The following is a 69,272-nucleotide window of genomic DNA, read 5'->3' on the forward strand; positions in this document are numbered from 1 at the left end:
AATTTAAGATCTTGAGCTCAAATATATATATATATATATATATAAAATAATTGAGTAATGATACTATAAGACCCTCCCACACCTATGTGAGTATGACTTTAAAGGATTACCATTAAATTTTGACACATATATCTACAAAAGTTATCAATGAACCTATTCACCCAAGTCCCATATTCATATGATAACTTTTATAGAGATCTATGTCAAAATTTATTGGTGATCCTTTGGGGTCCTACTCACATGGATGTGAGAGGGTCTCATAGTGTCATTACTATATATATATATATATATATATATATATATATATATATATATATATTGTTTTGACAAGTATATTTAATTTTATTAGATCAAAGGGTCAATACAACATTAAGGCAGAACATAAGAAATTGCTAAGGAATCATGATATGCCATTTTCTTTGTTAGATCATCAACTATAGATTTGGCTTCTCCATAAACATGGTTGAAAGAAACGTTATCTAGACCATAGAATTGACCTCGAAATATATGCATAAGAAAGGAAAAATAAAAAAATAAAAAGAATAGTGCATCTTGTAATATGTTATCTAGGCCGTCTATATTTGAGATTTTTGAGCGTTTATTATTTTGCTAAATCTACGCCATTATTTTAGCTTTAAATTTTGGTATTGTATACAATGAGACTATTTACATTTGATACAAGGTGATCACAATTATTTACAACCATCCAATGTGAAATTTGATGGCTTGGATGTATCATGATTCAAATTTTTTTTTTTTGAAGTTTGAGCTTGGTCAAGATTAATGTGACCACCTTGTACCAAGACCATTGGATGTGAAATTGGGTGGCTGCAATTATTTTATTGACCAAGCTCAAACTTCAAAATAAAATTTCTCGAACTTCATGATACATCCCAGCTATCAAATTTCACATCGGATGGTTGTGAATAATTGTGACCACTTTGTATCAAAGGTAAATGATCTAATTGTATAAAATCTCTTCTCTTAAATTTGAAATTACTGCCTTTTTTTTTTTTTTTTTATGGGCAATGATTTCATGCAACAACTGTCTCATAGATGATGCGAAATAATTCTAGAAAACCATGTTTGTATTTGTATGACCCAAAATTTTGTGCACACACTCTCTTCATCTCAATAATCAATCTAAAAAAAACTAATTTGCACCCTATGGTCAAAATGAGTCCCTGCCAACAATGAATCTAGACCGTCCATAAGATGAATTTAAAGATCTAGGTCTTTATGAATTCAAAATCATATATATTTTTTAATATTGTTAATCTAATGATAATAAAATTATCTAAAAAATTTAGAAAGAAAAAAATATTATTCTAAGGCCTAGATCTAAGCATCTTACTAAAATAGCCCGCCAATATAATTGGGTTAAAAAAATACTTTCTAGATTGCGTTTTCAAATTGACTATTCATTAGAATGAAAATAATGTATATTTTAAAATTTGGATCAAACAAATAGATTTAAAATAATTTTGGAAGGTTGTTGCATTATATTACTATACAACTATTGCATGACATCACTGCCCCCAAAAAAATATTGGGCAAAGATGAAGATAGGCAGAGGTTTGAGAGAGAGAGGGAGATATTAGGAGAAAGAAATAGAGAAAGAGAGAGATATGCATTTGATTCTAGGCATTAACATAGAGATTTTAACAAGAGAGAGAGAGCCACGTATTGAGAGAGAGATCTATATGATTTTAGCAAGAGAAAGATTTTAACAAGAGAGACGTATTGAGAGAGATGCATTTCATTTTAACAATTGGCATAGAGATTTTAGAGAGAGATACGTATCGGGAGAGAGATGTATTTGATTTTAGCGAGAGATATATTAAGATAAATATCTATTTGATTTTAGCAAAGGGCAAAGCTTTTTATGTTTTTTCCACCACATAAAACTTTTATACTTTCCCTTACTTTACTGTTCATTTTGAATGGAGGTCCAATCACAATATCACGTCTCTACATTATTTTATTTTTAAATTTTTTTTATAAACTATTTTGATATCAAATTTTATACGTTCAATCTTTTATTAAACTCTCACTAACGAAAACTATTAAAAAAATACTTTTAATAAAATAAAATAGCCAAAATACCCTATTAAGTTTCAAAAGGTATTTTTGTCATTATATTTTATCACAAAATTATTTTTAATAATTTTTATAGGTGCACCCCAATGAGAATATGACATGTATCAAATTTCATATTCATAAAATTTGTATAAAAAAACCTAAAAATAAAATACTTTAAGACATCAGATCTAAGATCAAATAGTGAATGACTCTCTTGATCAAAATTGGACGGCTGGATGGTAGGGGAAGCATAGATCTTAGGGAGTTTAGGAGATAAAGATTGAGATAGAGATAGATTTTTTTAGAGAGAGATATGAAGAGAAAAGTAAGAGATATGAAGAGAAAAGTAGGAGATGAGGAGAGCGAAATTTGAAAGAGATAGAGAGTAAATTCCTAACGGAAAATATATTTTTTTTGTAGATGATAGAGATAAAGATGGAGTTAGGCAGAGATTTGAGAGAGATATATATTAGGAGAAAAAGAACTTAGCAAGAGAAACGGATTGAGAGAGAAATGTAAAGATGGAGATATTGCAGCACAGAGATTTTAGCAAGAAAGATATTTTAGCAAGAAATAGGCATCTCTAGTATACAATAGAGATAAATCTTTTCTAGAACAAGGTAAGTGTCGCATTAGAGGTTTTCTCTATTCTTTTCCGGATACAGGTATGTGGTTGATCTTTGCTTGTCTTTATCGAGTTGTGCTTACTGTGGGTTCTTTGTATAAGTTCCAATGAATTAATCTTAGAATAAATTATCTACCTTTCTTTAGTGAAATTAATGGGTATAAAAGTATTTACGCAAGCTTAGGAAATATTTTAAGTGAGAAAAATCATAGAGCGTAAGCTATTCGGTTTAGAAAAGAAAATAATGGCATTAGATCATGGTATTGAAAGAGTTGTGATTTGCTTTGCTCTATAGAGTAAATGTTTGTGATTTATGTGAGTTGTTTTTTTCTTCCATTCTTGTACTTCAAAAAATTATATTTTTCATATTTGATAGTCAATGCACTTTAATACCCATGGAACATAATAAAATGTGTGAAATTGATGAGCTCAAGATGAAACTAATAAACGATGTAGTTTGTACATTTTAAAAACAAATAAAAGGCTCATCTTGAATCCTTGACCAGAAGGCAATTTAGGTATAAAAAATTTGTATGATGGCTCTAAAATCATTAAAAATTTGTACGACGACTCTAAAATCATTTTCCAACACCAATCATGAAATATGAAGCTTAAAAGATATAAAGATCGGTAAGTGAGTACTAGGGCAAAATCGACAGTCTCACTAATATATTACAATTTATATTATTTTTAATTTTATTTACAACCATAATGATCAAGGCCAAAATGATCAATTTGAATTTTTTTTACGCCAAACGTTTTAGGAAGCTCATCATCCCCATTGAGTTACCCAAAAAAACAAAATTAATAAAAATAGAATACAATAAAATGTGTGAACTTTTTGACAACTTGACAACAAATGTGTGGTCTTTTAGCTCAAGAGAAAAATAACCCCACTGAATTTTACCCAAAAAAAAATTTAATAAAAATAGAACACAATAAAATGTGTGAACTTTTTTGACAACAAACGTGTGGGCTTTTATTGTTCAAGAGAAAAATAACTGAAATTAATAAAAATAGAACACAATAAAATGTGTGAACTTTTTTGACAACAAACGGGCTTTTATTGTTCAAGAGAAAAATAACTGAAATTAATAAAAATAGAACACAATAAAAATGTGTGAACTTTTTTGACAACAAACGTGTGGGCTTTTGTAGCTTGAGGGCTAAATGTCGCTGCCGGGATTCAAGCCCAGGCCTCTACGGCCACAACGTAGAATTCTTACCAATAAACTACAGCTCCTTGACTTCTTCCAAAGTCGCAACAGATATATTTTGTTATTGATGTACTGCTTTTTCACGCACGACTCATTCAACTCGTACTAGAAGAGGAGATATGCTATTCATATTCTTTTTCCTATTTGTATTCAAGATAGTTTCCGCTTACGATTGTGATTTGGTTCAATCTCGAGAGTCCATCTCAATCCAATCTATTTTTCAAGATGGTTTCCGTTTAAGATTGTGATTTGGTTCAATCTCCACAGTCCATAACAATCCAATTGTGATTTGGTTCAATCTCCACAGTCCATCACAATCCAATAACAGGATGCATGCATTTCCTTTTAAATTTTGAAAATGTTATTATATATTTATTTATTTTTTAAAATTTGAAAATGTTATTATATATTTATTCATTTTCCTAAATAGAGCTGGTTTGAATGGATGAGCACGTGGTCAAAACTGAAACTTGTTGGCTATTTATTAGGAACGTGGTTCCTATCTGTTCAAAATTGAAGTACAAGATGAATACAGATAACTCTCGAACCCATCCATATACAACATAAATAAAGATAACTCTCGAACCATAAATATACAAGGTAGATACAGATAACTCTCAAACTCATGATACCCATACATATATGTAAGATAAATACCTGAGAATTCTTAGTGCCTGGGTACAAGGATTTTAAGGTATAGATTCTTAACATATTGGATTTTGTTAAAATCCACCTTTTGGATTGTTTAATGACTAGGATACTTAAAATCAAGAAAATCAAAATCATGAAAATAATAGCTATTTTTTTATGATTTCATTTCCACACTAAAACTTGTTTTTTTGCATTTTCAAGGCCCATGGATTTCACTCGCTTGCTCTCTCGACCCTAAGCATAGGGAGCACTTAGTAGGTATGAAAATTTTTGAGAGAGAAAGTACATAAATTTTTTAAAGGAAAAAACTATATCAAAATTTTTAGAGAGAGAAACTATCTCACATTTTAACTTTTAGAGAGAAAGTATGTTAAAATTTTAGAGATAGAAAATATGTAAAAATTTTAGAGAGAAAGTATGTTAAATTTTTAGAGATAGAAAATATGTTAAAATTTTAGAGAGATAAAATACCATTTTTTTTAGAGAGATGAACTATCTAAAAATTTTAGAGAAAGAAACATCTCAAAGTTTTATTTTTAGAGAGAGAAAGTATATTAAAATTATAGAGAGAGAAAGTACCAATTTTATTTAGAGATATGAACTATCTCAAAATTTTAGAGAGAGAAACTATTTCAAATTTTATTTTTTAGAGAGAGAAAGTATGTTAAAATTTTAAAGAGAGAAAGTACATACAAATTTTTAAAGAGAGAAACTATCTCAATTTTTTAAAGACAAACTATTTCAAAACTTTTAGAGAGAGAAACAATTTAGAGAGAGAAGCTATATCAAATCTTAAGTTTTAGAGAGAGAAATTATTTTTAAAATTTTAGAGAGAGAAATTATTCTTAAATTTTTAGAAAGAAATTATTATAAATTCTAGAAAGAGAAACTGGCAAAAAAAAAATAGAGAGAGAAATATCTCATTTTTTAAAGAGATAAACTATATTGAATTTTCAGTTTAAGAGAGAAACTATCCTGAATTTGGAATTTTAGAGAGAGAAAATATATTAAAAATTTAAAGATAAAAATTATATCAAATTTTAGAGAGGGAAACTACTTCAAAAAATTTATAGATAGAAACTATCTCAAAATTTTTGTAGAGATAAACTATCGCAAAATTTATGTTTTAGAGAAAGTATTTTAAAATTTTGGAGAGATAAATTATATCAAATTTTAGATAGAGAAAGTACATGAAATTTTTAGAGAGAAACTATATCAAAATTTTTTAGAGATAAACTATCTCAAATTTTATGTTTTAGAGTGAGAAAGTATCTCAAATTTTAAACTTTAGAGAGAGAAAGTATATCAAATTTTAGAGACACCAAATTTAAAATAGAGAAACTATTTCAAAATTTTAGAGAGAGAAACTATTTCACACTTGAAGTTAGAGAGAAAACATCTTAAAATTTAAGAGAGTAACTATATCAAATTTTAGAGAGAGAAAGTACTTAATTTTTTTTAGAAAAAGAAACTATCGTAAAAAAATTTAGAGAGAAATTATCTCAACTTTTAGCTTTTAGAAAGAGAAAGTATCTTAAAATTTGAAAAAACAACTATATCATATTTTAGAGAGTTAAACAACTTAAAAATGCTTAGAAATACAGAAACTCTCTCAAAATTATTGTAGAACGGAACTATCTCAAGCTTTAACTTTGAGAGAGAGAGAGAGAGTATATTAAAATTTTAGAAAGAGAAACTATATCAAATTTTAGAGAGAGTAAAGCACCTAAAAAATTTAGAGAGAAATTATCTCAAAATTTTAGATAGACAATTTCAAACTTTAAATTTTGAATAGAAATTATATCAAATTTTTGAGAGAGAAACTATGTCAAAGTTTAGAGAGAGAAACTATCTCAAATTTTTTTATAGATACACTATCCAAATTTTGAGTTTTAGAGAGAGAAAACATATAAAAATTATACAAAGAGAACTTGTATCAAGTTTTGTTACCAAACAATTGACATGGAAGTGATTGCAAAGAATCCATGAATTTTGTACAGCTTGTCCAAACAAGCGATTTGAGGCATCCACGACAAAAATCCTTGATATGAAAATCCATAGATTTCCTTAGGATTTCAAATATCTAAGATTCCCAATTTCCTCCTATCCAAATCCAAACGGGCAGTGAAATTGAATTAAAAAATCGTCAAGATAGTGACCACGTTCTTAATTCTATTTCCCCATTGACATAAAAAGTGGATATTGGAAGAGGAGTCTAGAGAGCTGGTTATCTCAATGATTCTTCTATGGCAGTGTTTTAAAACTCAACGATCGAGAATTGTAGATCTGGACAAGGAATTAATAATCTAGAATTGTAGATTTGAATAGGGGATTTCTTGGGATGGAACTTGTTCTTAAAAGGATATCTGTACGTTGGTATTGTGAGATATAACCATTCACTATATTATGATTGATCAATATGACTACAACACAATTGTGTATTTATAGAGAGGGTACAACCAGTACTTACTAAAACTATAAGATACACTTTTTATACATGTATATCATATAATTAGACACTGATAGATCTCAATATCCAGTTGCCATATCTGTCCTGTTCACGCTCCCCCTCAAACTCGAGATGATTTGAAAGGGATCATGGAGAGTTTGGAAACAAACTGTGAGAAAGAATGTAGAGGTTGAGACTTAGTGAAGAAATCGGCGAGTTGTACTGCGGTGGGCACATATGGTAAGGAAATTGTCCCTGCGAAATATTCTTGTCGGACATAGTGGCAATTGACTTCAATATGTTTCGTGCACTCGCGCTCATGGAATTTTGGATTTTTAGAAATATAAATAGCACTTTTGTTGTCACAATAAAGTGGAGTAGAAGTTGAGATAGTGACACCCATGTCTGCAAGTAGCCAACGTTGAGCAATGCGTTTATATTTCTTGCTTTTCCAAGAGATAAGACAATCATTGAGAAAATGTCGAATTATGTAGTAGATTTGTGATCACTGGGATTTCCTAGAAAATCGGAATCTGTATAAGCCCGGAGCTCAAGGGAAGTAAAAGAGGAGAAGAATAAGGCTTGATGACGGCTATCCTAGATATAAAGAATGATTCGCAAAATGGCAGCGAGATGTACAAAACGTTGGGCACTTAAAAACTGACTAACCATATGTGCTGCATAAGCAATATCGAAGCGTGTATAAGTTTCCCAACCAGTTGCTTATAAAATGATGGGTCAAGAAGAGTTTTTACATCTGTAGCCCGAAATCTGATATTAACTTCAAGAGGGGTATCAACTTTCTTTGTATCATTCTGGAGTAGAGCTTGAGAGACAATCTTTGAAGCATATTTTAGCTGTGACAACAAATAACCACACGGAGAATAGACAACTTCTAGTCCAATAAAATACCACAAGAAGCCTAATCTTTCATTTCAAAGGTACTACTTAGCTTCTGTTTAATTTTATGAATTGTACCCATATCATTATCAAAGATAATCATATCGTCCACGTATAGTAACAAAAGAATCCGTCCTTCAGAAGTCTCAGATACAAAGAGCGCTGGGGTCATGATGACTTTGTCGAAAGTTTACTCTTATATCATGTGAGAAGGTACAGATAAGGTAAAGACAGGATTTCAAAGAACCTTGTTCTGATACCATATGCGATATAACCTTTCACTATATTACTATTGATCAATAGGACTATAATACAAGTGTGTACTTATAGAGAGGGTACAACCAATACTTACTAAAACTATAGGATACAATTTCTATACTAGTATATCATATAGTTAGATGCTGATAGATCTCAATATCCAGTTGCCATATCTCTTATGCTCACATGTATGGCACTCTCTCGGCTTAGATATTATTGAAATTTTGGGCTAACCCAAAAGCAAAAAAAAGAAAAAAAGAAACAAATTCTAAGAGTCATGCCTGGCCAATACCAATACCAAGCCAAAACAAGGGCATTCTACCAACATTTATCTTTATTTTATGCTTATTATTCCTACATTCTACCAACATTTCTCTTTATTTTATGCTTATTATTGTTGATTCTTATCCTTGTTAAATCATTTTTTAGCAATACTACTATGAACTGATCTTGTTTTAGGCATTGATTTTTCCTCATCAATTGGGTAAGCAACATTGGTTTTACTCTTTAAAATTGTTTACTCATTGAATTGATTGTTCAATCATCAAATAGCTCGATGATTGGGATAGCTAAGCCGACCCCATTTACTTTAGAAAAATGATTATTGGGTCAACTAACCACATTAATTTACTATCTAAAATTATTTACCATGTAAAACCCATTAAATTGGTCTCTTTCTTCATCCCTTTATCCACCGTAAGGCTACACTCTCCCTCAAGCCACAAGAAGAAAAAGTCAGGACAACAATCATAACAAGGAAGTTTAAGACTCATGAATAGCATGATTCTCTCTCTCTTTTCCTTTAATTGTGTTTGAGATTTTTTCCTCTCACTAAATTGCTTACTTGATAATTGAAACCAAACTTTGTGTGTGTCAGTTATAAGGTTATTGAAGAACCAAGTTCTTGAGGGTTATGCTTAACCAAATTTTGTGTCCAAGTTCAGTTAGGTTATTGAAGAACCTAGTTCTTGAGGGTTATTTCATTGGGTGAACCTATTCGGGTCTTTTCTCTTATCACCTATCACACAAGAGCTGTAAATAGAACCCATTATGGTGTTTTCTCTCATCACCTCAAGAGCTGTAAATAGAACCCATTTGCGGTTTTTTCTCTCATCACCTCTCACACAATACTGTAAATAGAACCCATTCGGGTCTTTTCTCATGTTTGGTTTCCCTTTTATCTTCCTATCCCACAAAGTTCCCACACAACTAGGGTCCATAAATCTTGCTATCCCACAAAGTTCCTATAAAATTCATATAAAACTAGGATCCATAAGCACATCCTAAATAGATCCCATTTGGGTCTTTTATCTCATCACGTGTCGCACAAAACTGTAAATAGAACCCATTCGGATCTTTTCTCTTCCTTACCCTTTATCTTGCTATCCCACAAAGTTCAAAGTTCCTATACAATTTATCTTGCTATCCCACAAAGTTCAAAGTTCCTATACAATTTATCTTGCTATCCCACAAAGTTCAAAATTCCTATACAACTAGGATCTAGGATCCATAAGCACGTAAATAGAGGTTTAAGACGGTAAATAGAACCCATTCGGGTCTTTTCTCTCATCACATGTCACAAGAGCTGTAAATAAGTTCCTATACAACTAGGATCCATAAGCACGTAAATAGAGGTTTAAGACTGTAAATAGAACCCATTCGGGTCTTTTCTCTCATCACTTGTCACAAGAGTTGTAAATAAGTTCCTATACAACTACGATCCATAATATCCATCAGCATGTAAATAGAGGTTTAAGACCGTAAATAGAACCCATTCGGGTCTTTTTTCTCATCACCTGTCACACAAGATAAGTTCCTATACAACTAGGATCCATAAGCACACAAATAGAGGTTTAAGACTGTAAATCCATATGCACATAAATACAGGTTTAAGACTGTAAATCCATAAGCACGTAAATAGAGGTTTAAGATTGAAAATAGAACCCATTCGGGTCTTCTCTCTCATCACCTGTCACACAAGGTTAAGCACGTAAATAGAGGTTTAAGACTATAAATAGAACCCATTTGGGTCTTTTCTCTCATCACCTGTCACACAAGAGGTTAAGCACATAAATGTAGGTTTAAGACTATAAATAGAACCCATTCGGGTCTTTTCTCTCATCACCTCTCACACAAGAGGTTTGCTTTCCCTTTATCTTGCTATCCCACAAAGTTCCTATACAAGCAACATATCCTAAATAGAACCCATTCGGGTAAGCATAGAGAGAGAGGATCAATTGAATGGCTTGTTCACAATCTAGAAAAATAGATGTTATGACAAAACAACAATCATTAATCTTTGTTAGAAAGATCCAAATCATATAAAAAAAAAACTACATGACATCTTACAATTTTTAATTTTTAATATTTAAAGTTTTTTATATACCTTGAGTTGGATACACAACTCGGTGTTACTCAGCCTTCCAAGTAGGATCAATTGAATGGCTTGTTCACAATCTAGAAAAATAGATGTTATGACAAAACAACACTCATTAATCTTTGCTAGAAACATCCACTCATTAATCTTTGCTAGAAACATCCAAATCATATAAAAAAAAACTACATACCATCTTACAATTTTTAATTTTAAAAGTTTTTCTTTTCTATATATACCCTGAGTTGCATACACAACTCGGTGTTACTCGGCCTTCCAAGTATCAATTTTGGAAGATATTCATACCAGAACATCTTATTCATAGCTTATTCATAGCCTTGTCAGCAATGTCTGTGAATGTAAAACTCCCAAACCCAGCAAATCTCTGGGATGAAACTCCCTTCTAAATAAAGACTTCAATTTTTGGGTTATTCTGATACAACACTAGATAATAACGAATTTAACCACCTTCAAAACAAGAAACCGTTTCAAAAATCCTTTGAGTGATTCAAAAAGCCCTAGAATCACAAATCCACCATTAAAATGAATCTAACCATGAAAAGAAGATGAAGTAAGAATGAGACCAATTGCAATAACAACTGTGCTCAATTCACATAATCTTGAAATCTTCATCCTGATCATAAAGCATCCTAGAGCAGATGTCATTGAGTGAGTCGTTACAAGAAATCCAAATGAACCAGGAAATCCAAATGAACCTCCTTCGACGAATTCCGCGTCCACAGAGCCATTTTCAGATAATGGTTTCACAGGATTCAAGTCTCCATTGCTTCCTATCATGGGATTCTGGCTACTTAGGTCTCCACTGCTTCCTATCATGGGATTCTAGCTATACAATAATCCCTTGTTTCCTTCCTCCACTCTAAGATCTTTTAGAGTGAAATGATTTCCATTGTTAATTGGAGACCATTCATTGTTACCTTGTGCCCCACTATAGTCTGTTTGGTGGGCCCCATTGGTGTAGATTGTGTGGGCTGCATTGTCGCCATAGAACTTTCCCCTGCTTCCTATCATGGAGTATCCCATGTTTCCTTCCTGCGTTCTGTGATAACTTTGCACAAAACCATTTTCATAGTTACTTGGCTCCCCATTGCAGCCTGCTTGGTGGGCCCCACTAGTGTAGGTCGTGAGGGCTCCACTTTCATAGTTCATGTGGTCATAACCGGCACGGTCTAGAAAACTTGAGTGGGTCCTGCTTCCACCATAGGTGGCATGGGCCCCACTGCCAGGATGGGTTATGTGGTAACTGCTAGCATGGTTTGATTCGACCCTCTCGCCATAGCCTAAGTACGGATAAGAGTACCCGTGGGTACCACTTGTTGGGACTTCAAAGTTGGGGACCTCCAAAGTTGGAGGTGGAATGTGTAGGGTTGGTGGGACTTTGATGCTTCCAGGCAAAGTTGGTCCTGTGATGGTTGGGGTTTCATGAATCATGCTTGCATTAAACATGTTTTGAGAATCATTACTTCTCATCTCTCTGCCCAAGCCTGTGTTGTGCATGAATTGAAGATTATTGGTGGGTGGGGTTTCATGAATCATGCTTGCTGCATTAAACATGTTTTGAGAATCATTACTTCTGATCTCTCTGCCCAAGCCTGCGTTGTGCACAAATTGAAGATAGTTTGTTCTCATGTCTCTTCCCAAATTTACACTGGGATCCACGCAACTGGTTGTTTCAAGTTGGAATCTAGTAGCAGCATCAACCTCGCTGGCTTCCATGAGCACGATATTATTTTTGACTGCAGGAAAGTCCATAAAAATGAGGAGTTAATTGAGATATTTTTATAGACTGAATCGGAAACAAAATACACCTAAATTTGGTTATCCATTAAGTGTATTCCATCAAGCATTGTATTCTATCCCTAAGTTTCCCAAAAACCCATAAGCAGTATTCCATCCCTAATAATAAATCATATCATGTTGTTCCCAATCTATGCCTTAAACCTTTGTCCTTAAGCCTTTGTCCTTTAAGTGTATTCCATCCCTAATAAATCTTATCATGTTGTTCCCAGAAACCAATAAGCGGTATTCCATCCCTAATAATAAATCATGTCATGTTGTTCCCATAAACCCATAAGCGCAAAAATTATGTAAAAAATGAAATTAAGCACTAAGCGTTAAGGGCTTAAATATGCAAAGAAAGAAATTAAGCATTAAGCGCTAAGAGCTTAAATGTGCAAAAACAATGAATTTGCACAGATGGTAAGAAGAAATTACGCACTAAGCACTAAGGGCTTAAATGTGCAAAAACAATGAATTTGCACAAATGGTAAGAAGGCACACCCATGAAAGCTTAGCTTTTGAATGTGTTGGAGTGATAGAGGGAGCTTGGCAGTAACCAATGTTTTAAAAGAGTGATAGAGTGTGTTGTTTTAAAAGAGTAATAGAGTGTAAACCCATAAGCGTAAAAATTATGCAAAAACAGAAATTACGCACTAAGCGCTAAAGGCTTAAATATACAAAAAAAGAAATTAAGCATTAAGCGCTAAGAGCTTAAATGTGCAAAAACAATGAATTTGAACAGATGGTAAGATGAAATTACGCACTAAGCGCTAAGGGCTTAAATGTGCAAAAACAATGAATTTGCACAGATGGTAAGAAGGCACGCCCATGAAAGCTTAGCTTTTGAATGTGTTAGAGTGATAGAGTGAGCTTGGCAGTAACCAATATTTTAAAAGAGTGATAGATTGTGTTGTTTTAAAGGAGTGATAGAGTGTGTTGTTTTAAAAGAGTGATAGAGTGAGCTTGGAAGTAACCAATGTTTTAAAAGAGTGATAGAGTGTGTTGTTTTAAAAGAGTGATAGAGTGAGCTTGCAGTACCCAATGTTTTAAAAGACCCATCCACATTGGGTCTAGGCGGGCAGGCGTTCAAAAATCCGCCTGCAGATGTACCTGGACGCGTTTGGTGCCTAGGAGGGCTAAGTGGATGTACCTGAACGGGCGCCCGGCAGGCTAGGGGGATGTACCTAGACGGGCGCCCGGCGGGCTAGGAGGATGTACCTCTACGGGCGCTTGATGGGCTAGGCGGATGTACCTGGACGAGCGCCCAGGCGGGCTAGGCAGATGTACGTGGACGGGCGTCTAGGCGGGCTAGGCGGATGTGCCTGCGGATGTACCTGGGCACCCGCCCAGGGGGGCTAGGCAGATGTATTCCTAGGTGGGCGGGTGGGCAGGCGGGCTAGGCAGATGTATGCCTAGGCGGGCTGGCGCCCAGGCGGGCTAGGCGGATGCATGCCCAAAAGGCGAGTGCCCAGCTGAGCTAGGCGGATGTATGCCCAGGCGGGCGGTTGACCCGGCGGGCTAGGCGAATGTACCTGGGTGGGCGCCCAGGTAGGACAGGGGCCCAGGCGGGCTAGGTGGATCTACCTAGGCGGGTGCCCAAGCGGGCTAGGAGGATGTCCTTGAGCGGGGGCCCAGGCGGGCTAGGCGGATGTACGCCTAGGCGGGCTAGGCGGATGTACGCCTAGGCGGGCTAGGCGGATGTACCTGGGCGGGCGCCCAGGTGGATGTACCTGGAAGGGCGCCCAGGCGGGCTAGGCCGATGTACCTGGGCGGGCGCCCAGGCGAATGTAGCTGAACGGGCACCTGGAATAGGCGGATGTACTAGGCGGCAGATGTACCTGGACGGGTGGTACCTGGGTGGGCTAGGTGGATGTACCTGGACGGGCACCCAGGTGGTACCTTGGTGGACAGGGCAGATATTTTTTGTTTTTCTTAAATTACGGAGTGGCCACGCAGGGTAGATATTTTTTGTTTTTTTTAAATTACGGAGCGCCCACCCAGCCAGATGTACCTGAGCGGATATGTTTTGTTTTTTTTTAAATTATAGAGCCCCCATCCAGGCGAATGTACATTGATGGATATTTTTTGTTTTTTTTCAATTACGAATATTTTTTTTTTTTTTTTTAAATTACAAATATTTTTTGTCTTTTTTAACTTATGGAGTTTTTTGAAACCTTGGCAGTAACCTGTGGGTTCCCATAATTTTATCTGGGCGGGCCCCTAGGCGTCGGAGAGTTTTTGAAATATTAGCAACAACTTTTGAAATAATTTTTTTAAGATTTGATTTAGTCTCTGACAAGACGGCCTAATTGAGTCTCCTGACTCAGGCTCAAGAATGTAGATACCGTTATTGACATTTGTTTTTAGATAAAGCATGGTACCTGAAGTTGATTCTATATTTTGAACTTGCAGACAAGCCGGCAATACTGGATTTACAACTTGATGGCCAACCGCATACTGAGGTAGGTAACACATAGTTTCTGCTCCACATCCATATTCATGCTCAACTGCAAATACAGGCTCAAAGCCACCATACCAGAGTCTTTCATATGTGAAGGATCCAAAGTACAAATTCTCCGAACTTGGAAAGCTTTTCAAGCTGAGATCACGGAGGCTTTGTCCTTGTTGTAAAAGCTTATCATAGTGCTTTTGGAAGTCAGGGATTCTAAGAGAATGTTTCCTGAAAAAACAGGAGGTCACCATCACAATGAAAATCCAAAATCCAAAATCCAAAATCCAAAGTAATAAAACAACTTTCCTTTGAAATCGGTTAAGTTAAATATCAATTCTATCAAAATATAAAGGGCGTGGTTCGCGCAACCTTAAGCAATTTAATTAAGGCGTGCCTCTAAATTTTATCATGCTTGAGAGTCTATTTTTATCTCTTATTATAAAATTTTAAACTCTAAAAATGGTTCTAATCAAATAGATCTGTAAACACATGAAAATCTTGAAAATAGATGGTCTAGATAATGTTTTGTAAGATACACTATTTTGCGGACTCAAAATCTTTTTTTCTTTTCATATTCATGTATCTCGATGTCGAGATGATCAATTAAAGGGTTTTCCAACATCCAAACAACCTTTTATGATGGATATTCGAGGTGTATTAATTCTACATTTTAAGGTTGCAACCTTATATAAATTTTTTCCAAATATAAAAAGAAATGAAATTGTAAGTTTAAAGAGAGTCTATAACATCAAGAAGTCATTGAACTTTTTGCTTGCTTCTTCTTCTTCTTCTTTTTTTTTTTTTTTTTATCTTTTCATTTCCCAATTATTACTAAATTATTTAGATTTCTAAGTAAACCTTTATCCTTCTTTTTTTTTTTTATCTTTTTATTTCCCAATTATTACTAATTTTTTTAGATTTCTAAGTAAACCTTTATCCTTTCTTTAAGGAAATTCTGAATGCACTTTTCCAAATAATTCTATCAAATTCATTCATGCTTTTCTAATACTTCTGATAATGTGGAAATGGTAGTGTGGAAATGGTTCATTCATGCGTTTCTGATATTCTGATAATGTGGAAATGGTAGTCTGCATTTGGATTACTTATTGAATCAGAAATGGTAGTGTGGAAACGGTAGTCTGCATTTGGATTACTTATTGAAAGAAGGTTGAGGATTCAAATGGGTTTTCTAAAAATTTAAAAAATAATCACTTCCTTGGTTTTCTAGGGCAACATTGTATAAAACCCAAATATAAAAATTGGAAATTTTTTTGACTTGAATCTGTGCGAAGTACCTGTGCTTCAATGCCTGGCCTCCTGTGAAATCAGATGCAAGACGCCATTGAGTATGCTTTTTGGGCTGCGGCTCAATTTCTTCATGGAATTGAGGAGTCCGACACAACTGCATATAAATATAGAAACTAGTGTTATCAAACTGAACTAGCCACTAATCCGATCAGAGTTTTACTCCGGTTGAAATTGGTCCGACCATCCGCCAAACCTTATTTCAAATATATAAATTAAAATAAAATAATAATTTAAAAATAAAAAATATAAAAAAAAGCCTTAATTTTGTTTAGCATATCTATTGGTAAAAAACCGGCCGACCTTGACACTTGTTGGAGGTTTAACTGATTTGACTGACCAAACCATCCATCTGGTCGCAGTAATGACATAGAAACCCATTTAAGACCCTATATTTTTGAGTTTTGGAAAATAATTTATTTCATACTTTTCTTCTTAGAAAAATATCAGTAAAATGGTCAAACTCCTTTATAAAAAATCAGTAATGATGTTTAATTATCAGTAAAATGTTTATTTTAATGAAATCATTGCACTCAAATATCTCCTCAAGTATTTTGTTAAAAACACCTAAAACAAAATTTCCAGAGGGTTTGGAATCCTAAATAATTAGACATATTTTGTTGAATTAGCCCATAATGTATGGAAAAGATTACTAAAACATTGTTCAAGTGATTTGAATTTTAAATCTAGAATCATCATCCTCATAATCAAAGCCTGTTTCCAATTGTTTGGGGTTGGTTATGTGAAGAGTCTCAGGTTTCAATGAAGAGACTCTTGAGACTCAATGTTCATTAATCCTATATGAATATACAGACTTGTCTTTTATAGACAAATTATAATTGAGAAAATATAGAAATCAATGACTTACGATAAATATAAGATATTGTATATACCCTTCTTAAATATAGAAGTTAGGATATATACCTTCTATAGTAATCAGGTACAAAATATTATAGACAAATTATAGTTGAGAAAATATAGAAATAAATGACTTACCATAAATATAGGATATTGTATCTACCCTTCCTAAATATAGGAGTTAGGATATATACCTTCTATAGTAATCAAGTATAGAATATATACTTTTTTTTCACACTGCCTCTCAAACTCAAGATGCTATTAAAGAGAGTAATTGGAGTTTGAATACTAATTGCGGAAACAAGCAGTCGGATCTTCAGGTGTATAGCATGACTAGTAGATGCAGTAGTTGCCATGCTTAGATTGCGTGATCAACGAGCATATAAAGCCTTAGGAACAAATAGCCTCAGGAACTAAGGGCCATATCAGAGTAGACTCAATCAATCAGATAAAAAATTTCAAACAAAGCAGCCGAGACAATTGAGAAAACAGAAATGTACTTGGCACAGCCAACAAAACTCAGTGTGGATCCGAGACGGATTCAACAGCTCGCATACCAGAACAAACATGATCGAGTAATCGGGCAACAAACTCGATCATACAACAAATATTCAGAGGGTTTTTTTTTGGTCGAGTTTCAGATGGTCAAAGAACAAGATCGAGTAATAGAGTAACAGACTTGATCTTAAAAACAATAAGAGACATAGCAAAGATAAAATCAAATTAATGGATAATTTTTTTTTGCTTTTTTGGGATTGGTTTTTCAGAAGGGTTATAGAGGGTCAATGACAATATGAGTAGTGAGAGAAAACGAATATGCAAAAGTTGCAAACAAGATACACTGTTTTGACGATTTAAACACAAAGCCCGAGGGATAAAGGAAAGTAAGAGAGAGGCGCAAAGGGAAAGCAAGAGAGAGACGCACAAAGCCAAAGAGAATTACCATTGGAAAAGAGATGACTGGGCCCAGATAAGAGAGTCAAGGACGAGGAATGGACATGACAAATATAAACCTTGTTTTGATACCATAAACCTTGCTTTGATACGATAAGTATTGCTTTGATTCCACTTGAAGAGTCAAGTTTATCTTAACAGACTCCCTGTGTCCATTAATTGTATGAATATACAACATTGTCTTTTATAGACAAATTACAGATGAGAAAATATAGAATAAATCACAGTTTTCTATACTATACCCAGACGGACCATAAGTACAAGATATTGTATCTACCTTTCTTTCTTAAATATAAAGATTATAATATGAGTAATGATCCTATGAGACCCTCTCACACCCATGTGTGTAGGACCCCAAATGATCACCATTAAATTTGACACAAATCTCTAGAAAAGTTATAGTTGCGAGACTTGACTTTTTTAGATATCTGTTTGGTGATCATTTGAGGTCCTACACACATAGGTGTGGGAGGGTCTCATAAGATCATTACTCTTATAATATATACATTCCATATTAATCAGGTACAACTGTGAAGAGTATCAGGTTTTTTATTTGAAAAGACGCAGTGTCCATTAATCGTATGAATATACAGACTTGTGTTTAATAGACAAATTACAGATGATAAAATATAGAAATAAATCACAATTTTCTATACTATACCCAAACATACCATAAATATATTGTATCTACCCTTCCTAAATATACATATTAGGATATATACCTTCCATATTAATCAAGTACACAATATATGCTTTCCTTTCACAATGTGAAGAGTCTGAAGTTTCTCTAGAGGGACTCAGTGTCCATTAATCGCATAAATATACAAACTTGTCTTTTATAAACAAATTATAGATGAGAAAATATAGAAATAAATCATTCTTTCTATACTATACCTATACTTACCATAAATACAAGATATTGTATATACCATTCCTAAATATACAGATTACAATATATACCTCCATATTAATCAGGTATACAATATATACTTGATCCGCATTCTGCTCAATCAACTGTCATAGCCTCAAGGCTACACCCAACTCTATTTTGGCTGCACGACATCTTCCTGAAACTTACCATTTCATGGATTATCGCTCTTTTTGACATTTCTTGGCTGTCAATATTAAAAACTTTGTTGTCTCTACTTCTATTATTACTAAACTTGGAATAAGTGATTGTAATGAAAAATAAACATTTTCCCTGTTTGGAATCTAGTGCAAGTGGAGTAGTTCAAGCCACTTGAGTTAGGATATATAATGTAAATACCCATACTTGTTCCAACTTTCAAAACTGGAACAAGAGATTTTAGTAAAAAAAACGTGTTTTAAACTCAAAACAAGGAATTGGTTGGGCCACTAGAATGGAAATAATTATAAAAGTGCACATGCATGTTCAGGATTCCACTTTGTGAAATTTTTAACAAAGTAATTAAATGGAAATAATTATAAAAGTGCCCATACATGTTCAGGATTCTACTTTGTCAAATTTTTAACAAAGTAAACTTTGTCAAATTTTTAACAAAGTAAACTTTGTCAAATTTTTAACAAAGTAATTTAAGAGGTAGTTGAGTGAACTTGAGTAGTTTTTTTTGAAAGGTATTGACTTCTTCCTTCTTTGAGAACTTGTCAAAATCTATGGCATTTTGCAATATTTTCAAACTTGGCTTGGGCCTTGAACTATCTATGGCATTTTGCAATATTTTGAAACTTGGCTTGGGCCTTGAACTTTGGCTTAGGCTGAGCCAAGTAACTTAACTATGTACAAGTGTACTTAGTCAAGTCTTGTATGGGATGGAGAACACCAAAACATTTTTTTTAAAAAAATAAAAAGCTCGTTAAAATAATTAAAAATTTAAAATTGAAAAAGTAAGATAACTCAGAAATCATTAAAAGTTTATAAAAAATAAAAAAATATATATAAAAGATGGATTAAATTTACAGAAAAATGAGAAAAATAGAAAATAAAAAAAGGTGTTGCATTAACAAAAAAAAGTTTCCAAATCATTTAAAACCATAAAAATCACATAATAATACATTATAAATCACTAATTTCAGTTTTAAATAAAAATTAGGACTTTTAGTTAATTTTAAACATGGGCAAGTTACCCCTGGAACATCAAAACTTGCCTCGGCGTAAGGCCGAGGTACTTAGCCTAGTTCGAGTAGACGTATCCGAGTCCTAAAACACTAGTATTTTGTGTGAGTCATGCATAAGAGATTAAATAAACTAAAACTTTTATCGAAATTCTCGAGACAGAGAAAAATGCGTTACCACAATTTCGAAAGTTGGTGTTGTGTCTTCGGGAAAGGATGCTCTCATAGCAGTAATGTCTGACCATTGCATTTCCATTTTCTTCTTCAATTTGCAATTAACTTCCAAAATCTCCCAAACCAATCTGCGTTGACCAAAATAGCATTTTCCCGTCAATTCTCCAGGATTCTTCGCAATGAGCTGCACAAAAAACTAAAAACTAACATAAGAAGTGAAAAAGAATGGAACTAAAAGTCATAAAGAATTTCCCAAATTTTATATTTAATGTTTTAACTGATGAGGATTAATTTGAAAATAATTTCCAAATTCAAAAACAACTTATCATGTTTCCAAAAACAACTTATCATGTTTCCTAGTTTGATTGAGGAATACAAAACTTAAGTGACTAACACATATTTAACACGTATTTAACACTTTGTTGAGTATTATTTGTTGAGTATTGCTTATCAGTAATACATTGTGTAATAAAAAAAAATTCTTTATATCCCTTTTTTCTAATTGGAAGATTCAACTACAAATATTGTAATAAAAAATAACAATATGTCATATTACTTATTTTAAAATATAAATTTGAAATATTAAGGGCCAGTTTGAATGTCAAAAAATAATAATATTCACAACGAAATATTAACGGCTAGTTTGAATGTCAAAAAATAATAATATTCACAACGAAAAAAAAAAAATATTCACAACAAAAAAATGTAAGTTTTTTCTACTTCAATTGGAAAATATTATGGTCTTATTTTATTATGTTGGTAAACTGTTTGGAGGTCTAATTTCATTGATTATTGGAAAAGATTCGTGGGTTCTCTTCTCCTAACATTATGGTCATGGTCTTATTTTATTATGCTGGTAAACCGTTGGTTCTCTTTTCCTAACATTATGGTCATGGTCTTATTTTATTATGCTGGTAAACTGTGGATTCTCTTCTCCTAACATTATGGTCATAGTCTTATTTTATTATGTTGGTAAACAGTTTGGAGGTCTAATTTGGTCTAATTTCATTTGATTATTGGAAAAGATCTCTTCTCCTCACAATATGTGTTGGTAAACTGTGGGTTATCTTCTCCTAACATTATGGTCATGATCTTATTTTATTAGGTTGGTAAACTGTTTGGAGGTCTAATTTCATTGATTATTGGAAAAGATCTGTGGGTTCTCTTCTCCTCTCACTCTCTCTAGCACTGTTCACAGTTCTCTTCTCCTCCGCCGTTCACAATTCTCGTTCACAATTCTACTCTGTTTCTTTACTCTAGAGTGTTTTTTTACTCTTTACTCTAGAGTGTGTTTCTTTACTCTAGAGAGCTAGGGAGAGCGAAGGTATCACCTAGGATACGGCTCTCTCTGCATCACCGTTCACAGTTCTCTTCTCCTCCACCGTTCTTTAGTCTAGAGTGTGTTTCTTTACTCTATAGTGTTTCTTTACTCTAGAGTAACTCTAGAGTGTGTTTCTTTACTCTATAGTGTTTCTTTACTCTAGAGTAACTCTAGAGTGTGTTTATTTACTCTATACCTAGGATACGCTCTCCAAGGCCCCCGAAGGATACCTGGGATATGGTATCCCATGGCCCCATGGGCCCCAGAGGTAGGGCCCCGAAGGTAGGTGGATATCTGGTCCCCAAAATGGATCCCAAGGCCCCGAAGGTGGGCCTAGATATTCACCTTCGGGGGTATCCTACGTATTCACCTTTTATCCTAAGTATCCACTTTCGTGGCCGGCTGGTCTGAGGATACGATATCTTAGGTATCCACGTAATATCCAGGCCATCCACGAAATATCCACCTCGACCTAATATCTACCGACCTGGATACGATATGCTAAGTCTTAATATCCATCTCCGAATATCCACCGACCTAGATACGGTATCCTAAGTCTTAATATCCATCTCCGAAATATCCACCGATCTTCTAGGTATCCTCCTAGGTATCCCACTTCGTGGCCGGCTGGCCTGAGGAGGTATCTTAGGTATTCACATAATATCCAGGCGATCCCCGAAATATCCACCTAATATCCACCAACCTGGATATGGTATGCTAAGTCTTAATATCCATCTCCGAAATATCCACCTAATATCCACCGATCTTCTAGGTATCCACTTTCGGGGGACCCCAAAATATCCACCTTCGTGCCGGCCGGCCTGAGGATACGGTATCTTAGGTATCCAGATAATATCTAGGCCATCCTCGAAATATCCACCGACTTAATGTCCAGGCTATCCCCGAAATATCCACCGACCTGGATACAGTATGCTAAGTCTTAATATCCATCTTCGAAATATCTACCGACCTAGACACGGTATTCAAAGTCTTAATATCCATCTCTGAAATATCCACCTAATATCTACCGATCTTCTAGGTATCCACCTTCAGGACCCCGAAATATCCACCAATCTGGATACGGTATCCTAGGTATCCACCTAAGATACTGTATCTCAAGGGCCCTTGAAGGTGGATATAGATATTAAGACTTAGGATACCATATCTCGAGGGCTCCTGAAGGTGGATATGGATATTAAGATCCTAAAGGTGGCCTTGAAGGTGGATACCTAGCCCCTGAAGGTGGCCCTAAAGGTGGATACCTAACCCTTGAAGGTGGATATGGATATTAAGATCCTGAAGGTAGATACCTAGCCCCTGAAGGTGGATATGGATATTAAGATCCGGAAGGTGGATACCTAGCCCCTGAAGGTGGATATGGATATTAATATCCTGAAGGTGGCCCTGAAGGTGGATACCTTTAGAATATCTCGAGGGCTCTTGAAGGCCCTGAAGGTGGATACCTAGCCCCTGAAGGTGGATATGGATATTAAGATCCTGAAGGTGGCCTTGAAGGTGGATACCTTTAGGATATCTCGAGGGCTCTTGAAGGTGGATACCTAGGATATCCTAGTGGACTGGCCTGGAAGGTGGTGGATACCTAGCCCCTGAAGGTGGATACCTAGGATATCCTAGTGGATACTTAGCCCCTGAAAGTGGATGTGGATATGGATATTAATATCTTGAAGGTGGATACCTAGCCCCTGAAGGTGGATATGGATATTAAGATCCTGAAAGTGGTTATGGATATTAAGATCCTGAAGGTGGCCCTAAAGGTGGATACCTTTAGGATATCCCACCTAGCCTCTGAAGGTGGTGGATACCTAGTGGCCTTGAAGGTGGATACCTTTAGGATAACCCACCTAGCCTCTGAAGGTGGTATCGATGGTGGATACCTAGGATTTCCTAGGCCGATCGACCTCGAAATACCCCGAAAGTGGATACCTCTCTCAGGCCTCTCGAAGGGCCCCTAAAGGTGGATATGGATATTAAGACTTAGGATACCTTATCTCGAGAGCTCCTGAAGGTTCCTCTGAAGGTGGATATGGATATTACGACTTAAGATACCGTATCTCGAGAACTCCTGAAGGTGGATATGGATATTAAGACTTAGGATACCGTATCTCGAGGGCTCCTGAAAGTAGAGCCCGAAAATGGATACCTCGAGAGGCCCCCAGAAGGTGGATATGGATGGGAGTGGATATGGATATTAAGATCCTGAAGGTGGCCGGATACCTTTAGGATATCTCGAGGGCTCTTGAAGGCCCTAAAGGTTGATACTCTGAAGGTAGGCCCTGAAAGTGGATACCTTTAGAATATCTCGAGGGCTCTTGAAGGCCCTGAAGGTGGATACTCTAGTGGATACCTAACCCCTGAAGGTGGATACTTAAGATACCCTAGTGGGCTGGCCTTGAAGGTATACCTAGCCTCTGAAGGTGGTGGATACTTAGCCCCTGAAGGTGGATACCTAGGATATCCTAGTGGACTAGCCTTGAAGGTGGATACCTAGGATATCCTAGTGGGCTGGCCCTGAAGGTGGTGATACCTAGCCTCTGAAGGTGGTAATACCTAGCCCCTGAAGGTGGGATATCTTAGCCCCTGAAAGTGGATATGGATATTATGATCCTGAAGGTGGATACCTAGCCCCTGACGTTGGATATGGATATTAAGATCCTGAAGGTGGATACCTAGCCCTTGAAGGTGGATATGGATATTAATATCCTGAAGGTGGCCCTGAGGTGGATATGGATATTAAGATCCTGAAGGTGGATACCTAGCCCCTGAAGGTGGATATGGATATTAAGATCCTGAAGGTGGCCCTGAAGGTGGATACCTTTAGGATATCCCACCTAGCCTCTGAAAGTGGTGGATACCTAGATACCCTAGGCCGATCGACCCCGAAAGTGATACCTAGCCTAGGTGGATACCTAGATATCCTAGGCCGATCGACCCCGAAAGTGGATACCTCTCTCAGGCCTCTCCCCTGAGGCCACTGAAGGTGGATATGGATATTAAGACTTAGGATACCGTATCTCGAGAGCTTCTGAAAGCTCCCCTGAAGGTGGATATGGATATTAAGTCGTGGATATGGATAGGGTACCGTATCTCGAAGGCTGCTGGCCCCTGTGGATACTTCTCCTAGGCATCTCGAGGGCCCTAAAGGTATGAAGGTAGATATGGATGGATATCTTAGGATACGTATCTCGAGGGGCCCCTGAAGGTATCCCGAGGGGCCCCTAAAGGTAGATATCGATGGATATCTTAGGATACTGTATCCCGAGGGGCCCCTGAAGATATCCCGAGGGGCCCCTGAAGGTATCTCGAGGGGCCCCTGAAGGTATCCCAAGGGGCCCCTGAAGGTGCTCTGAAGATATGAAGGTAGATATGGATGGATATCTTAGGATACCGTATCCCGAGGAGCCCCTGAAGGTGCATACAAACCGTATCCTCTCCTCAGGCCGACTGGCCACGTAGGTGGATACGTAGGATACCGCGAAAGGCTGACTGGCCACGAAGGTGGATACCTAAGATACCGCGGAAGGTGAATATTATGGCCAGCCGAAAGTGGATACCTAGGATACTGTGGAAAGTGGATATTATGTATACGGTGAATACCTAGGATACCGCGGAAGGTGGATATTACAGGATAATATGGCCAGCCGAAGGTGGATACCTAGGATACCGTGGAAAGTGGATATTATGTATACGGTGAATACCTAGGATACCATGGAAGGTGGATATTATGTAATATGGTGGATACCGGTCTAGGCGGAGGAAGGTGGACAATTAATATCAAGACAACAATACCGCGGAAAGTGGATATTATGTATACGATGAATCCCTAGGATACCGCGGAAGGTGGATATTATGCATACGGTGGATACCAGTCTAAGCGGAGGAAGGTGGACGATTACTATTGAGACAACAAATCTAAGGTAGATATTAGAAACAGACAACTAATATCTAGGAGAAGGAAGGTGGATATTAGAAACATACAACTAATATCTAGGAGGAGGAAAGTGGATATTAGAAATAGACAACTAATATCTAGGTGGAGGAAGGTGGAAGAAAGTGGATATTAGAAACAGACAACTAATATCTAGGCGGAGGAAGATGGATATTAGAAACAAACAACTAATAAAAATGTGTAACAAAAGGTGGATATTAGATACATACAACTAATATCTAGGCGGAGGAAGGTGGATATTAGAAACAGACAACTAATAAAAATGTGTTACGAAAGGTGGATATTAGAAACAGACAATTACAGAGGAAGGTGGATATTAGAAACAAACAACTAATAAAAATGTTACGAAATCAGACAACTAATAAAAAATGTTACGAAATATTCCACTCTTCGAGGATGCCCTCAATGTAGCGAGGATGACCTCAACGTAGAGGAACATGTACTAGGGAATATGTGTGACTCGTTCAGATCACAGATCATGAGCTAGCTAGAACAAACTAGATAAATGGAAGAATTCCCTTCACTATAGCTAGCTAGAACAAACTAGATAATTTTTTCCAGTAGCAACAAATGGAATGGAAGAATTCCATCCACTATCTAAAAAACGATAGAATGGAAGAATTCCATTCACTATCTAAAATATCTATACCTAAGCTTACGGTGGATACCTAAAGACGTCACAATAGCATGCTAATAAATGACACAATTTTCACGCGATTCGAACGCATTGAGTTGAGTGCGCACGGTGCGCATGTGCAACAAACTTCATACGGAGGGCAATTTGGTGACACAGTTTTCGCCGATTCGCACACGTTGAGTTGAGTGCACATATGCACCAAACTTCGTACGGAGTGCAATTTGGTGGCACTGCGTGCGCACATGTTTGGGGGAATGTGGGGCAATTAGTAGGGTGCGCACAAGCTGCCCCAATTGCGTGCAAAAAACCATGAATCACACACGTTGAGTTGAGCACAAGCCGCCACAATTGCGAACAAAAAAGGGCACTTCCCACGAATCGCACGTGTTGAGTTGAGCGTGTGCACCAAACTTCGTAAAAAGGGAAATTTGGTGGCACATCTTGCGCACATGTTTGGGGGGAACGTGGGGTGCACATGGGCACAACGCACGCTCAACTCAACGTGTGAGATTTGCACAAAAGCCGTGCCCTTTTTTTGTACGCAATTGTGGCGGCTTGTGTACAAATGTGCACCCTACTATTTGCCCCATGTTACCCCAAACATATGCGCAAGAAGTGCCACCAAATTTCCCTCCGTACGAACTTTGTTGCGCCCCGCGTGTGCGCTCAACTCAATGCATGCGATTAGCGTGAAAACTGTGCCATTTATTGGCGCGCAATTGTGGCGGCTTGTGCACAATTGTGCACCCTACTATTTATCTTACCCTACTATTTGTCCCACGTTCCCCCAAACACGTGCGCAAGAAGTGTCACCAAATTGCCCTCCGTACAAAGTTTGGTACACATGCGCACCACGCACGCTCAACTCAACGTGTGCGATTCGTGCAAAAACTGTGCCTTTTTTTGCACGCAATTGAAGCGACTCATTTACCTTTGTGCACCCTACTACTTGCCCCACGTTCCCCAAACAAGTGCGCAAGAAGTGCCACCAAATTGCCCTCCGTACGAGGTTTGGTTCACATGCGCACCGCTTGCGCTCAACTCAACGTGTGATATTCGCTCGAAAACCATGCCGTTTTTTGGCGCTCAATTATGGCAGCTATTTGTCCCATGTTCCTCCAAACACGTGCGCAAGAAGTGCCGCCAAATTGCCCTCCAAACAACACGTACCGTGCGCGCTCAACTCAACGTGGACTACTCGCGCAAAAACCGTGCTCGTAATTGTGGCGGCTTGTGACGATGAATGCCGCAAGCGACAAAACACCATGTATAATAGAGCTACACATTGAGATTACAATACAATCTTATCTTCAAAGGGGAAATAGTAGTTTCATGCTACACAATCTTCATCAATCTGAAATAGTAGTTTTACATATCACGTATAATAGAGCTAAACATTGAGATTACAATACATGATATTATAATACAATCTAATCAATCTGAAATAGTAGTTTTAGATATTATGTATAATAAAGCTACACATTGAGATTACAATACATGAAATAGTAGTTTTAGATATTATGGATAATAAAGCTACACATTGAGATTACAATACATGAGATTACAATACAATCTTATCTTCAAAGGGAATAGTAGTTTCATGTTACATATTGGGAAATAGTAGTTTTACCTCCCATGTGCCAATTGTTAGAGATGTTGCAGGGAAATTAATGGCCTTGTTCTGCTGCTTCTCAGCCTTGGTCTTCTTGGTCTTCTTACTCAATGCCTTGGTTTCTAAATCCATGATTTCTGAATCCAACTGAGTATCATCCTTTTCTGAATCCATGACATCCTCTTCATCCTCACAAGCCAAAGCTGTTGGTGCTTTGAAGAGTTTCTCCATAAGGTCTACAAATGATGGGGTTTTCTTTAGGGCCAGGCCAATAACATCCCCATTTTTTTCAACCTGCAAAGTTCATAGTATAGAGCTCTTAGAAGCTATTATGAATTTTGATGAATAAAACATATTTATTTAAGAAACCATATAATAAACATCACTGAAACTGCTCAATCAATCAAGTTCTATAACAAACCATGCATAATGTCATTCTCCGACACCAAACACCAAGGCAAATTTACATAAATTCATTATTCACTATTTGTATAGTATGAGACCACTTACCATTGCCCTAAGGAGGTTAGAATCACTCCTAGCCATTAAATATCAAATCTAATGTCTTGGGGTATGTCACATAGTTTAAGAAATATTTTTTGAACTTTGAATTTAATCAATGATACACTTACAACCATCTGATTTTATGATTTAATGGCTTGGGGTATATGTTCTATAGTTCAATAAATAATTTTTGAATTTTGAATCTAGTCAATGATACACTTACCAATATGATTTAAAATCTGATGACTATAAATGATTGTCACCTTTGCGTACTAAGAGTAAATGGTCTCTTTATATACTTTTCAATAACTTAAACCACTGTAAATATCAAAAGAAAAAAGAAATTTCGGCTAAAAAAGGAACAAAAAGAACAGATAATTCAAACAACATAAATTGACCAAAATGCTACTTCATATATATATATATATATATATAAAGAAACAATTTCCCTGAAAGTCATATCTCTTTATTTTTAACAAATAATTCAAAAAATATAAATTAATCAAAATGCTCTCAAACCGCCATGTTTTTTTTAATATATATTTTTGAGGTATACCTCACTGAGGCATAAGACCACTTCAAAGTACCACTTCAAAGTTTCACGTAAAAATAAGAAAATCAAATTCATTAACCCATACTCACTTCCAAGCTACATGCCTTCAAAATTTCATTTATAAAAAAATGAAAATCAAATTCATTAACCCATACTTCCAAGCTACATGCATGTGCATGTAGATTAGCTACATGCATGCGTATGTACGTTTGGACAGGGCAAAAACTGGCCTGGGCCCAAATTTGCCCAGGAATTAAAGCCGGGGGCATTAAAGTTTGTACCAAACCAGGCATTGAAATGACACTAAAGCCAGGGCCACTAAAGTGTACGCTTGTCCAATTGCCAATCTTACATGTCGGTAAATCTTAAAAAAGAAAAGAAAAGAAATACACCCAATTGCGACCTTTAACCTGATGTACAGCCAGATATTAAGTGTGGCCTGAACTTTAATGTACCTAGATGTTAAGTGTGTCCTGAACTTTACTGTACCGACCGAGACCCAGCCGATTGCACCCTAGATGTAGCCGCCATCAGATCATATAAAAGAAAGAAAGAAAATACACTGGATTGCCAGCCTCACATATGTGGGAAAGGAAAAACATGTACACATGCACCAAAAGGAAAGCAAAACATAGAAAAAACATGGACTTCAGCCAAAGTCGATGTGGTTTCACCAAGGAAGGTAGCAAACAGAGTTTTGATTGCCTGATCACTAACCTCAATAATAAATAATCACTTAAACAAAAAAATAAACAGAATAATTAAACGAAAAACTTATACCTATCATAAACCTTAGAAAAGAAAATATTAGAACAAAAACAAACAAATAATGAAGTCAATGGAAAAAGGGAAAAAAAAATTTAAAACTTACTCACATCTTTGAACAAGTTTATCTTAATTTACTCATATCCTTGAACACTCCACAATAAATAATCACCCAAACAAAACAATAAACAGAAGAAATAAACAAAAGAATTAAACGAAGAACTTCTACTTATCATAAACCTTAGAAACTTAGAAAATGGAAAAAAATAGAACAAAAAAAAAAAAGAAAGAAGAAGTTAACAGAAAAAGGGAAGAAAAGAAAAAAAAAAGACCACATCAACTTATCAAAATTTACTCACATACTTAATATCAACTTATCAAAATTTACTTACATTCTTGAACATTTCTCTTAAATGATCTAATTTTGATTTTCTTTCCTCATCTTCTTCCCTACTGCAAAACGGGTCCCCACTGCAAAACGGGGAGGGATCCCCATGAACCATGATCTCTTTGTAGAAACTTCTCAAGTTTTTCTCTTCTTTTATCTACAAAACATAGAAGAAAAAAAAAGAAAACTGTCATTATAAAAGAAAAAAGAAAAAGAAAAAAAAAACGATAAACAAATACCAAATTAGGAGCAATTCTTCTTCTCTTCTTGTTGACTTTGACATCCAGTTTTGTCTTTTGCCGTGGTTTTAGGGAGGGAAACTAACAAAGAAACGGAAGAAAAACAAGTAAGACTCTCAGCTAGCACCAAACCGAGGAGAGAAAATAGATATTTAGAGAGAAAGAGAGTTTGTTTAATAAAAGAACCGGTTGCTGAAGACAACATATGACCTCATCATCGGAATTCGTTGACCTCATCATCGGAAGTTCGTTGAGGAATCTTATATTTTCAGGACACAGTTTTAAGTTTAATCCTTTTATAGAGAGGATATTAAATAATAAATGTTAAGAAGCCCCGTCAGCGGTTTAGGGGGACTCTATTTGGGTGAATAAAGATTGATTCTTGAACGTTTCCCTTAAATGATCTAATTTTGATTTTCTTTCCTCATCTTCCTCCCCACTACAAAACGAGGAGGGATCCCCATGAACCATGATCTCTTTGCAGAAAATTCCCAAGTTTTTCTCTTCTTTTATCTACAAAACATAGAAGAGAAAAAAAAAAAACTGTCTTCATAAAAGAAAAAAAAAAAAAAAAAAGAAAACGAAAAAAAAAAAAAACGATAAACAAATACCAAATTAGGAGTAATTCTTCTTCTCTTCTCGTTGACTTTGGCATCCAAGTTTTGTCTTTTGCTGTGGTTTTAGGGAGAGAAACTAAGACTCAAGTAAGACTCTTAGCTAACACCAAACCGAGGGGAAAAAACAAATATTTAGAGAGAAAGAGAGTTTGTTTAATAAAAGAACAGGTTGTCGAAAGTTCGTTAAGGAATCTTATATTAATGATAACTATTACTTCAGCGGTTTAGGATAAAGGCCTGTTGGGGGAGGAGGACGAGGTGATAACGAGATTCAAAATGGGGTTTTTATGCCCTATATCAATCACATAGTTGATAAGGGAATGACTCCAAATTATCCTCTCACCCATTACTCATCCCTATAGTTTATAAAAAAGAAATTACACATAACAAGTCACAATTAATCTAGACCACTAGAGGTGAAATTGGGGGGTAACATTTTTTTTATTGACCAATTTGAAACTTTTTAAAATTTTTTTTGACATATCCAAGTCATCGGATGGTTATAAGCAATTGTGGCCTCCTTGTATCAAAAGTAAATAGTCTCATTATATACAATCTCAAATAAAAAAACAAATAAAACAAAACCCGGTTTGATGTTGATAATATTAGATGGAGGGCTAAAATTGAAAAAAAATAAAAATAAGTATGAGAGATGGATATTCATTTAAAGTTAAGAAAAAAAATAGACGTCCAAATACTTATGTATTTTATGGTAGTGATGCAATCAATGTTTAAGAAAATGAGCAACTAGACCTGAACCGGCTTGTTTGGATTGGAATAGGGAACTGGTGGGCTAGTCCGATTTTGCCAAAATATTGTGAAACAGCAGATGTCAATTTTAATATTTTTTCTTTTTGTTCTCTAAGTGTTTTACTTTTTATTTGCTAGTGATTTTCCTAAGGAAAAAGTTTATATAAGGATGCAACCATATAATATAGAACTACAGATGCACCTCAAAATTCCATCGGAAAAGGTACTTTTAATGTTGAAAAATCCTTTGATTGATCATCTCGACATCAAGATGTATGACTATGAAAAATAAAAAGATTTTAAGTCTCAGAAATAGTGCATTTTACAACATATTATCTACACCGTCTATTTTCAAGTTTTTCATATGTTTATGGATCTACTTGATTTTAACCATTTTTTAAATTTGAAACTTTATAATTAGATATAAAAAAAGATTTTTAGATAAACCTAAAAACATTTTTGGTCAAAATTATATACCATAATAAAATTTGAAGGTGCACCTTACCTCTACACCTAGATGCATCCGTATGGCAACTGCACCCTTTTCTTAAGGAAAAAGTTTATATAAGGATGCAACCTTATAATGTAGAACTACGGATGCACCTCAAAAATCTATTGGCAAAGGTCGATTTAATGTTGAAAAACCCTTTGATCGATCATCTCGACATCGAGATGTATGACTATGAAAAATAAAAAGATTTTACGTCTAAAAAATAGTGCATTTTACAACATACTAGCTATACCGTCCATTTTCAAGTTTTTCATATTTTTATAGATCTACTTGATTTTAACCATTTATGAAATTTAAAATTTTATAATTAGATATAAAAATAGATTTTGAGATAAATCTAAGAACATTATACATCAAACTTATATACCATAATAAAATTTGAAGTTGCACCTTACCTATACATCTACGGATGCATCTGTATACTAACTGGACCCTTTTCCTAATGTGCGAACCACGGGTCCTACTTTCAGTTTTAATATTTTTTTCATTTTTTTTTGTTCTCCAATCGTTTTAATTTTATTTGTTAGTGATTTTTCTAATGTGCGATACTTCATTGTCTCGTGTACAACGAAGCTCTTCTTGTGGTTAGCTATTCACCCACTCGTATGCTACTGAGTAGTAGAACTCGTAAGGTCTTTTGTTGGATACATAAAAAAAAAAAGAGACAAGACAAAGTCATAGAATAAGGGTTGTCTATTAACATTTGAGATGTGTTTTCAAACCTTAATTTTCCTTTTTTTTAAATGAGATGTATTTTCAAACTTTAATCTTAATTTTCTTTAAGATTAGAATCAATTTTGATTTTTTAGTTGGAAAAGTTTACATTCAAAACTTTTTCGTTGCAAAATACTACTTAATTATACTACTGAATTTCATTTTGTATTATAAAATACTCCTTAATTTCATTTTGCATTACAAAATATTCCTGAACTTTTTTTTGCGATCGGAAAAGGTTACATCCAAAACTTTTACAAATACTTGTGAGATTTGTTTTGAAAAAGGGAATAAATATATAGCCTATTCCTTTTTAGCATACCCCTTTTCTCCTACATTAATATAAGTAAATAGATAACCTTCTCCTTCCTAGCATGCCATTTTTCTTTTATATTATTATAAAGCTAACCAAATGTTGTGTATAGACTCTTCATAATCATAAATGTAGATTATGCATTTAGTTTTGGTGTATAGAGTGTCTGATGTCTGCGTTGTAAAAGAGTAGATGATTATCTATTAGGTACTAAAAGTTTTTGGAAGTCTTTAAGGAATGATCATGTCGGACGTGCTTAGAGATGGTTTTAAAAAGTTGTTTCTCTCTTTGGATGTCTCTATAATATTTCATTAAACATGATTAAAAAAACTATTAAAAAAATATTTATATATTCTAAGATTAAAAAGAATAATGCCTCTTATAAAATGAAATTAGTATAACATCACGCATTTATTAATTCTCACTACTCATTCAAAATTATTAATTGTTATTACTAATATAAACTATCAAAATGTGAAATTCTAATATTTTATTTTGTGTTTTATTTATAAAATCATTAATTTTTTCAAACAAATATAAGAATTAAAAATAAAATTATCAATATAAGTTTACGATTAATAAAACTGGAAACTATTGGTGACAATTTAGTTATTTAAGTTTAAAAAATAAAAACTATTGGTGAAAATTTAGTTATTTAATATGTTTAAAAAATAAAAGAAATATTACTTACCCACAATATTCAATTTACTACAATATCTCAGAGTACCGTGACAATGCATGTATAATTATTCTATCTAAATAACCAAGTTTATTAGACAAGACAAAAATATTTATAAAACCAACCATCACAACAAAAATACGAGAAACATACAAAATTCGTGTTGAGAAACACAATAATAACATGTCACAAGAACATGTTGAGATCAACCGAAAGCATGGTGATAGATTATACTAAGTATTCATTGTTGACATTGGGGGCTTTACAACTTTCAAGTATCTTGTTTTTTAAACAAAAATAATACAATTTTCGTCATAGTAGCACCGGTTAGACGCAAGTTTATGTGAGCGGATCTATATGGTGGTGCTGCAAGACCAAATTGTGTGTTTGATACAACAGGCAAGCCATCTAATAAAGACCAATTTTTATGAATATAAGTTTTTTTTTGAAAAAAACTATGAATGAAAGTTTTATAAAATCATCTTTCATTCACCTTGTTGTTACTAATAATTTTAAAGCTCCTAAAGACTTCTAATTTAAGATTAATATACTATAAGATCATGTGACTTTGGTACAATAAGATCACAATCACCCCTAGTTAGAAGATTTGAAATCTGCCAGCTAAAAGTATGTTTCAAAGTTCAAGAAGATTGTCATAAACATTGAATACAACTAAAAGCACACCTCTAACTATCTGATTTCACATTTGATAACTACCAGTGATTTAACCTTCTTGTATCATAAACAGTGTCTTAAAACCCTGTGATCTAGATCAGGAATTGCTAATTTGGATTAAGAATCAGCCAAGATCGAACCAGAAGGTATCAGGCCTAACTCGTTCCCCTAAAATGCCCTTTCATATATATGTTTTTCTTCTTTTTTTAAGCATATCTAGTGTCTTTTTAGGTCCCTAACTCGGTCTTTTTAAGCATATCTAGGGTCTTTTTAAGCATATCTAGTGCCTAACTCGGTCGGATTAAGCTTTAAAAAAATCCAAAAAAATTATTAAAATTAATTATAAATGTTGTCTTTTAGGAATCCAATAAGAAATGAGGGTACTCCATTGTTAACTTTCAATTTTTTCATCAATTTGTGAATATTGATATGTTTTTTCTCTATATAAACTTATGTTAACCATTAAATTTACATCACACATAAGAAAAATCATATAATTATCATGGATACAATATATAATCTTGCATGGACTACTATAAAGAGTAGATTTAATCGACAAAAAATGGCCATCAAAATCTTAAATTGGCGGAAAGTCCTAATCCCCTAAAAAAACCCAAATTATTACAAACTAACTAACAATAATCCAAATTTATTACAACCTAACTAACTATAATGTTGTATGCTGAAATTAAAATTGTTGGTTTAAATTTTATAATTATTTTATTATACAAATAATAACAAATCCAAAATATTTTGTAATACGATATAATTTAATGTATTATTGAGAAATGTAAGAAAGATAATAAATTACATGATTTATAATGCAAAAATTAATAAATAAAATAAAAAAATTGGTTAAAAATTATTAGAATGCATAACAATTTTCAAAAGAACACTTTCATTTTCAAAATTTAAATTTTTTAGATTTCTAGAATAAATTTAGTAAAAGAGATTGTTAATAGAAAGAGAGAGATTTCAAATGGAATAAATTTCTTTAAAAAAAATTAATTTTTTAGATTTATAGAATAAATTTAGTAAAAAAGATTGTTAATAGAAAGAAAGAGATTTCAAAAAAAATTTAAAATGTATTATTGAGAAATGTAAGAAAGATAATAAATTACATGATTTATAATGCAAAAATTAATAAATAAAATAAAAATTTTGGTTAGAAATTATTAGAATGCATACCAATTTTCGAAAGAACACTTTAATTTTTCAAAATTTAAATTTTTTAGATTTTTAGAATAAATTTAGTAAAAGAGATTGTTAATAGAAAGAGAGAGAGATTTTAAATGGAATAAATTTCTTTAAAAAAAATTTAATTTTTTAGATTTATAGAATAAATTTAGTAAAAAAGATTGTTAATAGAAAGAAAGTGAGAATTATCCATAGAATGACTCTGAGTGCTAAAATTTAATTGAGACGAATTTAGCACAAATTCAAGGAAGATCGATACTATCAAATCAGAAATGTCACAGTAAATCAAAGCCTTCATCCTCAAAGCAGAAAGCCAAAAAACAAAATGAAATGAACTCTCATAGGACTAGAACAATTGAGCAGAAAAAACCTATGTCTATAGAATGACTCTTGAGTGCTAAAATTTAATTGAGACGGATTTAGCACAAATTCAAGGAAGATCGATACTATCAAATCAGAAATGTCACAGTAAATCAAAGCATTCATCCTCAAAGCAGAAAGCCAAACAACAAAATGAAATGAACTCTCATAGGACTAGAACAATTGAGCAGAAAAAACCTATGTCTATAGAATGACTCTTGAGTGCTAAAATTTAATTGAGACGGATTTAGCACAAATTCAAGGAAGATCGATACTATCAAATCAGAAATGTCACAGTAAATCAAAGCATTCATCCTCAAAGCAGAAAGCCAAAAAACAAAATGAAATGAACTCTCATAGGACTAGAACAATTGAGCAGAAAAAACCTATGTCCATAGAATGACTCTTGAGTGCTAAAATTTAATTGAGACGGATTTAGCTCAAATTCAAGGAAGATCGATACTATCAAATCAGAAATGTCACAGTAAATCAAAGCATTCGTCCTCAAAGCAGAAAGCCAAAAAACTAAATGAAATGAACTCTCATAGGACTAGAACAATTGAGCAGAGAAAACCCATGTCCATAGAATGACTCTTGAGTGCTAAAATTTAATTGAGACGGATTTAGCACAAATTCAAGGAAGATCGATACTATCAAATCAGAAATGTCACAGTAAATCAAAACATTCATCCTCAAAGCAGAAAGCCTATGTCCATAGAATGACTCTGAGTGCTAAAATTTAATTGAGACGGATTTAGCAGAAATTCAAGGAAGATCGATACTATCAAATCAGAAATGTCACAGTAAATCAAAACATTCATCCTCAAAGCAGAAAGCCAAAAAACAAAATGAAATGAACTCTCATACGACTAGAACAATCCAAGTCAAAATTGTACAACTTTTGTAGTCAGATAGCAACACATGGCATAAATATGGGTTATTTGACTGATTAAAAGTAAGCCTGCAGTTCAGGAAGCAATAGGAAAGTGAATACTTATTCGGCAGAAATGCAACACGATAGCAACATCCTATGATGAATTTAATTTTTTGTACCAGTCCCTTGATGAATTCGTTTAAATGGTAACAAGATTCAAACAAATTCATGACAGGATGCTGCTATTTTTATGCATTGCCATAAAATAAGAGGCAAACAAATATGGGTTGCCATTAGTTTTAAACTTTAGATGATTTTCATCATTGCTTGACCATCACCTATAAAAACCAGCAAGTGTACTCTAGAGGAAATAGAACCAAAAAGAAGAAACATTACCCAATAAGAAGAAGTAGCCCTAATGGGTTACTTCATCTTATCCAATAAGAAGAAACATTACCCAATTCCATCTCCTGGAAAGAGAGTAGCCCTAATGGGTTTGGTGGATAAAGAAGAGAGACGCCGACTGTGCCCACAACCAGGCTCTGTCAACTCCCTAAACAAGCTGCCCTTTAGCAGCTGCCTCGCCGATTTCGTAGAGAAAGAAAGTCTCTTATTCCCCCTGAGGAGATATAAAATGCAGCCCTGACTTTCTAGGTGCAAATGTGCAGGTCAGGTAACGGGGGACAAAAGGGTTTTGGAAATTTTCAAAGCGCAGCGCTGTTGTGAAGCGTTCAGAGAGAGAGGCACTCGCGTGAGGCAGAGAGTTTCACAAAGAGCGGGAGCAAAAGGGTTTTTTCAAAAAAGTATTTTAGAGAGAGAGAGAGACAGAGAGAGAGGCAGAGGAAAGTAACAGCAGGATTTTTCAAATAAGTATTAGAGAGAGAGAGAGAGAGGCAGAGGAAAGTCACAGAGAGCGGGTGCGAAAGGGGTTTTTCAAAGAAGTATTTTAGAGAGAGAGAGGCAGAGGAAAGTCACCGTCAACTTAATGGGGAGCCAGTTAGACGGTGAGCCTCCCAATCTCATCCCGAGATTTGCTCAAAATCCAACGGTTAGTCGTTGGGGGGAGGGTCCTCTAAGATCATTACTCCTAAAAAAAAGTCGGCGCAGACTATCTTACCTAAGGAGTACGCATATGGTATATGCTCCCGTGGCGTATGGAGTATAGTACTCATATTTTGAAGTCTAGGAAAACGAAAAAATTGTCCGAAGTTTCCTTATAATTTACAGGAAAGGGAGCGCGCTTGGCTTAGATCTGAGCTCGAGGAGAAGCCCGGCCTTCTCGCTCTCTTCGCCATTGCCAAAATGATGAACAGTGGTTATACCAATATTGACAACCAGAAGATCCCCGGATCTGTCCCCGTAAGACCCACAAGTTCTCTCTCTCTCTCGCTCTCTCTCTCTCTCTCTCTCTCCATTTTTATCATATATTCATTTTTTTGCTTCCGCTTACTTTCTGGTATTCTGGGTTTCTCTCTTATTTCTTTATCAATTCATTTCAAGTGGGGCTAATTAGATCTTGGCACTTTCTTCAATTTACAGGCCGTTTCTAGTCCAGACCATGTCGCGCTGAAGTTTCCAGGTGAGAATCGGAAATTAATTTCAATTTCACTTTGTAGGGTATCTCAAAATTCAGCTGAAATCTTAGTTGCATATGAATTTTATTGGGGTTTTTTCTCATTATCGAAATCTCGTAGTTTCGGTCTTTGAAATTCTTCTAGCTTTATTTGGTATCGCAAAATGCAATCGCTTTTTAATGTGGCATGGAAAGAACGTCAATTGTTTCTTTTTCTTTTAGAATGCTGGTTATTGAATCTTTTTGTGTCAAACTCAATTTTCAAGTTTCATTAACGCATGCAAAGAAATCCATTCTGTTTTTTTTTTCTTTTTGGTAGAATACTGATTATTGAATCCATGGTATGTGCAATTCAATTTTTGGTGATCATGGTTATTTTTTACCATTACACAGAATCCAATCTTCAGACATTTCCACCTTCAGAAACTCAAGGCAAGATCTCGGGCACCTTTCGTCCGCCTACTGATGCAGATGGTAACAATCATTTTTCCTATTTTCACAGTTCTATTTGTTCAATTTTTTGGTTGATTTGATCATCTATGGTTGCTAGTACATACGATTTTTCGGTCCAGTTTATGTGGAGATTTATGAGTTCATTAAGGTTCCTATGAAAATAATTGTCCCTTTATCGATTCAAACAAGTTATCCTCTTTCTTCGTTTCCTAGTTTTCAAATTGTGTGTTTTACTGGAATTGGATTTGGATGTTATCAGATACGTTTTCAAAGCCAGCTTCTGGAAATACCAATAATGAGAGTCAGCCAAGTGGGTGGCTGCGAATGTTCACAGTTGCTGCTTACAAACCCTATTTTGATGTTGATACCTCTGATGTTTTGGAAAGGATTAAGGAGTCACTTATCCCATTTAAGGGAAGCTTTTCAGAGAAGATTGTTGACAATCCAGACTTGTAATTTGTTCCCCTTCTTTCTCTATGCTCTATCAATTTCAGTACATTTTCTCAAAGATTTTAGCGTCTTTCACCGGTGTTTCCATATGATTCCATCATATTTATTTATTGTTTACAGTTTCCTAGTCATTCTGATGCATATTGTACGGTTCATTGTTTATGGTTTCCTAGTCATTCAGATGCATATTGTATGCTAGTGAATGATATCTTAAATACTTTGTAGAATTTACGCATCTCTGAAGTATCCTTGCATTGGATTTCTACGTATGCTTATTTTTTAGTTTGAATTGTTTGTGATGTGGTTGCCTTTGAAAAATAGGTCTTATGTTTGAAGGCCAAAAGATGGATGTTGATACCTTGTGTTGATCAAGTTGCATTTATGTAAATCTATAGTTTTGTTTGAATAAATCATTTGCCACAGAAACACCAAGATTTGCACTACCCAAAAGTATTAATCACTTCATCAATGAAGGGAAAAAATTCTTGACTTGGAAGGGGTGTCTGTGATGTGTAGGATTTGTGAACTTGTGGATTATGGATTTCATTGAAATCTAGATCAACATCATTAATTGCTCAAGGTGATGCTAGCATCCTCTAGCGTGGTTACTGTTTCCTTGCATCAAGGATTAATTTTTTATGATACTCTAGCTGATAAAAGCAAAACCTGTGCTTGAAAATGACCTTTTAAGGTTCCTCTATCTTCTTTAGATAATTGAGGTTGGAATAATTGAGTTTGAATAGCACTAGAAATATAGGAGAGACTTTAATATTTGTTTTCTTCCATTGTGCATTTTCTGCTCCAAATAGTTGTTGGGGAAGGTACAGTAATGAGTCCAACATGGCATTGAGGGAGATCTTGACCTTCAAGATTCCAAATAAATCTATATAACCTTGTTTTCCCACTCAGCTCTTTTTCTGTTTCTTTCTTCTGCAATTCTGGGAATCATTGTTTTTCCATTGAGCTTTATAGTCTCAACTCGTGTGATCTATACATCACATCAAGGAGGTTCAATCTAAAGAATAAATGAGAAACTTAGGTTCTGTTTTGGAGTGGGATAGGGTAAGGAAGGCAATGGATTAGCACTGGTGTTCTATTACACTACTTATGAATGGAAAGGGTTGGGACCCATTCCAAATAGAACGCAAAATGCCACTAAGCATCATTTTGCATGTCTGCAATAATGTGAAAGGGCGTACAAGTGAAGTCCCAAAAGCGTGGAGCATATATCACTGACACGATGTCATAGATTTGATGAAAATAAGGGATTCTGACCCTTTCTCAAATGCACTATGGGGGTTTAAGAAAAGAATAATCGAGCATAAAGTATCATGAAATTGGTGCAAACCTGTTTTTCTAGCGAATAGTGCACTTCAATCAAGTTTGAGAAAAAAAGAAAAAACATTAGATAACGTGTACCTAGAAGCGATACTTGGAATGCGCCATGATTTAAATAGTGGCTCAGCGTTATCCAAAACCCTAGAAAATGTGTTTGGAAAACAGTGATACAAGAGGATTATTCTTGAAGAGGGATTTAATTATTTATGTTGTCTTAAAGGAAACAGCTATGGAGCAAGCTATTTCTTTCTAGCTCCAAAATGGGCAGCAATTTTTTTGTTAATAGATGGTCATTGCAAAGGGGCCTAAGTCTCCCCTAGTGGTGAAAATGGGCCAGGGCGACCTAACAGGCCTTGAAGACCCATGGGGCCGCTTCATAGGGCCTTTCAGGCTGGGCCTTCCTGGATGAGATGCATTAGCTTGGCAGGGTTCATGAAGGCCTAACAGGTCCCTATCATATGATCTTTCAGTTTAATAGAGGTCCAAATGGGCCGGGATGGCCTTTATGGGCCTCAAAGGGTCGAGACCCACATGGGCCAGTAATGGGCCCCTCATAGTGACCATCAGGCTTAAGGCCTGTTAGCTTAATGGGCTAGGCCTGGGCACAGGGCAATTGCATCCCTAGTCTCTCCCAGTCCAAACCAAGAATGTCTTGATCTAGAATATCTCATGATACATGTTATCCCTAATATGGAAAATAAATATTTTGAAACCACCGTGAATCATTTGATTGCTAGTGAGGAGCTGAAGTGGTGATATAATTGTGAACACAACTTGGCTCTAATTATGGTACAGTGTAGTGATGCCAACGTTACCTCGGAAATTATGAGGAACATAGAATTTAAGGGATAATAGCATTTGTTTTTCCCAGATGTTTGGGCATCCTTCACTAAAATCTATTTGGCAGAGGGTGAGGATGTGAACTCTAGTTAGCAGTATTGCGACCAAACCAAACTTTCTAAGAAACTTTTCCCACCTCTCCGAATATTATGCTCTATCATTCTTTTGCCTTTTTTTATTTTTATTTGATAATCAGCCATTGATATTTTACTATATTTTGACACACCTATAAGCTTTGAAGCTAGCTAGTTGTTAACAAGCTTCAGAAATGCACATGAATCTGTACTTAAAAAAACCAAATGATAATATCGAAAGGAACATGTAGCATGATCAATTCTAATATTTTATGGTAAAGTGGTTTGCTTCCTGAGCTTAGAATGGGTACATGTGCTACTCTGATATTTATCAAGCTGAGAACTGCTTGCCACATGTCTCATCAAGTTATGTCAAGCAAACTAAGAAAACAGTCTGAAGTACTAGCATGTCCTAAAGATCTGTGCAACATCTAGTTTTTTAAATTTCTGAAAGAACCATACCACATTGAAACATCAGTTTTGAAATAAGATAAAACAACATTATGATTAGTCCATGGGACCAAGAAAAATATTTAAGTAGAGCCGTTACCAACCTTTAGTTAAGGCTTTTTAGTTGCATTACATGAAAAGAAAATATAACATGTCCTACAGATATCCATCATATAATGCCGCAGCTCCTTGCTTATTATGTTTTTCAACATTTGTAGCTGGGATGCTTGAAAAATGGGTGCCATCTCTGAGTCTGATGCTATAAGAGCGTTGGGGAAATTATAGGTAACTGATGTCATATTTCTATGATTTTATCCATAGCCCTATCCAGGCATCACTGTTTATTTGAAAGGGTAATAAAGAGTAATTGTAATTGAGCTTAATATGTTTTCTTTGCTTATTTAGGACACTGATCTAGTAGTTTTCTATTTGCTATTATCCATTTAACATAAAAGGAGAAACTCAGTTTTAAAATAAGCATTATAGTTATGTAAATCCATATGAAATCAATGCACATTCGTGTAAATAAGTTTAGAACAAACGCATCTGATTTATTAGAAGTTCTTTATTATATCACTAGCATGAGGGAGTGGTTGGATTTATTTGAAATTTTCAACTTCTTTGGATTGATTTAGAATTTTAAATATCTGCTTCTTTCTGTCATGATTTTCTTTTTTCATTGCAACCATGCTTGATGGGTTGATTTGAGGGACCTATTAATCATCTCGACCTTCAAATTTATTGATGTAATCTGCTGAAATCAAGCATCTCTCAACTAGATAAGTGTGTTTCTTGTTTATAATTTTTTTACACATTTCGTCTTACTCCTCTATTGAGGATACATATCAAGAATTTGATATTTGAGATGAAAAGAATAAAGTTTCTATAGTTTGTCTAGCACCTTTACTTCATGTTCAAATTATTACTGGTCTTTAAGGCAAATGAGATTGTCTTATGAATTTCAAAATTTTCTCATGAGGGTTATTGGAAATTTTGTCCTTGATGTATCTTGATAAATGAATTATAATTGGCTGCATGAGCCAACCGTTCTTCCTGGTTCAGTCATTCTCTCATGGTTGCAGTAACATCTGAAGATCCAAACGCTCATCTGAATGTTACTGTTATAGCAAAATACTTCTTGATGGGTTTGACTTTATCATGTAAAACTATAGGGATTCCTGTACATATTTTTTTTGTTTTTTTTGAAGATGAGGATTCCTGTACATACTTACAATGAAAAGAATAAGGGTCTAAAAGAAACTGCTTAACATAGATAAATGTTGCAAATTACCTGAGAGTTTTGTGCATAAGCAGGTACTTTTTTTTTTTTTTCCTTTTTTTCCTTGTCCATAAGTATGCATGAATATGAACAGAACTTGTTCATAATAATACTGCCTCAGATATATAGAGACACTGCATCATAATTCAAGAGAAACTGTATCACAATGCAGTGGACTTTGATGTCTCGGTCCATTGAATCATAGTAAAAACTACCTATTGTAGAGGTAGAGAATGTATAAAATTTCAGAGTAGTTTAATATGTGTGCACCCAATGTGAAAACTGTCGGTAGACTTTGAGCTTGGTGGATCCAGTGTTGAAATTACTGAATCACTAAACTTGTCTTTCTGTAATATGCTTAGAGACACTAATGGGATCATTGATCCAATTCTTCGGAAGGGGATAACTATTTGTTGGGAGTGCAACCCTCTTTCATTTGTGTCGTCTAGGTTGTCCATGTTAAATATGTTGTGGACTGGTGGTATATATTGTTTAAAAACGTAATTTTCTAAACTGCTTCTCATGAAGAGTCTTTCTTTGCAAATCTTTTTGTGTGTGTGAGAGAGAGAGAGAGAAAGAGAGGGGCAGCAGAGAGGGAAGGAGATTGGTGCAATTGCTAAGTTACTTGTGTTGCCTGTTTAGAACTCAGTAAGTATTCATGGGTTGGTCACAGGTATGGACCATTCTGGATATGCACCTCTCTGATATTTGTGGCAGCATCCATCGGCACATTTATTACGTATTTGGCTCACAAGCTCAATAAAAAGGAATGGAATTATGACATAAACCTGGTCACATGGTCGGCTGGCTTATTCTATGGCTACGTCACCATTGTTCCCCTTCTTTTGTATGTCATCCTCAAATACTTCTCAGCGCCCTCCGGCCTCGTCCAACTCTGGTGCCTCTATGGATACTCCCTCTTTGTATTCATCCCCGCCTCAGTAAGTTTTCATAATTTCATTGATGTATGTGATCGCTCATGCCATTGACATATGTAATCTCTCCCCCCCTCTTCTCTCTCTCTCTCTCTCTCTCTCTATCTCTCTCTCTCTCTCTTGCATATTTTGGATCTCACTTTGCCGATATTGGTTTCCAGTGTTTGTCGATCATTCCATTGGAATTGTTCAGATGGGTTGTTGCTGGTGTCACGGGATTCATGTCAGCGAGTTTTGTGGCTCTCAATCTTCGAACCCACATTATGTCAGCCGGAGAAAGATGGTTCTTGCTTGTCGCGGGGATCTTTTTGATACAGGCTGCCCTGGCTGTCATATGGAAGCTCTATTTCTTCACCATAACCGTGGGTTAGGAACACTGAGGTGCCCCAGTGTAAGAGCGATGTAGTTCATAAAAACTTTTGAGAGAGACTGGGATTTCTTGCCCCCTTGATTGTTTTGCACTTACATACAACTCATTATCAGAAATATTGGTAACTTTGTGTTCTTTGATTTTTGGGAAATGCCATACAACTCCTCCTTGCTAGTAACATTCTCGACTTCTAGGATGTTTAGTCCTAGCTTCCAACATGGTGCTCTTCCTATCACGCATGCACATACTCATGCGTGGGTGCGTGCACATGCTCATGTACGCATGTGTACAGCTCCCAATACTTCATCTACTCAGGTTGGTCGTGAGGCTAGCAATTGGCCATGCATGGGTCGGGTCAGTCGTGGTCTGGGATGGGCCGGGCCAAACCAAATATATCAAACATAATATAAAAATAGAAAATACTGCCTGACCTGTTGTAGCCTTGGCCCAAGTCTGTTGACATTTTATGCCCATGGGCCAAGTATTTTGGTGCCGGGCCAGTCCAACCGGCCTACTGTCAACCTAGTTGGTCAACCAATTAGGCGTTTCCTTTTGGGTATTCCACTTAATAAGCTCAGGGAGTCTACTTGTTCACATATTCATACCAGTGAGATTTAAGCGTTGCCATTGGTCCTCATCACATTCTTTGTGAGGACTTTCATTTATTTATTTATTTTTGGATTGCATAATGAAAGTGATTGTAGAAAGGAGAAGTTATTATGCATCTTCATGTGTCCACCCCAACTTTTCATGGATTTACGACATCAAATACATCAGCATTTTACCCTTACATTCATTCATTTGCAACTCCAAAAATAGTGTGGAGTTTATGTTTTGCGGAAAGTACAATGAACGGAGAAAAAAATTAAAACCAAAACATAATTTCAGGAAATTTTATGTTCTGTTTTTTAGATTCATGTTCTTGTTTGTTGAGATGATTGACTTGTGAAATTTTGGATCTAAAATTCATCTCTGAAATGGATTTTGGAAGGGGGCTTGCATATATGACGATGTGCATCATTTGACACGCCTAACCTCGTCCTACATAAAAGACTTTGAAATTGCTTGTTTTTATCGAAACTGTTAATGACACTTCACTAAGAGAATGAAAATTGCACAATACGATGGGCGCAAGGCCACAAAAGAAAAAAAGGAAAACATGAAAAGAAAAGAAACATTGCAAGGCAGTGGTGGCTTTCACTAGAGCATCAGCACAAGAGTTCCTCTCCATGGTAACATGTGAAAAAAGTGCAATAGCAGCTTATGCTAGAGCATGAGCATAAGAGTTCCTACCCCTGTTAACATGTGAAAAATTGACATATCTCCCCCAAGATGAACTGTATCTCAGCCATAATTTCGTTCCGCGTCCACGGGGTTGAAGAAGGATCTTTGTACAATTTAATCACGTTAGAAGAATCACCTTCAATGACCAATCTCTGAAATTGTTGGTCAAGATTGAGCATGCAAAATTTAAATTCTCCATAGTCTACAATTCATCCATTATTTCTTACACTGCCATCAAAGTTTAGCTTTAGCCCCTGACGCAATGGCGGATACCACACCACAGCCTTTCTAATCTTATGTCTTTTGAGATGAAGTAACTCCCAAAAATCAGTCCAGAATTGTTCTTTGGGGGCATCCCTAAATACCGGGCTCACACCGGATGATAGATCGTACAATGGCCTGTCTCATATGAATGTTATCTCTGGCTGTGTCTTAAAAAATTCGATAGTTCCTCTCTTTCCAAATCTGCCAAATGAATGCTGCTACTGTTATCCTCCACATGTCATGCCATATATTTTGAAAAAAACATAATAACTGTCTATTTTAGCAATTGCTCCATTGTCTCAGACATAACCCAAGTACATTGAATTTTCTTTAAAACCCACTCCTACAGATTTAGGAAAAGTTTATGAGCATCCCTGATGCTCGTTTACAAATGAGCCCCCCTTCAAAAAATCCATCTTAGGGATGGATTTACAATCGGAGCCATATCCTATCTGGCTTTACATTTCCTCATCGGATCATGATTTAGTAGCTCGAAAAATAGCCTAGATCTGATGCGATGTTAAGATTTAAAATGAACAGTCCAAACTGTGAAGTCGAAAAATAGCCTAGATTTGATGCTATATTAGATATGAAAATAGATTTTAACATAATCCTAAGAATATTTTAAAACAAAATTATATGTTATAATAAAATTTGGAGGTGCAGCTTAATTGGATTGTTTAAGGTTGCAACAAACTACACCCTTTTCTAAGGAAAAAAATTTATATGAGGTTGCAATCTTAAAATGTAGAATTACGAATGCATCTCAAAAATCTATAAGGAAGGCTATTTTAATGTTGAAAAACCTTCTAATTGACCATCTCGACATTGATATGCATGAATATGAAAAAAAAAAAGGTTTTTAAGTGCTAGAAATAGTGCATCTTGCAACACATTATCTAGACCGTCCATTTTCAAGATTTTAGTATGTTCATAGATCTACTTGATTTTAACCATTTTTGGAGTTTAAAAATTTCTAATTAGATATGAAAATAGATTTTAACATAATCCTAAAAATATTTTAAAACAAAATATATGTTATGATAAATTTTGGAGGTGCGCCTTAATTGGATTGTTTAAGGTTGCAACCTTACAGAAACCACACCCTTTTTCTAATACTTGACATCTTTTCCTTTAATTATTTTGGAAAAAGTTTATATACGGTTTGAGGTCCTAAACAATTAAATTAGGGCGCATCACAAAACTTCACTAGAAGAGGTTGTTTCGATGTGGAAAAACCCTCAAATCGATCATCTCAGCCTCGAGATGTATAGATGTGAAAGGAAATAGATTTCAAGTTTGGGAAATAGTGTATATTGTACTGTATATCTGAGTCGTAAATTTTCAATATTTTCAAGTGTTTATGGATTTGCTCGATCCACACAAATTTTTAAGCTTTAAAATTTATAATTAAAAACAAAAATAAAATTCCACACCGTCACAAAGATTTTTTCGATTGAAAAACGTCTTTTGACACTATTTACAGCAGGCACACCTTTTTAGGGCGTCCGCACACCTAATTATTTTTGGCATGCGGTTGTGAAACTTTAGATCCAAAATCCATAAATGACAGAGATGGTGTGGCATATGAGGTTTCGGTACGGGAAGTCACAATTTGTGTTCACGTTTAGGACGGGTGAGGAGAACACATTTTTTTTTGGGATGGAATAATAATAGCAGTCAGGTATCAATCCTGTATATGCTAGGTGCCTATTCTCACACCACCAAACCCTTTAATGCGTAGAGAGGGAATCCTGAGCTTTTATTTCTTCGGATAAATATTTCTTGGAGTAAATTGGATTTCCTTGAAGCAATTGGTAAGTTTAATAAAGATTGAAATTCTCTTCTGGTAAATTCCCTTTTTTTGGAATAAATTTGTGTGTTGGAAAATCTAAATCAAATCCTCAATTTCTCAATTTCTAAACATATTTTGCTATAACTCCTCTCAACTTTTTTCTTTCATGCGGCATTAAATCTCCCTTGAAACTATCAATGTACCCCCCTCATCCCTTCTCTCCTTTTAACATGATATTTGAAATCAACCGTTTCTCTTATACCACATTAGGTAAAAAAAGACGGGAGGTGGATGTCCTTTTGGAAAAGAAAAGTTGGGAGGAGCTACCGCAAAATAAGTTAAAAAAATTAGGGGTGGTCCGTATAATATTTTCACATAAATTTAACAAAGATTAAATCCCTTTTTAGGTGGGATTTCAAATTGAGAGAGAGAGATTATAGAAGGATGTTAGTTGTAATAAAAAATTCAATGACCCTCGAAGGCATTTAGAAGGCCGTATAGATAAATGAGAGAGATTACATAAGGATGTCAGTTGTAATAAACATTCAATGACCCTTTAAGACATTTAGAAGGCCGTATAGATGAATATTATCACCGAACTTATTAAGGTCTAGTCTAGCTAAATCCAGTCTAACCAATGTCAAATTAATAGGCCGGATTTTTGAAAAAAAAGTAATAATAAAAATAATAATTTCAAAATATGAAAAAGAAAAAATCGCTCGACTTCATTTGGCTGATTGAACTGGCTAAGACTAGCTAGTTCAACTTGCCAAAACATATCAATATTTGCTTTTGAACAATCTTTTTATTGAAAATAATTTTGCTTTGGACCAAACTGGTGCAAACCGGTCAAGGCACCAATTGACGGTTGCCTAGTTCAGTCTGATCTTGATAACTATGGTATAGATAAGTAACTTAAGCACATATAATTATTAATGTTCGGTGCCATTCACTAGCTGATATTATTTGAAAAACTTCTTTTTGCTTAAATGTTCCAATAAAAGTGAACAAAATGATCCAAAATCTGCAAATATTAGGTTTAATACCAATAGATCATGTAGAACCCATAGCAAGGAGACTTGAGATCTCATATTGGCGATCAAAAAAGAAAGGAAAAATATCCAAAAAGGGGTTGAAACCTCTCACTATATCACTCAAGAGGTCAAAAGATTATAAATTAATTAAGCTTGATGATTTACTTTTAAATTGCTACCAAGTAGGTACTCTTTCAAAGAAGTCTGTAAAAGAAAATCTTAAATTACCCGTATTTGGTGTTGGGAAGCTAGAATAATTATGGGTACTTGGATAATTTTGCCACAAAAAGGCCTTAACAAATTGCCATAAGCCTCATTGGGGATAAAATTATCAAAGCATCCCTAATTGTTCCGGCTTCTAAACACCAAACGAAAGGAATTTTAAATATTTTACATATTTTTTTATGAAATACCTAATTGATATAAAAATTTAAAAAACATTACCCTCAAGTGCAATTTGTAATATTTTGCCCCTTAATGGTATTGTAATGGGTTTCAAACCTTTTTTGGTATTTTTCCATTCTCAAAAGAAAAATTCATGTAAGATGTCGATCTTATACTATAGAAATAAGGTGCACCTCTTCGGCATTAGAGAACCTTGATCATCTGAACCTTGAGATGAATGCATCATCATCATCATCCAAGCCTTGTCCCAATTATTTGGACCGGTTATATGAATCACATTCCTCCATTCTTCTCTAACCCTCAGTAATACCAAAAGTCATGATATCTTTACTCGCTCTTTCTAGCCATGTCCATTGGGTCATTCCATTGTCCTTTTAGAGCCTCACACTTAAACCAAATCACTCTTCCTAACCGGTGTTGTATTAGATCTATACTACATAGGGCCAACCCACCTAAGTTTATTTTCTCTCATTTTATCGCCTATTGAAGGTACAACTAAATTACTTTGAGAAGAGTGTTTATGAAAAAAAAAAAATTAAATCTTACAATAGTGCATCTTGTAACACATTCTCAAACCATGTACTTTCAAAAATTTTGAGCATTTATAGATCTGTTTGTTCTATACCATTTTTATGGCTTAAATTTTATAATTAGGTATTATAACAGTTTCTTAGATCATCAAAAGTGTTTTCGACTCCCAACCTACATCTTTTAGCATGATTTAGATGTGTGTCGTGCTTTGATTGTTTAAGGTCGACACCATTTACAAACCACACCCTTTCCAAAAAGAAAATGCAAATCTTCACACAAATAAAGGGAAAAAACTAGTCCATTGTCTTTGGTGAAGTGCCGTTTCATTTGATGGATGGTAGATTCAGGCAAGAACCCAATCCAACGGTTTTGGTCGTTGGTTAATGTCGAGTTGTTGGAGATGGTTAGAGTTTATGAAGGCAGGGGAGCTCTTTAAATGTGTAAATGCTACTTTTATTACATTAATCCCTAAGAGATCTATCATTTCTTCTATATATGATATTAGGCCTATCAGTCTCCTTACAAGCTTTTACAAAATTGTTGCCAAAATTTTAGCAAATTGACTGAAGACTGTCCTTCCTTCACTTGTCTCTGATACTCAGTCGGCCTTTATTCAAAGTAGAATTATTTCAGATAGTGTGCTCATAGCTCAAGAATGTATACACTCAAGGTTATTAAGTAGGGAGCTGGGTGTGGTGATTAAGTTGGATATGGAGAAAGCCTACGAGAGGGTTGAGTGGTGCATTCTGATGAAGATTCTAAAAAATATGGGCTTTGACTCTAAATGGAGAAGTTGGATTTTTGGGTGTATTTCGACATCACATTTTTCTATTCTCATTAATAGAAGCCCAAAAGGTTTTTTCAGGGCTTTTAGGGGCCTTAGACAGTGAGACCCGTTATCACCATTTCTTTTCACCCTTTATGCAGAATGCTTAGTAAGATGATATACAACATGGTGGACGAGGGGTATTTCTCATGATTTGAGGTTGCTCAAAATGGTATGAGGATATCCCATCTGCAATATGTTGATGACACATTGCTATTTTGTGATGCGAATATTGACCAAGTCAATAATATTAAGATATTCCTATCGTGCTGTGAGTTATTAATGGGATTGAAGGTTAATTTTGGTAAAACTACAATGATAGGGCTGAATTGCGATGAGGATGTGCTTCAAGATCTAGTGTTGAATTTTGGGTGTTGGGTGGATGTGTTTTCTTTCAAATATTTGGGCCTATCTATCTCAAATGGGAGTTTGGCAATTGCTACATGGGACAATGTTATCCAAAGGGTTCAATTAAGCTAGATCTGTGGAAGCCTTCCTTAGGGGGCCGAGTTACTTTGTTGCAGTCGTGCTTAGCGAATCTTCCAATTTATCAAATATCGTTGTTACGTATGCCAAGGGCAATGGTGAGACGTATCGAATTCATGATGCGCAATTTCTTACGAGGCTCGTGCAGAGAAGAAAGAAAGTTTCACCTCATGAGATGGGATAAGATATGTACACCAAAAGGTGAAGGGGGTTTAGGATTGAGGAGATTGCCACTAATGAATGCTACACTTTAGTACAAATGGTGGTGGCGGAGCATTGTTTGTAAAGATCAGCTGTGGTGTAAAGTGCTTGTGGTGTAAAGTGCTTGTGGCAAAATATGACATGGATAGTTTTGGAATGTGGATTAACATGGATAATAGAAGGGAAAATATTTCCTTTCTATGGAGAGATATTTATGCTTTCAAATAAGTAGTGGATCACAATGTTAGGTGGCTAGCTGGCTCGGGGGTCTCGATATCCTTTTGGCATCATAAGTGGTTGGACATTTTGTCTGTAAAATATACTTATCCTCTCTTATTGAAAAAAGTCAATTTTTCCCAAGCTACGATTGTAGACTTAGTGGAGGTAAGAGGCGATAAGGTTAGTTGAATTGTCACCTTCGCTTATGATAGCATAGTTATCTTGATCAACCACTTATCAACGTTTTAAAGGACCTTGATCAGATGGTTATTAGGCAGCATTATGAGGATGAATTGGTGTGGGATATAGAAAATGATGGATAGTTTCTGTCAAATATGTTTATAAACTTCTTTTTTATGATAGAGTGCAATGAAATTTTCATTAAGCAGATCTGGAGATGGCCTATTCTTCATAAAGTGCAAGTCTTCCTATGGCTAGTGGCTCAAGATAGAATTATTACTGTGGATAATCTCATTAAGAGGGGGAAGATAATCACGAATATTTGCTTAATGTGCAAGGAGGATGACGAGTCTGGGGCGCACTTGTTTATACATTGTTTGTTCATATCCAAAATATGGTGATAATGTTTTCAAATGATGGGGATAAATCTAACCGTACCACAATATGTATTGGATCTGATTGTTTAATTGGAAGTGCCATTACCAAAAATTAGGAAATATATTTGGAAATTTTTACGGGGAGTTATTTTGTGGGAAGTATGGTTGGAGAGGAATCAGAGAACTTTTGAAGGAGTGACTTGTAGCTTCGAAAGGGTGTTAAGCAACATCAAACTTTCTTTTTGGTCTTGGATGTCAGTTACTAAGGAAGGGAAGGGTATATCTAAAACTGATGTTATGATAAATTTTTCTAATCTTTTTTAGTTTGATGTGCCTAGAAATAGACCTTGTACCATATGGAAGCCCCCAGACCAAGGAATCCTAAAGTTGAATTTTGATGGTAGCTCTTTGGGTAACCCAAGCCCAGTTGGTTTTAGTGGAGTGGTCCGTGATTGGCTAGGAAATGTAATTCTTACATTTGCTGGACCATATGGTGTCACTATGGTGAATCATGCTGAATTATCTGCGATTTTGAATGGCTTGTCATTACTAGTAGCCAAAAACTTTGGCGGGGGATTTATTATTGCAGGAGATTCACTAAATGTTATAAAATGATGTAAGAAAGAACAACGTTTCTCTAGGCAACTCAAGCTGATCGACCTGCAAATCTTTGACTAAATATCATGTTTGTCGTTTTCCCTAGAACATGCGTATAGGGAGGCTAATGTTTCGGCTGATTTGTTGGCTAAAAGGGGAGTAGAACTGGATGCTCCAGTGGTTGCTGATGATGTAGAATCCTTGATGTAATTGGTTGCTATTATTAATAAATTTTGAACTTTATAAAAAAAAAACCCAAAATTAATAAAACTGCTTATTTTGGAGCCCAACACAGCTACGCTTTTTACAATATAAAATCTTTTCCATCAGAATAACCCCAGCTTGTAGATTTTCCTTTTCTTTGAAAATTTAAAAAATACTTTCTTTGTTACAAGAGTAAAAAATATACAAAACAAAATGGTTGGAAAGATAGCAGCCAGAACGGAGCAACAAAATCCACCTTCTTAAAACAAAACAAAGAAAATCACCTAACATCACTTAGTTGATATTTACAATTCAACTTTAGAATATAGCCCTTTGTTTTACCAAGAGGTCAGCTTCTTGGTTATCCTCTATAAACGCATGAACAAAATTGATATTTAACTTACAAAAATTTTACAGAAAAAGTATACAAAAGAGACCACGTACTAAAGGTAAATGGTGTCATTTTATACTTTTTCAAACAAAGATTAATTGTGGGGTGTGGTTTCTGTAAGATTGCAACCTTAAACAATCCAATTAAGGCGCACCTCCAAATTTTATCATAACGTATAATTTTGGTGTAAAACATTCTTAGGATTATCTTAAAATCCATTTTCATATCTAATTATAAAAGTTTAAAATTAAAAAATGGTTAAAATCAAGTCGATCTATAAACATATGAAAATCTTGAAAATGGATGGTCTAGATAATGTGGTGCAAGATGCAAATATTTCGAAGACTCAAAAAAAAAAAAAATTCATATCTAATTATAGAGGGTTTTTCAACATTAAAACAATATTTCCGATAGATTTTTGAGGTGCATCTATAATTCTACATTTTAAGGTTGCAACCTTATATAAACTTTTTCCTTAATTACGACCATCTTGTATTAAAGATTAATGATATCATTGTATATTTTTCTATACAAAGAGACCATTTATTTTTGATAAAAAGATGTCACTATCACTATTGTCCATCAGATTATAAAACAGATGGTTGGAAGTGTGTCATTGAATAGATTCAAAATTCAAATTTTTTTTTTATTAAACTTTGATACACAACCAAAGCTATCCAATTTAAAATCGGTTGGTTAAAAGTATATGTGACCTCATTGTAACAAAGGTAAATAGTCATACAATTCCAATTCTATACGTCAACCAAGTTATGCTCTAACATAAGCCACCTTGAAAAGTAGGAGAATACTATATTTAAAATTTTGCATAGATGTAAATCCCATGTCAACAATGAAAAAATTAAATTCGGGAGAAATGAGTGTGCCATTTTCCACCAGAGCTATAGCCCCGTTGCTTTATGAAACATTTTCGCATTTCAATAACCTTTTATGACAATTAAAAGCCCTATAAACTCAATATCCATGTTTTTTTTGTAGTTGGGATTGTATACAGTAGGACTATTTACCTTTTGTACATGGAGGTCACAATTAATTATAATCATCTAATGTAACATTTGATAGTTTAGGTATGTCACGTAGTTTGAGAAAATTTTTTTTGTACTTTGAATTTGGTCAATGAAATAAATGTATGCACCTAATTTCACATCCAATAATTAAAATTAATTGTGACTACCTTGTACCAAAGGTAAATGGTCACGCTATATACTTACTCTTTTTAGTTAATTGAACTTGAGAAGTATGATTGTTGATGTGATCCACAAACAACCCAAGTCAACTTGATTAAGTATTTATTTATTTATTACTTACTTTAGTTAGTTTAATGGTTATAAGCAGTTTGAAAACTCGTCGAGTCGAACCGGACTCGACTGGTTCGACTCGGGAATCGTCTGCAACTAAGCTGGTTCCACAAAAAAATCGGGAATCACTAGTGTCCAGAGAGAACCGGGCGATTCCCAATAGTGAATCGTGAGTCTCACCGAAAAAACCTGGGCATTCTAGTAATTTTTGGATTTACAAGTGGCCGCCTCACGGGAGCAATACGTGGTACCTAAAAATCCTCCATACGTGGTAACTCGCCTCATATGTTTGCCCCCTCGCTTTTCTACACGCGCAATACAACATCTATTACACAGGAATTTATAGAGGACAAAGCGACGCTCATCCTTCGATGTGGGATAATTCCCACAAAAAATCATTAAAGCAAGACGATTAAATATATATTATTATAGAAGCTAATAAAATCACATTAGGCGACGTGGTGGTGTTAGTTGAGATCTCCGATTTTTCGGTGAAACTCTAGAGTTAGAGCCCCTTAGCGCGCGTCCTCGTTTATATTTTTGTTGTCAAAAAAATAAACAAAGGTAGAAAATACTGTTGTAAAAAAATAGAAAAAATAAAAAATAAAAGGCTTTTCAAGATAAAGATAAAAAAGATAATACAATATTTTTTTTATTTTTCTTGTAAAAAAAATACAAAATAATATAAGAAGTATTTCTTGCAAAAAAATAAAACAAAAGGCATAAAAAAATAAAATGTGCTTCGGCAGCATCATTTTTTTATTTTTCTTGTAAAAAAAATAAAAAGTAATACAGCAAGCAAAAAAAAATGCAGCACAACATCTTCTTCTTTTGTCAAAAAAAAAAAAAAGATAATCAACAAGTATCATATTTTTCTTGTAAAAAAAAAAAAAAGATAACACAATAAGTATTTCTTGTCAAAAAAATAAAAGATATTTCTTAATACAACCTAAGAATAAATGGTCTAATTATATTTTTTATTTTTATAACATGATGGTCTTTAACATAAATTAGTAATATTAATTTAAAGATAGGATTCATACAATGAGGCCATTTGAAATCTCTCTCTTTCTACTAACAATCTCTTCCACTAATTTATTCTAGAAACCTAAAAAATTTAAAAAAATTGGTACGCATTCTAATAATTTCTACATTGATAACCAAATCTTTTATTATATTTATTAATTTTTGTATTATAAATCATGTAGTGTACTATTTTTTTTACAATTGTTAATAATACATTTCAAATTAGATGATATTATAAAATATTATGGATTTGTTATTATTTATATAATAAAATAATTATAAAATATTGTTGGTGTATAATATTATAGTTAGTTAGGTTGTAATAATTTGGGTTTTTTTAGCGGATTAGGGTTTTCCACCAATTCAAGATTTTAGTAGCCAATTTTTCATCGATTTAGTCAACTCTGTATTGTAGTCCATATATGATTCTATACTTAATCCATGATAATTCTATGATTTATTTTGTGTGATGTAAATTTAATGATCAACATAAGTTCATACATGGAAAGAACATCTCAATATTCATAAATTAATGAAAACAATGAAAGTTAATAAAGTAGTACCCCCATTTCCTATTGGATTCCTAAAACACAATATTTATAATGAATTTTAATAATTTTTTTAAATTTTTTTAAGGCTTAATCCAAGCGATTCAGCCCGATTTTTTATTCAGATCCCAGATTCGTTGATCCAGATCGATTTTTGAGATGCCCGATCAGGGTCACCGATCCGATTTTTAAACCACGTGTTAGAAGTAGATATTTTAACCTAAGAGAGAGTTTGCAACCCTCGCAATGACATCCATGCCCTTGAATCTTGTCCCTTCAAATCTTCTTTGCCCTTTTTCTTTTTCTTATTCTAATTTCCTCCCTATACATGTCCCTTCAAATCTTCTTTGCCCTTTTTCTTTTTCTTATTCTAATTGCTTTCCTATACATTTCAGTTTGTCAGTTCTTGCCAATGAAATTTCTACAATTAAGACAAATTTATGCCTATGATTACTTAATTTTAATAATAAATTGAAATTGGGCACCCAGTGCCTATATTTGCGTGCTCATTACGCGAGGCACAAAATTCTAAGGGCATAGATGTCATTATCGATTTCATTACAAACCTTTACTTATTGCGTGCATTGTATCATTTGCTTCAAGTTTCGAAGAATGCAAATATTTTATTATGTTTAGAAGGGTAAGATAATAGGGGGGCTTTTGTTTAAATTTGTTCAATTGGTGAGATTAATAAAAACAATTCCTAGCTATTTAATGCTGCTGCTTAAGATCTTTTTGCTTCTCGAGAACCCTTTAGCACTCACTTTGTTGGAAACTGCTCTCACTTCAAGGTCGTTAAAGACCTTGGTTCTCTCTCTCTCTCTCTCTCTAACCACATGCACTCAAACAAACAGGGAATCACATAGGCATGCATGTAGCTCTCCCTCTCTCTCTCTCTAGCAAACAGGAAATAAAAAAGCCATGCATTTATCTCTCTCTCTCTAACATAGACACACTCGCACTAAAACCCATTCTCTCTCTAAAATCAGCAAAATTTGCTTTGAATCTTTGCATGCCTTCCGAGGACCTTGTTTGCTACCCATTGCTGCTCACATTTTAAAGGCGAAGTATTCTATTCAACCGATATAGTACATGTAGTATCAACTCTCAAGCGTCTATTCTTCTTAACAATGAATGCTGGCATGTTCTAATTTATAGCAACCATATTGTTAAGGACAAACAGCTGAGCCTACATGTAGCATAGTGCTTGCCACTTTGTATACATGTGGTATGCTATTATTTGCTGGAAAATGGCTTGATAGGGCTGCAACCTCTATTAAAATAAGTAAAGCCTTACTTTATAATTCATCAAAATTATAAATCAAGCATTGGAAAACTTTTATATCTCAGCTTGAACATATTAGTTGTTAAAAATTTAGAATTTTAAGCTCTTAAAATTATATATATCATAAGAAATTATCTAGACCGTCCATTTCACCCTAAAAATAAGTGTTCATATATCCGCAAGATCTGTACCGGTTTTTTGAGTTTCAAATTTTAGTGTTGGTGTTGGAAATTGATTTAGATCGATCATGGAGATTTCCATTGCCGCAAGTGCTTTCTGGATGAGGATTTGAGGTGAGGCTTTATTTTGTTTCCATAAAGCCTAGGCCTTATAAAAACTTCTGCTATACGCTCCTATAATAAATATCTCAGTATCTCGATTTCTTTGCTTTTTTTATTCTGTTTCTTTTCCCTGTTTTCTTCTGTTTTCAAACTTAACAAGTCTTCCGTGTAATGTACGCGTGATTGAATTAGATATAATTAATAGATGACAAAAATATGACTTGATTGAAGTAGATATAACTAATAGATGACAAAAATATGACTTACCTTGAGAAGAACTATTTTTTTCACAAAGCTAACATAAAAAGGAAGACATGATGCATGAAAGTCAGGCAAATGGGACTAGAAAAATGGACATGTAGAGCCCAACAGGAGTCAACCTTTGGTTCCATTCATTGAGGTTCCGGGGGCCAAAAGCCCACCCACCCCCACCCTACGCCTACGCCTCTCTCTCTCTATATGATATATGCAATACAGACAATTGCACTATCTTGTCAAGAAGAATACAGACAATTGCAATAAAAATTCAGGGTGTATATTGATTGAATGGAAAACAGAAGACCTGAATCTAAATCCCTTGAATCGGCTTGGATCTGGGGGTCCCTAGTTTCAAATGGTTATGTAATGGAAATCAGTCCCAAGCGGTATTATAAAGACGCCTCAAATATTGAAGGGAGTAGAGTGACTTCGAGTTTTGAATAATTTATATCTATGTTATAAAATCCCGTGATAGCTCATCCTGATGCGAATCAATCTGGACTGAGCTTGTTCTAGGATGGTATTGGCCCCTGCTCGGTTTTTCCCTAAATCCGCCCCCCACCTCCAAAAAAAAAATATGTTATTAATTTTTTAAACATTATTTAATGCTCTATTAGATCCCCACCATGTAAATCTCTATTTTAATTTTTGTTTTATTTCATTTTTTTTTGAAATTTTTTAGATCACTAGTTCGGACCGATCTGGAACACCAATCCAGTGACCGAGACAGAACTGTGGGTAAACCATTTGCTCCACCAATTCGGGTTTTAATACACTGATTTACAGTGAACCGCCTATAGGAACTCGGCTATTCCCAAGTCTCAAATAAATTTTTTTTCACATTGTTCTCTCTTTTATTAACACTATCGTAGTGAAGACCTAGAGCGTTAGGGGAACAAAAGTAAGATTTCTTTCCTTTCTGAATATGTAGTACATATGAATGCACCAAAAAGTTAGGTTTTATTAGAAGTTTAGTGATTTGGTCAACATTGGGGGAACATAACTAGGGTTTCCTCACATATTTATTCAGTGGAAGCGTGGACACCTTCGACTAGGTGACGTACTTTTTGCTACAAATGTTGGCCGGCATAGGAGCGGGATACCGGCATGCTTAACTTTATTGAACTAGAGAGAGAAACAGGAAAAAAATATTATGATTCCCTTTGTTTGTTTAGTGTGACGATAATGCCCTAGGGTAAGAGTAATTAACCCTGTCATTTACCAGAAAAATATGTAGGTTTTGAGAAATTCACTCTCTATTTATTAAGGGCTGTAACTCGATGTTGGTCCTGATTAAACAGGTCTCGGGAGGGGTGGGCTGGAAAGGGTCTTAACTGTTGGCTTATGCATATAGTGGTCACTCTTAGCACTCAAGCCCGTGCTTTTGCGCTCGTTGACCAAGTCTTTTACCGTCACACCAAGTGACGGCCCCTTTCACTCTCTGTATTTGTTAGGCATAATTGTAAAAATTTTAAAAAATAAGGGAGCATAATTTAAAGGGATTGTCTACAAATATACCATTTATCTTTTGTATATGAATGTCACAATTTTTTCTACTCATTAGATGTCAAATTGGATGGCTTGGGGTGGGTCATGTAGTTCGAAAATTTTTTTTGGAACTTTGTGTTTATTCAATGACACTCTTACAACCACCCATTTTGAAATTTAAGAGACAAGAATGATTGTGACCTCCATGTACAAAAGATAAATAATCTATTTATAGACAATCCCTAATTTAAACTAATATTTTAAAAGTTAGAATCTAGCTTGAGGATCTGCTCATTTGAGTTGACTTGCATATTCGAGGCAGAAAAAAGATATGTAAGTCTGAAATTGCACACTCCGCTTGATTAAAAAGAAAATTTTATACTAAATGAAAGCACTACTTTTGAGAACGTGCATTGAACTTCACAATTCTTAATAGGAAAAAAAAAAACCAAGACCACACTTTCTATACAATTGACCCCCAAGTTTTTTTTTTCACTTTTTTACAAAAACCACACTTATATGCAAATACCCTCCCAAGGAAAAAAGTTCATTTTTTTTCCTATATATGGAAATCAATTTGGCCAGATTTGATGTTGACTTTTGGAGTGAACCACCGCAGTGCTGGAGCACATGATCCACTGTCGGAGCACACATACACAATGTTGGAGCGCTATGACTCCTGATTACACTGTTGAAGCGCACTTACACAGTGCCGGAGTGTATCATCCATTGCCGGAGTGCACACAGACAGTGCCGGAGCACTGTGACTCTAAAAGTGGTGCACTGCCAGAGCGCTCTTACACAGTGCCAGAGTGCATCATTTACTACCCGAAGCGCTGTGACTTCAGACTGCTGGAGCGCACTTACACAATGCCGAAGCACATGATCCACTATCGGAGCACACATAGACAGTGCCAGAGCACTGTGACTCCAGGGTGTTGCACTGTCGGAGTGCATGTACACAGTGCCGGAGCGTTGTGACTCCAGATTCTACTGTCAGAGCGCACTTATACAATACCAGAATGCATGATCCACTGTCGGAGCACTGTGAATCTAGAGTGTTGTAGTGCCGGAGCGCACTTACACATAGGAGAGAGAGGCGTGGGTAAGGTAAAAGTAAGGAAAGGTAGTTTAGGTATTTTTTATTTTCTATTTGGTTGGAGGGGTTATTTGCATAGAAAGTTTATTTTTGGGAAAAAAAAGTGCGACAAGAAGTTAGGTTAGGGGTAAGTTACATAGAAAGTGTAATTTTGGGGTTTTTTTTTGTAATTTTTCCTTCTTAATAAACTAGTCAGTTCTCCAATTTGTGAACTCCCTGAATCAGATGCCGCCACTTCTGAGCATAGCCAATTTTAGGCCCCAAGTCGGCTTGCCGATTTTTTAAAACTGATGGAATCCATTTATCTAAACAAAAAACACTAAAAGGAGAAGCAAAAATAGTCATCATTTGAAGGGCGCACCTTCCAATTTTGCCATAAATATAATTTTGGTATTAAAAATTCTTAGGATGGCTTGAGAGTTTATTTTCATCTCTAATAATAAAAGGTGCGGTAATAAAATCTTAAACTCCAAAAATAGTTCAAATCAAGTAGATCTATAGAACACTTGAAAATCTAAAAAATAAACGGTTTAGATAATATGTTGCAAGATACTCAATCTTTTTTTGTTTACATATCCACACATCTCGACAAGGGCTTCCCAACATCGAAACAACCGTTTATGATGGATTTTAGAGAACCTTATATAAACTCGTAGTAGTAAATTTATGGAGATGGGTACAATAGTAATTTTTCAAAGGGTAATCAAAAGGATATACGCCCCTCAATGAAATTGGAGCTGTCGTCGTCACGTGAGCCCCCCATGCCCCTCTCTCTTATCATTTATTTAGCACCTAGGAAGAAAACCAGCCCCTCTTAAATGATCCATCTTCACAATCTACTGCCACCATTACACATTTGTCCCCCTCCCATTGTTAGTGTCTAGGAAATTGCTTCTCTCTCTACCTGCTTATTGCTTGAGTTTCATTTCCCTTGCCCTTAAAACTTCCCCTCTCAGACTGTCCTTTCTGATTTATTAGTTTGATTGTTCCTCTAGTCAAATAAATTGCATTCAACATCCATCCCTACTCACCTCTCTCTCCCTCTCTTTAAAATCAATAGAACCCCATGACCACTTTCCCCAATTTTCTCAGATTTAGGTTCCTAAGCATCACAGGACCAAAAAAAGTCATGTTCCCTTCCTCTAGGGTCATAGGTTTCTCTCTCATCATCATACTCAGCTGGCTCTTCTTTGGAGATTTTGGGGTATTGGGTGTGAGATTTCTTCATGGAAGTGAAAGGGGAGTTGAAATGGCGGACCTCCACATTTGGAGAAGACCACAAATTTGGAAGAAACCCACCAAACTTACAACCCCAGATTTCTATGTCAGCAAAAGGGAGGTGCCCTCATGTCCTGATCCTCTCCATAACAGGTAGACTACAAGTTTGAGCATGTTATTTGCCATGAGGGTACTATGAATAGTTCTTTTTGGTGGAGGATAAAAAAGGAAAAAAAAGTTATTTTTCTCTTTTTTCCACTTTCTTTTGCCTTTAGCTGTGGGCTGCATGGATAAAAGAGCGAATTTGAAAGTGGGTTGATGTACATAAGCCCCCTACTGAATTGTTCCGCTTCTAGTTTGCTGAGAGAGAGTGAATTACAGTTCAATCGGCCCATCGGTTTTGTTTTAAATTATTCTCTCATCTTCTTTGAGTCTTCAAATTCTTGTTTCATTAAGTTTGTATCTTATGGATGAAGCCCAAGTTTGTGTTCTCTTTGTTTTCGAGAGAGAGAGAGAGAGAGACTTTAGAGGATTTTTAACACTATGTTGGTTCTGCATATCGGATCGAGTGGCAGGTGTATGGTAATTTTATCCAGAAAAGCATCAGAGAAAATTGGATATGCTCAATAAGAGAGAGAGAGAATCCATGGATGGTAGGTTTAGACTTCGATAAAGAAAAATTAAGGGCGTTGTGGTTGAATGAAGTAAATGGGCCGTTATTAAGCTTTGCAAATGAGGCCATGTTGGTAGTTGCAGATGTGCGTTCCTAGAATAGGGTTCTTAGACTGTGAGATTCAACACATGCTTTCCTAAAATATTTGATACTCTTTACTTTTGTTGCTTAGGTCTACCTCATTATGGCAATTTAAATATTCGATTCTCTTTACCTTTCCTTTCTCTTCTGCTTCGCTCTGCTCTTCTTGTTCTTTCTGCGAGGGGATCTTTCTTCAGTTCGACTCTCAGATGAGAGAGACAGAGAAAGAGAGCACATCAAATGGAGAGAGAGAGAGAGAGAGAAAGAGAGAGAGAGAGAGAAAGAGAGAGAGAGAGGAGGTCTTTTATGAGGTTCCTACACTGCCCAACCACCCAGTGGCCCAAGGGAAACTGACACATGACCTAATATTCTTTCTCTTTCCATCAATAAAAATCCATGTTCTGTTTTACACAGTAGACACTGAGAATAAGGCCATACGACTTTCAGGCACGTCCCATTATGTATCTGTTGAATAACACAATCAAAACTCCCCATTATTAGAAACCGGCAAGATTCTTTCGTATGTATATTAAAAACAATTTGTTCACCCATGAGATAAGCAAATTGGAGAACTTCTAAAATCAGCTCACTAACAATTGGCTTGTAATGGGCCTCCTCCTGGAAAATACCAGCCAAACCCACAACTTTTAGCCTGGGGATGGGCCGGATCAGACCTATCTGCCTGGGCCTTTTTAATTTTTTAATTTATTTTTTTGCCTTTCAGTTTTGGATAGGGTCACCAAGCCCGTGGCAAAAAATCTATTTTTGAGATGGATTTTTTTACTTAATTTTTAAGGACATGTAATTTCTAACATGGGATCATGAAAATGAATAAATAAATAAATTTTAAAAACTAGAAATAATAATTCAATAAAAAAATATTTGGACTGTTAGTTTCCATTGTTTTTAGATGGATCACCTACTTGCATCCATTTTTAAGATTGATGCTTTACACTTCTTGACCGCATATGTAGAAATGCGGTCCAACCCACATGAAACAATTTTCCTTTTTATCAGCTCTCATTCCAGCATAAACCATATCATATACTGATCTTTGGAGAATCAAGTAATTTCTAGAAGGAAAAGTATAAAAGGAGATCATGTACTTTTAATACAATGAGGTCTGAATTGTCCTTGTCCATCAGATTTCAAATTAAGTGGTTGTAAATATGCTATTGACTAGACTAAAAGTTCCAAAAAAAAAAAAAAAACTCAAACTTTATTACACACCCCAAGATATCCAGTTTAACACCTAATAGCTAGTAATAAATAACCTTCTCGTAACAAAAATAAATGGTCTCATAGTATACAAATTCCTTTAAAAAAAGGGTCGAAGTAACATTTGGTGGGCTAACGCTTTAGGTAAAATTTTAGGAGTACTTAAATATTAATTTTTTGGTTTTAAACTCATAATCTCGCAACCAATTTACAATAATCTACAAATAGACCATTTATCTTTTGTACATAGAGGTCATAATCATTTTTATCTTTTAAATTTCAAAATAGATGGTTGTAAGAGCGTCATTAAATACACATAAAGCTCAAAAAAAAAATTCTCGAACTTTGTGACTCGCCCCAAACCATTCAATTTGATATCAAAATAATTGTGACCTCAATGTACACAAAATAAAATAAATAGTCTCTTTGTAGACAATCCCATTTCAAAAACTAAATAGATTTTACATGCAATATATAAGTACATAATAAAGTCCTACCATTGAATTGAGACCATTTGAGAATTCTTATTTTCTTCACGTCCATAATAGTCAAGATGATCAATTTAAAGGTTTTCCGATACCAGCATAGTAATTTTTAATGAGATTTTTAAGGCGTGGCTTAACTTTCGCAAAAATTAAGCCAAAAATAACTTTTGCAAACCTTCATATTGATTTCTCAACCTTTATCATTATGGATGTAAAGGATTTCAAACTTTAAAAAAGTATTACAAGATTTGTCCCATTATTTGAGTTGTGAATTTTATAATTGGAGATAGAAATAGATTTTATAGTTAGCATAAGGTTTCCAATGCCCCTGAAGTATCCTCTGGATAAGTTTTTGAGGTGAAGCCTTAATTTTATCATAAGGCTTTTACGTTTTGGCATTGGTTGTTGGGATGAAAACAGTGAATAGATCACCCATTCGACAACCAATTTGGATCGGCAAATTGGCGGCGGAGACTCTGGATCGGCAATCCACCCTAGTGAGTCGATCAATAAAAACATAAATAAATAAATAAAAAGTACACAAAAAAAAATTGAAAAACTAATGAATAAAAAGTGGTCCGGATCGGCCAATTCACTATATATGGTAGAAAGTGAAAAAATAATGAATAGAAGGTGGGGCCGAATCGGCCAATTCCCAATATATGGTAGAAAGTGGACCGATTATCGATCCGAATCAGGTGATTTTAATCGAAAACGCCATTTCTTAAGACCTTGTTTGGGATCATACAAAAGCAATGGACATGGTTTTTTTTTTTTTTTTGAAAGGCAAAGCTCTTAGATCGATCAACCCGTAATTAAAAAGTACATTTTACAAAAAGTGATGATTTTAAGTTTCAAATGGTGCATATTGTAATGTCTTCTCAAGATTTCCAAATGCTGATCTATTATAATATATATATATATATATAAATAAAGAAGAAAGAGCTCCTATGAGCTTATGAATTCATAAAATAGTATAAGCTCAACGGTCCATATTGAATCTAGACCGATCCAATTATCACAATTGTATTTAGTAATTGAATTTTAATATATATTTTTTAAAAAATTCAGATCACTTGAAATTTGAAGTGTTTATTCTTCAAGACTATTAGAATCTAATAAAATATTGAAAAAATAATCTGCATAAATTAAATTGACCAAATATTTTGGGGGTATTTTAGTCAATTTATTTATATGAATTTTTTTTTAATATTTTTATTAGGTGCGCCTTGATGAGAAGAGGTTATGCTTCAAATTTCATGCTATCTGGATTTATAGAAAAAATATTAAAATTATATTGCCGATATATAGTCCTGGCCATCAGATCGGCCCAGATTCAATATGGGTCATTGGGCTAATACTATTCCATGAGCTAGTGGGCATATATATATATATATATATATATATATATATATATATATATATATATATATATATATATATATATATATATATATATATATATAAGTATTTATTAGGAGTACTTTAAGTTTGCCTCTCACCTCTACTTCGAGTTTTCATATAAGTACTTATCTTTGTTCTGCTTCTATACTTCTGTTTTATTTTATAATTTAATGCTATTATGTTATAATGCTATTCTTTCAATTTAATGAATTTTATTGATTCTCTTTCCGCTATTTATGGTAACAAAGCCAATTTTATTCAATAGAAAACTGAACCAATTTGTACATTTATCTGGTTGACGTACCTAAAGTCGTTGTGACCCAAAGACCACCAGAAGCCAGGAAGGCCACAAGGTGCAGGGACTGTTTCCGGTTGACTCAGGGAAAGAAAACTAGTATAAAATGGAAAATTTGTTTAGAACACTATCGAATAGAACTGCTTCTGGTAAGTAATAATACTCTACGAGTAAATAATAGGGAAAAAATAATAATAGATAATATTGAGAAACAATTGCAAAACTGGAATATCCCAAAGATCCCTACAAATGATATTTATAAAAGGGGAACATTTGAGTTTAAAAGCAGTTTTTCAATAAAAACAATTAAAAAAACTCTCTAAGTTATGGAAAATCAAGATAGCTTTTAACTATTTTCAACTAGAATGATTGCAGATCATATAAAAAGGGGTTATAACTATCTTCATATAGGTCTTGTACAAATAGCAGTAAAACCATTAACTAGAGAAGGATTAAACAATTCAGTTTTAGTCTGTTTAAGAGATAGTAGACATAGAAGATTCAGTGACTCTCTTTTAGGGCTCGTTGAGTCGAGTGTCTGTAATGGACCCATATATTTCAACTGCTTTCCAAATTTTTCTGTGTCCTTATCCGATCCAAATTTATTAAAAGTGCTAACCCTTAACCTTAAAACTCAAGGTTTTGACATGGACCCTGGATCCCAGAATTTGGCTTTTGTTTATAAAATTTGTTATAAGGTCATGACATTCTTTGTCCTAATACAAGAATAATGGATAAAAAAGGACAAACAATATTTTTTCAAACAAATATGGAAAAATCCAATCTTGTCATGCCTAAAGCTATATGTTGGAAGCAGATAAACTTACTTGAAAATTGGTCTCTACAAACTGAGACTCATTTACCTATTCCCTAAAATAAAGAGCCTGAACAAATAATTGAATATCCAAATGGAAAATTGAAATTCAATTTCCGTTCCTTAGAAGAACTAGATTGAGTATTCCAAATACTGTTTTAGCTCATAGGCTGCATGCCAGGAATACTGGAACTTCAATTTATGCTCCTTCTAGAAGTTCGACTTCTTTAGTACCTCAATCTAATTATGAAAAAGCACATGATGACAAAATCATTTTAGAAGGATTAAGAAAAATTGAAAAACCAATACCATTTTAGAAGGATTAAGAAAAATTGAAAAACCAGTACCACATCCAATTTATACTGTAAATACTCCCATCTCTTCTCAGACTGAGCCTGATAAGCCAACCATGTCTGAATTCGATTTCGAAGTTCTGACAATTCAAGCCCAAGATAAGTTTGCGGAAGGAGAATCAATAAAATTCATTAAATAGAAAGAATAACATTCTAACATAATAGCATTAAATTATAAAATATAATAGAAGTATAGAAGCGAAACAGAGATAGGCACTTACATGAAAGCTCGAAATAGAAGTGAGAGGCAAACTTAAAGTACTAGTAAATACTTAGGCTTACAACAATCACTCAGAAATTACTCAAACTCACAACAATCACTCAGAAACCACTGAAACTTACAACAATCACTCAGACCTACTAAAACCTTAGTTATAAAATGTAGAAAGAAATCCCAAGGTTTTTTCCTTCTGAGGCATGGTTCTCCTTTTATAGAAGAGGGAAGAGCGGATTCCAAACGTTCTTAAGTCCGCACCGACAACGTAAGATGTCTTTTCCTTCACGTCGTCGTTTTTTACTGTAGCAACAGTATCGGCAATAATGCTTCTTTTACTATAGCAATAGTGTCGGCAATAATACTTCTTTTATTATAGTAATAGTGATTGATGTGTTGACAGTCTTCTTTTACCGTCATTTTTGGGACACGTGTCCTGAATGGTGATGGAGTCGTACTGTCCCTGATATTTTATCTAATTTAGTTGGGAAAATATCCCCATATAATCATCTTCATTTGGAGGATCCAAATCTTCGGTTTCTGTATCATTTGAAGAAGTTGGTATTTTAACTTCTACTTTTTCTTCCAGGGCAAAGAGTAATTTTCTCCTGAGCTCTGCTTTTGACAGAGTGGGATTTTTCTGTTGCATTAGAGCAATGTAGTCGGAGAATCCCATATCTGATTTTGGTGAAGAGTTCGGAATTGCCTTCATACAGATTTTAACCAGATCTAGATAATCATTCTTATAGTTGTCCCACTATTTAATTGAAATTTGTCTTTGTAGTTCTGGAATATAATCCTACCTGTCTAAATCATCTTCAAAAATTTGGTAGGACCATTTTAAAGTAAAATCCAAGGAACCTGATATAGGGCCGTGATAGTCTCGTTTTAGACTAGCTTTATTATATTCAGAGAATTTTCTCTGTGATATATATATATATATATATATATATATATATATATATATATATATATATATATATATATATATATATATATATATATATATATATATATATATAGGAAAAGTTTATATAGAGCCGAGGCTCTAAACAATCACATTTGAGCCTACCTCATAAATTTCACTAGAAGAAGTTGTTTTGATGCCCAAATATCTTCAAGTTGATCATCTTGACATCAAGAAGCATGGATATGAGAAAAAAAATGGATTTCAAGTTTTGGAAATAGTGTATTTTGTAACGCATTTTTTTACTATCAATTTTCAAGATTTTCATAGATCTACCAATCTACACTATTTTTTAAGTTTTAAATTTTATAAATAAATATAAAAATATATTTTAGGGCCATCACAAAGATTTCTAATATTGAAACCATCTAAACTTCATCACACGGTCACAGTTGTCCGGTAGTGTTTCAATTTTTATTTTTTTATGCAAAACCAAATTACTTGAAATTTGGAACTTGTGTATATCTTAGTGAGGGGCACCTAATAAAAATATGAAAAAAATAATTCGAAAAATATGAATTGACCAAAATAACCCTGAAATGTTTTTGGGGTATTTTGATCAATTTATACTTTTCGAATTATGTTTTTTATATTTTTATTAGGTACACCTCAGTAAGATGTACACAAGGTCCAAATTTCAGATCATTCCGATTAGTAAAAAAAAATGAAAATTGAAGCACTACCGGACAACTGTGACCGTGCGATGAAGTTTGAATGGTGATGAGAATAGACGAAATCACTGTTCATTTTCGTTTATAGACGTTTTGCAGTGTATATATATATATATATATATATATATATATATATATATATATATATTACAA

At 34.7% G+C, this 69,272-nt stretch overlaps 2 protein-coding genes across 11 annotated transcripts; one reads left to right on the forward strand and one right to left on the reverse strand.

Moving 5' to 3' along the window:
- Positions 1-10,843: 10,843 nt before the first annotated feature.
- Positions 10,844-37,916, reverse strand: LOC18445070 (uncharacterized). Of its 8 annotated transcripts, none has more exons than XM_088859023.1 (9): positions 30,791-30,876; positions 30,390-30,692; positions 30,180-30,260; positions 29,945-30,097; positions 27,749-28,024; positions 20,198-20,389; positions 16,104-16,210; positions 14,738-15,036; positions 10,844-12,313 (listed from the first exon to the last, which is right to left on the reverse strand). In XM_088859023.1, the coding sequence occupies exons 2-9, from the start codon at positions 30,417-30,419 to the stop codon at positions 11,400-11,402; spliced, it is 2,052 nt and encodes a 683-aa protein (XP_088715149.1). In that variant the 5' UTR covers positions 30,420-30,692; positions 30,791-30,876; the 3' UTR covers positions 10,844-11,399. The 8 variants fall into 8 exon arrangements, with proteins under 8 accessions (XP_088715149.1, XP_088715150.1, XP_088715153.1 ...); XM_088859024.1 differs by having other exon boundaries at positions 20,198-20,377; positions 30,791-30,872; XM_088859027.1 differs by lacking the exons at positions 30,390-30,692; positions 30,791-30,876 and adding an exon at positions 37,327-37,864 and having other exon boundaries at positions 20,198-20,377.
- Positions 37,917-38,164: 248 nt separating this feature from the next.
- Positions 38,165-44,766, forward strand: LOC18445076 (uncharacterized). Of its 3 annotated transcripts, XR_016049837.1 has the most exons (7): positions 38,165-38,228; positions 38,409-38,448; positions 38,836-38,916; positions 39,155-39,347; positions 42,266-42,332; positions 44,000-44,267; positions 44,423-44,766. XR_016049837.1 is itself a non-coding variant. In XM_006855222.4 (6 exons), the coding sequence occupies exons 1-6, from the start codon at positions 38,172-38,174 to the stop codon at positions 44,630-44,632; spliced, it is 849 nt and encodes a 282-aa protein (XP_006855284.1). In that variant the 5' UTR covers positions 38,165-38,171; the 3' UTR covers positions 44,633-44,766. The 3 variants fall into 3 exon arrangements, 1 of the variants encoding a protein (XP_006855284.1); XR_016049838.1 differs by lacking the exon at positions 39,155-39,347; XM_006855222.4 differs by lacking the exon at positions 42,266-42,332.
- The last annotated feature ends 24,506 nt before the right edge of the window (positions 44,767-69,272 follow it).

The sequence above is a fragment of the Amborella trichopoda genome, chromosome 2 (genome assembly GCF_054954075.1).
Source record: "Amborella trichopoda isolate Santa Cruz 75 chromosome 2, AtrichopodaSantaCruz75HAP2 v2.0, whole genome shotgun sequence".
NCBI lineage: Eukaryota > Viridiplantae > Streptophyta > Magnoliopsida > Amborellales > Amborellaceae > Amborella > Amborella trichopoda.

What these genes read in the sequence shown, in the direction of transcription:
- LOC18445070 (XM_088859023.1), bottom strand. Translation starts at nt 30,419, where the DNA reads ATGATGAGGTCAACGAATTCCGATGATGAG. An exon ending in GAAGAATTGCTCCTAATTTG is followed by an intron (nt 30,098 to 30,179) that starts GTATTTGTTTAT and finishes TATGTTTTGTAG; the next exon opens with ATAAAAGAAGAGAAAAACTT. An exon ending in TAACAATTGGCACATGGGAG is followed by an intron (nt 20,390 to 27,748) that starts GTAAAACTACTA and finishes GTTAGTTTTTAG; the next exon opens with TTTTTTGTGCAGCTCATTGC.
- LOC18445076 (XM_006855222.4), top strand. Translation starts at nt 38,172, where the DNA reads ATGATGAACAGTGGTTATACCAATATTGACAACCAGAAGATCCCCGGA. An exon ending in TGTCGCGCTGAAGTTTCCAG is followed by an intron (nt 38,449 to 38,835) that starts GTGAGAATCGGA and finishes ACCATTACACAG; the next exon opens with AATCCAATCTTCAGACATTT. An exon ending in ATTGTTGACAATCCAGACTT is followed by an intron (nt 39,348 to 43,999) that starts GTAATTTGTTCC and finishes GGTTGGTCACAG; the next exon opens with GTATGGACCATTCTGGATAT.